The sequence below is a fragment of the Melospiza georgiana genome, chromosome 2 (genome assembly GCF_028018845.1).
Source record: "Melospiza georgiana isolate bMelGeo1 chromosome 2, bMelGeo1.pri, whole genome shotgun sequence".
In the NCBI taxonomy this organism is placed as follows: Eukaryota; Metazoa; Chordata; class Aves; order Passeriformes; family Passerellidae; genus Melospiza; species Melospiza georgiana.
In genome coordinates, this window is record NC_080431.1 from 50,908,921 (window position 1) to 50,981,009 (window position 72,089).

The 72,089-nt window shown below is 40.9% G+C and overlaps 1 protein-coding gene across 1 annotated transcript; it reads right to left on the reverse strand.

Annotated features, from left to right (window-relative positions):
• Positions 1–27,708: 27,708 nt before the first annotated feature.
• Positions 27,709–49,502, reverse strand: OLFM4 (olfactomedin 4). Its single transcript, XM_058018876.1, has 6 exons — positions 49,422–49,502; positions 47,125–47,202; positions 43,392–43,541; positions 37,163–37,375; positions 36,096–36,249; positions 27,709–28,502 (listed from the first exon to the last, which is right to left on the reverse strand). The coding sequence occupies exons 1-6, from the start codon at positions 49,500–49,502 to the stop codon at positions 27,709–27,711; spliced, it is 1,470 nt and encodes a 489-aa protein (XP_057874859.1).
• Positions 49,503–72,089: the final 22,587 nt, after the last annotated feature.

A 72,089-nucleotide genomic window follows, 5' to 3' on the forward strand; every position in this document is an offset into this window, starting at 1 on the left:
TCTGGCAAACTGAAGCATCTTGATCAAGCAAGCCCCACTTCAGATGAGAGCAAAATGCGAAAGTATGAGCTTTTAACAGCCAAGCAAGACAATCAGACAATGCCATCTGACAGAAGTGACCAAAACTAAAGCACACACCAACCCTGGAGGAATTTATTTCTGCACTGAATCATCTCACTTGCCTATGTCCAACAATGACATAAACCAGAGCCATGAAAACAAGCTTTCTTAGGCCTTCTGAAATGTTTGAAACTCAGGGTTTCGGCTCAGTCTGACCCTTGGTGAAATCTTGACATCTGCAAATACAGGCCTTTCACATGCAAATAGAGGAATGTAAATAGGGAGCACAAGCATTTTGGAAATGCTTTGACATCCTGGGCCCTTAGACCAACTTTTTCTGTGGTCACTTTTTTCTCAATAGTTAAGAAATGTTAAGACATATGCCATGCAACATTGTCAGGGATTCTTCCCCTCACTACCCATGTGCCTAATGATTTAGATGGAAACATAATCAAAAGGGTCATTCACCAAGCTCCCTGCAGGCTTAAATATTTTCAACTCAGTGTCAAAGGGTACTAGAATGGGAGTGATACTCTGTCCAGTCCTTTTCACAATACAAATCATCCAAGCCATACAAGCACAGAGTGTGTGAAAAAACAGGGACAAGCCTGATGTTATTGTAAGGTTTCAGTGTTAGCACCCTCGTGCTGGGAAAGGGCTCTGCTCAAGTTCTCCTGTGGTGATGAGAGTTGCCTCTGCATACAGTACATTTCCAGACCCTGTGCCCCTGTAAAGGCAAGTGCATGCCTCCAGCAGATAATTTGGATTTTCCCTGCACAGAATTCTCTGTGCAGCCCTCATACCCCACTCTTGTTCCAGGTTACAGTCTGAATGCTAAAATGACCCCCAGGTCTTTGTATGCTGGTTTTAGTTTTGCTCTTTTAGATCTGAAATTGCCAAAGAGCACTCTTAGAGACTTGCTGTAATCTCATAAGCAATTATGATTTGTCAAAATTACCTTGGTCCTCTCTTTGGGATACTGGCTTAGGTTACTTTCCATCTCACTCCAGCTGATTTCCTTGGTCAACACATGGATCTTATTACTCAATAACTCCTACTATCTCGTTAATTTAATATTATTGAAATGCTGGGATTAGCCCAGAAAACATGATATAGTCTTGACTTAGATTCCTATTTCCTCCTTCATGGAACTCACAGCACTTATAATTTCACCAGTTGAAGAGCAAGTCAGTTTATTTTTGTTCTTTTGATATCAGATTTATAGTCAGGTCACTAAGAGCTTTAATGACTACAAGGTCTTCTCCAGGGAAATTCTCTCAGTAAGAAAGATTTCTTGGAAGAGTTTTAACCTTTCTTAAACACAAAACCATTATAAAATTCCATTTTAAGGCAATATGTGACTGACAGTTTTTCCATTTTATTGCAATAATCTTGCAATCCTGCTTTACAATACATCTTAATCTTCCACTTTCTTCTGCACTATTGGATTGAGATCACCAACATCAATAAAGAAGCAGAAACAGCATCTACTTATATTTATCAGGAGGAAAGAATTTCTGTTGACAGTGATGAAGAAAGATTAAATTCTTGTTCACTTTCAGCCTATTCCTGGGGATTTTCTGATGTATTTTAATCTGATGGATTTTTGCAGGACATATAAACAAACCAAAATAAAAATCAAAACAAAAAAAAAACCCTACAAAGACCCTACTTAACAAAGTTTTTTCTTGAATTCACTATATAAATCTTTCTCATACACTTTTCCTTACTTTCTCATTTCCAGATTAGAAATCAGTGCCTTCATTCCAGATACAAATGTTTTTAAAAAGCACTGTAAAATACAGGGTAAAACTGTAAAATTGTCTTGTAAGTCAAGACACTTACTATATGTATGTAGTGACGAAGGAAGGAAGGAAGTGGCGGAAGGAAGTGGCGGAAGGAAGTGGCGGAAGGAAGTGGCGGAAGGAAGTGGCGGAAGGAAGGAAGGAAGGAAGGAAGGAAGGAAGGAAGGAAGGAAGGAAGGAAGGAATCTGAAAATATGACTGTATGTCCCCAAAGGGTTTAAATTTAGCTTATTATTCCCATGCAAATAGGTCAATACTTGGAAGAACTAGTTGTAAATGATAGACAGCATTAGTTTCAAGTCTCTATGAGCAAACTATTTATTGGATGCAGCAAGCATGAGTACATTTAGGGGATGCATACTCCAGTTTCAGCTTGGCATGCCCCGACCCTTTCTTCTTCCTCCTAGCTCTGCTGTGATCTTTTAGAGCTTGTCAAAACATACAAATTTTTATAGCACCCAAGTTCAAATAACAGGATGAAAATTTCTTTAAAGTATTTTGTTTGCTTGCTTTACTTTCCTTCTTTCCTTACCCACTTGACCACATTTTCCTTTTCTGTGGAAATCTTCTGTACAAGAAGAAAACCAACCCTGAAGAAAGTTGGTTTCCCTCTTGGTGGACTAAGATAATCAGGCCTCTTGTCAAAATCTGGATTTATTTCCAGGAAGACATAATTTCCCCTGCTGTGTGTGATCCTAGAAGGATGGACTGGCCTGATAATTTTATGTTCTTATTTTACAGAACACTTACCACTAAGGTAGAGGGGCAAAGTATAATTTTACTCTTTCAGTCTTGCAGAAGGAGAATTTAGGCCAATATTAAATATCATCTTAGAATATCATACTCAGTTGCAATAGCCTGAAGAAATGTGCAGTACTTGGCTTCACAGTCAAGCCTTAAGACAGCAATACTTCTGTTGGTTTCACTTGTGCAGCAAACAATAGATCCAGCTGAAATCAGGAGTTAAAGTCAGGGAAAACACAGCCTGGAGATTCAGTGGGGAAAAACAAGTGAGCCTGGGCTCACTGCAACTTGCTACCTTAGGTAATCATTGTCATTTCTACAAGACATTGTGTAAATAGGAATGTGGGACAATGGAGTGTCCTGACCAAGAAACATTTTGTACCCCCATTATGTAAACATCAGACAGAAGAAACTGTGGCTCCTGCATGGCCAAAGTTGGTGTTCAGGGCAGAGGATCTCTCCAAGGGCTTTAGCAAGCCTTTTGGACCACTAGAAGTGGTTCGACAGGCCTCAGGGGTTGGTGCAGAGGGGTTCTGGCATCCCAATAAGCATATTTCTCAGTATTTCACTTACAAAGAGTTCTAGTCTGGCTCTATGGACTAAGTGCCTGTCTACAGCTCGTGCATAATATGTGATCTCCTCAGTCATCACTTCCAATTCAGTTCCAAGCCAAAATAATCATGAATTATCATGAATGCTGAGATCACTTCACGATAGAAATCAAAGCACAGAACATGATGGAGAGTTTGCTTTTAAGATTATGGAGAACTCTTGGAGGTTCCTAAGCAGTAGAAACACGTTCAACTTACTAATTCCAATAATGCATTTACAGTAGGTAGTGCCTATCACACCAATGACTCCTTCAGTGGTATTAATTGCAATTTGTTATGCATGCATTCATTAGGCCCATTCCTCCAGATCTGGCTGTGCTCTGCTTGATTCGGCACCCGGGTGCAGCATAATTTTCCTTGCACTTTCCGGTGCCTGTACTCATCATTTCAGCCCCTGGCATAATTAGATTCCCTGATGGGAATTACTGATTCAGTCAGAGATTGCTCAAAGCAACAATGATCCACCAGTGCTCTATCCTTTAGGAAAATTTATCTCAGGGTAAGCTTGGTTCTGCACCAGCCAGGGATTACTCCCAGCTTGGGTAACCTCACAGCAGCTCGAGAAGGACAGGATCAGTTTGATTGCATATTTCCAGATTATCAAACCTAATATTTCACTTGCTGTTGTTCTGATTTGTTTATCGCCGTATATCAGCAGCAGATATTAGGCTTGTGTTCATCATTCCAGATTAAATCTAGCAACACACAAAGTTCTAGTTTTGACTTTTTTTCTTACATCTTGATAAATGTCACAACCCTGTGTGAAATTCTCCCCTTACTTCTTTTTTCTTTTTTGTAATTTTGTCTCCATTCTATGCATGGGATGATGGGATGATTTCTGTAAGAATGTAAAGATGCAGCTCTAACAGAAAAAAGTGCCTAGGAAGCTCAGAGTATTTGAAATCAGAAGATGAGAAAAGAAACCATTCTGCAGACTTAATTAAGGCTTTTGCTGGCAGCAAAAACTATAATGCAACATGACAGTTATTTGAATGATTTTTCTTAAGATGACTATTGCTTTTCATTATCTAATTTGACATTAAGGTTGGTGCTGTATGTCTTGCCTGCAAAACAAAAATAAAAGTTAATAAAACACATGCTAGAAATAGAAAACAAGTTCAGAGGGAATGCTCTGGGAGTTAGGCCTTTCTCGTGCTTTGGGGAGAAATATACTACCATACCCTTGTCCTAATTTTTTCAGTGTGGTTTAGAAAAGGCCTTATGGCTAATATGTCACATCTAATATAATTTGCTATTTCTGCCTTGCATATTATTGAACCTTACTTTTTCATATTATAACTGCTCTGCTAGAAGGGCTATAGATAAAGTTGTGTCAGCATTTCATTATTAACACTGGCTTTTCAGTGCTTTTCAAGTCAGACATTAACATAATTCTCATCCCTGGCTTTAGACTGGTAGATATTTCAAACTTAGGTGAGAATCATTTGGAATAATTTTTAAAGAAACATTCTGGCCTACTTTTTATCCAAAGATCCATTTTTTCTTCTCAACAGGGAAAAAAAAGCAGGAGTTCTGCAAAGTGCTGGAGCTTAAACCACAATGAAGGCAATTTCTCCTGGTGGTTTAACCTTCCAGGATCTCTTCTTCCCAGTTCTCCAAAGTATGCCAAAAGTCTTTTGAATAGCAAAGCCTGCCCTTTGCAGGTGCTGTGTGCACCTCACACAAAATGAGGATCTAGTGGATCACTGGGGCTCAAGAGTGTGCTTTCACAAAACAGAGAGCTGTGTCTGCAGAATCTGTAGATCCACACAATTGCCACACAGTTTAGTTTCAGGCTTGAAATCAAAGATTAAATGCAATGTTGTCTTAAGGATAACGTTTCTAAATAAAACTGCTCGTGAAGGTTTCACTGCATAGGAATAAATGACCAAATCTTCTGGGACTTTTACTTAAAAGACAGCAAGAAATAAATAAATAAACACAGTAATTCTCCCTTGAATTATTGAACAATTGAATTTAATACCATCAATGCCAGCTGCATGAAGAAAATAAATAAAGAAGTATTTTTAATGAAGAAAAAAGGCTCTTGTCTCAACTGTGTGCCCTTCTCTTGAGCAACGTAGATGCTGAACTGGAATACTGATTGATAGGTAATTAACAAAACAGATCTAATTTAGCTGATGATTAAAGATCTAAGTATCTCTTTCAAGTGGATTAAAAGAAATTCAAATATAAGTATTTCATTTGTGAAACTGTATTGCTTAAGTAATTCTGTATTAATTACTTGCAAATGAGGTATTTTTGTTTCATATGCTTTAAACCTCAACAAATACCCTTAATGAATTAACTGATAATAAGTGTCTTTTTAAAGCAGATCAGATACTAATTTGAAGTAGCTTAATAGGTTCTTACTGCTGATATTGTCATTACCTTTTGCAAACATCAGCAAAATATTTTTTTTTCCTTTTTTTTACTGTCGCCTTTTACTATTTTCCACTAATGCATTAACATTAACCCTACAGTAAAGAAGATTTCATAAGTTTATGTCTTTGGTATGATATTTTACAGGATAATAGCAGGAGGCCTTTGTGCACATAATGCCAATGAAAAGAACTTGTGCCCCTTATTGAAGGACAAATTAAAGAAAAAAATACCATGTTTCTATAAGTGAGTTGGGAAAAAACTCACTTATAGAAAAACTCATTATTTCTGTGAAATAATAGAGTGGTTGAAGTTGGAAGGCACCTCTGAAATAACCTCATGTGACACCCTGATGAAGCCAGGGTTGACCTAGCTCAGGGTTTGAGACTTCCTCAGGGCTTGAGATCTGAACACCTCTGAAAACAGAGAATCCTCAACTTCCCGTGGAGCATTGCAGGAATTTAATCTTCTCTGCCTTTCTCCATGTATTTTCTGTCTTACTTTGATGGCTTTCACTAGCCATCCTGCACCTTCTGAGGCAGACCCAGAGTATTCAGTGTCCAGACTCTTTAGATGTTCCATTCACCAATGTTCCATCTCATCTTTCTCTCATCACATCCCCCTCCAAATGTCACTGTTTATGTTTTGGTTTCTGTATCACTTATGAGTAGGTATTATTGCAATTTCCTTAACTGGAAGTAAGGGTTTTCTGACATCTTCCACACCCATTAGGTCAAGGTCAGGATACTTCCAATTCTGCATTCAAATTTTTCACTGGGGTCCTCTTCTAGTGTTAAAATACCACATATTCATGTCAGACTTTCTTATTATCAAAGTTACATTTGCAATTAGATGTTGACTTAAAATGCCTAAAATGTTATGAAAAAAGAGGAAAAAAATAAAACAAACACAAAACCCCCCAAACCTTCAGGCCAAAAAAACAAACTCTGAATACTGTTCATGAAAAATGTAATTATTTTGGTGAAACTGAGTGATGCTGGCACATGGAATTTAAAACCCCAGTGTCTCATGCTCCAGTTCATGGCCATACTCTACTTCCCATTACATAAACATCTACTTTGAGACAGCTATTTAGCCAACCTTGATAGTTAGGTTGGCTAAATAGAACATAAATATAGTTCTAACCTTGATAGTTAGGCTGGCTAAATAGAATAAATTATACCTTAGTAGAAAGCTATAATTGTTCCAGAGAGAGATCCAGCCATTTTACGATGCTTGTCCCAAGGTGCTATTACTGCATATGATTTTCTCTCCTTGTCTCCACCCATGAGCATCTCCGTCCTTTTTAAGATCCTTCTGTCTCTGTGCTTTAATAGTCATTGACTTCCAAAGATCTTGAGAGGATATTTCTAACAAGAAATATCTTGTACCATCAAGTCCCTTGGACCATGCTGTTGGCTATTGTTCCTAAACACAGCAAATGCAATCTGTGAAACTGGTTTGGCAGAGCAAATATTTGTGAAATGACAACTGAAAATTCATTCTGCTCAGTCAGTGAAACTTGGAGGAGACAGAATCAAGGCCAAGACAGAAAAGAAAAGAAAGGTGAAAATGCTGAAGGTGAAAAAAGAAGTATGGTTGATGCAGAGAAGCAGAATGGTCTGAGCAAAGAAAGACATGACAGCAAACAAGTCTGAAGTGCGCAGAACAGCTTTCGATAGAAAGAATAAAACAAAACTCATCCATCAACAGATGACATGACGACTACACATGGAGAGAAGGATGCGCAGCCAGAACAATGAAAAAATTAGGCTGAATATGTCTAGCAATTATTGCTAATTATCAGTATATCACTCCTAAGAGCACCACAGTGATTACACACAAAGATGTGATAAATTGTTTAGCACAAAAGGGAAAGAGATGAAGCAAAACTGTTCATTACTGATCCTATAAATATAAATTTTTCATATCTCAGTCTGTGTCCTCTGGCAGACTCAGCCAGAAGGTGCATTCAGAGCAGACAATCTCTGAGTGCCATCAGACGTGCAAGATACACTGTTTGGAGGTAAAATGGAAGCACTTTCCCTCTGTCTGGTACAATGTGCATCCACCCACCCTCCACAAGAAAGTGAATATAAATCTGCTGCCAATAGGCTGCCTCTCATCTTTCGTGTATTCCTTCACAGGCAGGATACGAACCTCTGGGATTCTGTGGCACAAAGATACTGATTAAACACCTTTGTTATGTAGCTCACAGGCACCCCTTGGAGAGCAGCACTTAATTGCACGGTGCAAGAGAAAGAGGACAGAACAGGCTACCAGATAATGTGGGAGAGTTTGTCTCTGCCCCCCATTCACTCCAGTGAGAGTGACAAAGGCACCTCCCCACTGCCATGGGGTTCCCACTCTGAGGGACAGGACTGTACACTGCACCCTTTATAAGGAAAGCTGGACAGCACTGAAAGAACACAGTAGGAGGGAAAGAGAGTATTCAGCTCTCCCCTCATTTAATACAGTTTATCACATGTGCTGTCTCTCTTGTTTACAACTTGTATCTTCTAGAGGAGAAGATTCATTTCCAGAAAACTACCTAGATAAAAATATGATACTTTTGAAGGGGAGATATTAAATGCACTTCTGATAAGAATATATATAAAAACCCCTTTTACACTGATCTTCCTATGATTTCATTGATGCCTTGAGTGTTTTATTTGAAATGTTAGACATTCCTTAGACAGAACTGTAAGGTTTGGCTTTTAGCAAGACAACCAAGGTTTTATTCTTTTAATCACTGTCTGTTGTTCAATAAATGTCAAATTGTTCCTAACGCTATATTCTAGAATATGGGTTTTTAATTTGATTTTGTGCTCTGTGTTCATTACTGGCAACTGAGAGCTTGCCATGTAAGATTTTCATTCCTTACACTGTCTTGATTCCTGTAGGAAATAAATATACACATGCATTTATACACAGACAGACAAGCATGCAAAAGATGGGCATGCTTTTCAAAGCAGAAAGCATACAAAATTTTTCTTGCAGTGGTCACCGTGACTGAGGACCTCACCAAGAATATAAAAAGAACAAGATAACAACAAATCCCTGCAACACTTTTGAGAAACAGAATTGTTGTTCTGCATGTTTCAATCAGAAAGATAAAAAGACATTTTAGATGAATATACTCTGTATGTTGCAGTGAGGTTCAGGGTGCAACCAGAGGACTGTGTCTGAGCCACTTAGAGAAAATAAATCAGACATTGACTCAGAAGGTGGTTTGGAAGTCACAGAGAAAAGTCAATACACCTTGAAACACTGTGTAAGTTCAGATTGGTTGGACTGTGATATTCAATATGAGAAGGTTTTCCTCTGATCACAGCAGAGAAAGCAGAAATGAAGTGCCTTTGATGAGCTTCTGCAAATGTCAACAGAGAAAGCAGAAATTCTATGCTGCTCCCTGATGTGGGACATCAGGTCATCTGACAGTGAGTGGTTAAATAATAGGAACACACTGTTTTCCTAAAGAGTTTTACAAATATTTCAGGACTCCCTTTCTGAAGAATTTTCTTTGCAGTCATCAAGGAGAGGTGAAATACCTTTCAACTGTCAGTGTGCTGTTAACAATTTGAGCTCTACATGACACATTTGATTGCTTGGGTCAATTCTGAAATACCCTAAAAAGCCTTGGGAAACTATATAAAGCCAGTTGGGACAGATTCAAGGTTAGAAATACAGAACACCATGATGGATCACTATAAAAAGCATCACAACTAGTCAGGCTGCTGCTGTTTAGATCCTCTATGAACTGATTAAAAAAGCAAACCAAGATGTCTTGTGAATGCATGTAAGAAAGTAAATGGCAATTATCAAAATTCAAGGATGAAGCTGGTGGGCAGTATTAAATCTAATACTGGAAATTGATGTAAGTCAGAAAAAGGAAAACCTTATTGCTGAGCTACCAGACAGGAAATGGATGCACAAACATGAGAACAGGACTTCTGGCATGACAAGAGACTGATCAGACTAGAACCATCAGCACACCACAAACAATCAGGTTTGTGTTGTTCTTCACAGATATTTGTGCAGCCTTAAAGATGCTTTTATCCTCATTCTCCTAGGTGTTTGGCTGACCTTCCAGTCAGAAAATCTTCCTAACTCCTGATCATACTGGTTGCTTGCTGTAACTGAAGGCTGTGACTCTGAGGTGCTGTCCTGCTGATGTGTAAAACAGCTCACTCCCTTCTCAGTTGGCACAGTCCTTTGCCTCCTCTCAGCGTCATCTACCACCAGAAAGAAAAGTACTGAGAGAATAGGATTCTTTTCACACATTTGCACAGCTAGATCATTATGAAGTTGTCCAGGTGGGCCACAATAAAGCAACACTTTTCCATGGTGACATGGAAAGAAGCACCAAACATAGAGCTAAGAAAACAATAGCAAAGCAGTTTCTCAAAGGTAGCCAAACACCCCAGCTATTTTTTTACTTGCCACACATACAATTGATCATCAGATAAAAAGGAAAGGGATTTGATATGCCACAAACCACAGCCAAGTGACAGTAGCCTTTGCACATGCCAATAGCAGCAATGAAGTGACAAGTGTATGGTACACACAATAAAAAGCACCATAGAAACAGATAGCACCCCCAGATAAGACTTCATACTTCATTCTTTTCCCTGCCTTTGCAGCTGAAGTGCAGCCACAAACTAGACCACAGACTCCTTTTGTACTGCTGCAGGAGCCTGCTCCAAGGCCCTGGCTGGTATATTCAGGATGTAGCAAAATCCATGTTGCCTTACCTCTCTGCAGCCAGAAACTGTTGGTAATTTCTGTTCAGGTCAGTTGGTGGGCAGAACTAGTCCTACAACATTCCAAAAATGCTTCTATTCAATGTACACAGCTGCTGACTGGAACCATGGCCAAGGTTTTGCTGAAAATATGAGCCAAAATTCCAATCCAGCGCATATTTTACATTATATTTTCAGAAATCTTCCTGAGGCATCTAAACACAATGATGGTTTCTGAAATGAGAGGTGGCATGGGTGGAAATAATTAAGGGCAAGGAGGAGGGGAAAGGACCACAATCATTTTACAGGAAGATTTTAACATGACCTGTATATTGGGATTTGGAGAAAGGATCCAGGTGAGATAAGTATGATGCCCAGTGGCAGATGAAATGAAGAGGGCTTTAGGGGTGGCACTAAAAGCTCCTTTTTGTCTGCATTAAGCTTACACTGATGGCTTCAAAAACGTAATTGCTTCTAAAATAGTCAAATTATGCATTATGAATACATTATCTCATAGATTTTGATTGCTTTTTCTGCCGACAAATAATTGGCAAAACAATCCAGATTTCTGCAAATGTACCCACTCAAAGCTTAGCAAGTGGTCTGAAAACAGATCTTTTCAGCACAGAGAGAAACCCCTCAGCCAGCTCAGCTACATTGGTAGGTCAGCTAGATAGATCTTCCACTAGACAGTCATTCTCTCTCACACACATACACAGGTCAGGACATACTATCCAGCTCCTATATTATGGCAGCCTCCTGAACGTTTCTCAGCTTACAAGAGCAATTGCCATGGAAATGTTGTGACAATCCCCTCAAGGCAAATGAGTGGTCTACACAACAGCATTTCTGCGCTCAAGAGGTCCCTTTTCAAGGCTATATTGAATTGAGTAAGTCACACCATTACTGAGGCAGTCTCAAGACTGGCAGTGCAAAACTATACAGTGATTTGCCAGCCTTAATCGCTTTTCAGCTCTATGCAGCAGCTCTCTGGAAGTCCTGAGACATGCTTTTCCAACACTTCCACACTATAACTGAAGCATCCATTGTTAAGGAGCTGTTTTCAATTTTTCTTAGCAGTCCCTTTTGTGGCAGGGTCAGCTTTTTAAGGACGGCTAACACTCCTTTAGTGTCAAAAGGATCCCAGTTTCCAAGAAAAAGATCCCACAAATTAAAAAGAATTAAAAAGATTATTTAAATAATGTAATACGGTATTATCACAGCTCAGATTATGTCTGTCTTCATTCCTCAGCAGGGCTAACCTCCTCTGCCATTTCATATAGCTTTCAGGTATGAGCCTTGTAGGGGTTTAGGATTCTCTTTATTCTTTCCATTCTTTACCTCTTCACATCTTTTCTTCACTCAAGGTTTCTCTCTCCTGTCATTTTTGTGATACATAAATGTTAAAAATTAGTGCTTATCGTGACCTGCTGTGCAACATCATCTTCCCTCTGCCCTAGAGCTGTTATAACCTACCACAGATTAGAATATTTTCTTATGTCTTGCATATAGGAGAGACTCCAATTTTCAGTCATTGCCTATAACCAATACTTCTTTGAGATCAAAGGTCAGGAGCACTTGAACTGAGGAAGGGAAGCTTGCCAGATATATAGCCCAACTGCAGGCTCTAAGATCGTGCTAGCTTACACTCCTCACTGGAAGTTCAGTGCCATCTCTCTCTGTAAGGGAGACATAACTGCTCTGTAACTGCTCAATAGAAGAGCAAGAATGACAGTCTGGGAATTTAGGAGACTTGCTCAGGGACAGAAATGATGTAGGATAAGTAAGAACGGGACAAGGACTTTAGTTCACGGTATGTGTCAATGCTGAGTTTGAGGAAACATACCCATAAAAGACATTCATTCTTCTCTGATGTGTTTGCTGATATGCCCAACAATGCAAAGCATTACAGTGACAATGCTGATGTGGGGATAACCTTTCTGTTAAGAGCCAGGCTGAAAAATAGTTCATTTCCCACTAGCTGCCAAATGGTCATTTCCACAGTCACAGCCCATGGTATGTAGATGGAGACTTTTGTGTTCAAATTGCACTTGCAGACACCCTGCTCAGCCCTGCTAGGATTACATACTCTCTTAAGGAGAGGAGCCATGATGATGACAAAAGATTTTAGTAACCTGCCCATAAGGAATTGGTTCTGCTAATTCACTCCCTGAAACTGCCTCCTGCATTGTCACCAGACCAGTCCCTCCTCATCAAATGGCAACCACTTCCAACATCAGGGCCCAAGCAGAAGCTGCTCCCTCTTCCCACTTAACAGTTACTCTCACCCCTCCAGTGCCTACAAAGCTTGTGTTTACCCACACCAAGGTGGGCAGATCTGAGATGGTCATGACAAGCTCCATGATGCATGTACCCTCTACCTGCACAAATAGAGACAGTCTCAGCTCACCAGGTCCACCACCATTCCCTATTTCTCCAAGCTGTCACATGCCTGGTCCCACTGTAGCCAGACTCATGAGGAAAGTGCAAGTCCATCTTAAAGTCAGGAGCCTGCCCAGCTGTCCCTTCCTAGAGAAATCTGTAGCTCTGGTTGCTAATTATTATCAACAAGCATGGAAAGGGAAGTGGAAACTTTTGTGACCAAGCTTGGACCAGTTTCAAATTTGCCTTGCCTGCCCAAATGCAATACTGTTTTTCTTGAAAGGCTCATTGCTAATATTATAGTCCACATTGGCAAGTAAATGTACACATCGCATTGATTACTAGAATGACTGAAATGAAATTACTTGCTCACATCTTTCTGTCTTTCTTATCTCTGCACATGTAATTTTCCACTCTATTGTACTTGTTCTGAACTCTGCTTTGAAGAGTTTTTCCATTTACTGAAATACTAACCAGTCACAACAATTTATTTGCACTTCTATTGTGCTTGCCTCCCCTCAGAGAATATCAACACAAATTACAAACATCAGTGATTTTAGCCTCCATTCACTCCAGCAACATAATCCCCAGCCTACAGATGAGGAAACTAAAGCGTGACTTGTCCAAAGTCATATAGGAAACTCACTCCAGAAATCCATGGTGTCTTAAGGATGCTGGAGGCCATGGCTACTGTGAGCATGTGCATCAGAAACACTCTCTGTACGTGCAGTGAGGCAAGCTCCCTGAGCAGGAGGTGTGGATTCACTCCAGCTGAGTCTCCAGTCTTGCCGTGCCACTGCCCAGAAAGTCTGACCTATTTGGCTGCCAGGCTGCTTTTGAAGGAGAGACACAAAACCTGAGCCTTATGGCATCATAACTAAAGAAATCACTGCCAAAAATAAGAACTTAATTCCTGCACAGGTCCCTGCCAGCTGAAGTTTTTGGCCACACTTAAGAAAGTCATGTGCACATCAGCAGAAACTTCATTTCATTTTCTTTCCCTCCTAGAGGTGTCTATAGTCCTTCTATCCCTAACCTCACCAGTGGTCTGGAAACAATGTCATTAAACAATTAAAACAGAATCCACTCAATCATCTTGGCTCATATGTTGAACTTTGAGTGCTAGGGTTATGATGAGGCAAATCTCCTAAATTGTGTTTCAGTCCCTAAATATCAAATATGGTATAGTGAAGACTTCAATAGAGAAGTTATGTACCCAAATCAAGTGACCAAATATAGATGGACTACATAACTTTTATAGACTTTTTTCAAAAACATTTATCATTCCCAAATATTTACATAGAAGTCAGCCTTATAAATACTTAGATAATTACTATGGAAGGATCAATTTAAATGGCAGCTTAAAATATAAGCTAAAGTTAAATACAGAAAGTAGGAGAACTAGACCTTTTCTTCATCTTGTATGCCAGGTTCAGCTTGTTTTGGTTTTCCATTCAAACAAAAACACTGTCAAAATTATTTCCTTAGAAATCAAAATTATTTTCTGCTCATAATCTATGCAGTAAAAATCATCATACAGCCAACCTTTTTAACACAAATACCGTGGGAGCTGAATTTTCAGTCGTTCTTTTACAATGTGAAGTCACAGGGAATGAGTTGTCATCTTCCTCTTACAACTGAATTCACACTGTGCTAGTTTTATAAGTTGCCTGCTCACACATGGATCTATCCTGAAAATATAGGTGAATAATAGATTTGATAAAATATGTTGTTTTCACATGATAGAAACTGTGTAAATTTGATTTGCATTTATTTGACATTTCATTTGAAAAAAACAGGAGTGAAACTTTCAAAATGGCACATTTCATTTCAACACTTTCAAAAGGAATCTTTTGCATTTTTTATTTCAAAATGGCTTTTTCATATCAAAATTGACCTCATTTAAAAATAAGACTATAACTATATAGGGAATGGGTGGTTTTAGTTAGCTACACATTTTAGTCATGTCACTATGAAGCAAGACATATTGTTTTGGGGTCCTGCCTCTCCCCCCAAAAAAGGAGACATGCTCCAGTTTGATGTGAGTTGAGCTACCTTTTTTTTTTTTCTCTCACAGTTTTTTGTCTCAGCCTTGGGTAACATTAATCTCATTCAACTTAATTCCCCCCAAATGCAACAGTGGAATTCAGATATCTATGTGCAGGTGTCCAGGGTGCTGGGTCTGCATCTGAGATGCGTTTCATCCAAGAGCAAAAGAGAATAGAATCAACAGAAACTACAAAGGTAGTAGGCACAACCTAGAATAAACACGTACACCTGATTACTAAGGAAATCTCCAATTTCAGTGACCATGACAACTGAGGGACCTTTGTTTAGGTATTCAGTTGCCACACACTGTAAGCATCTACAGAATGTAAGCATCTGAAGTGCCCTAGGGTACATTGCCTTGCCTCTGTCTGGTCTAGGCAGATGCATTTCCCATGGTCCCTGTCACAAGCACCTCTTCTAGAGCACCTCAAACAGCCCTAAAATATCAGTGTGGGAGACAGAAGTAAACCCTACCTGTTTAATCTAATCCACCTAACATGCAAAAACACTCCAGAGTGTTATCTGGCCTACCTACTTTAACTATTTCATGTTTTCCTTAAGGAGAAGGTGAATCAGCTGGGCAGTGTCTAACTCTTTCTATGGATTGTGTGTATTCAACTACCTTAGAACAATATGTGTTTTAGACTGAAAAGGTACATAAAATTAATTTAATTCCATTTGATTCATGTGGCTTTGCAGTACAATAACAAGGGTGAACTTTGAATATTCACAGCAAACTCATCACACTGAGAGGACCATGAATGTTACACAACCAGTCGCAACAAGCACTTCATGAGCTATTCATTAATATTTTGCAAAGAGGAAATGTGGGTTCAGTTTTATAATTAAAGCATCCATGCCAAATCATTTGCTGTGTTATAAGAAAACTACTCATTACAGAGTCATAACAGCACTTAGTTTCACTTGTGGAAGCCCAGGCACTGTTGTAAATGGCACTTGGGGGATTCATGTTGCCAGCTTCAGGCATCCCAGCGAAGTGCCTAAATTAGGAGCCCAGTTTCCCTGAGCTCCTTGCATAATCCACAGGGAGAAAATAAGTGGAAAAAATCTCCCTGTAGAACACTTCAGTCTCAAACACCAATCCATTCTGCAGGCTTTAGAGCCCTTCTAGCCTTATAGATGATTAAAATCATTAATAAATTAGTTTGTGGTTGCTCTCACATGGGTATTTAGGACCTTGCAACACACCCTGGGGTATCATGGCTATCAGATAGGAAGCACAGACCCCTCTGGAATTGCTGTTGGGGACCAGGCACAGCACCTCTGACAGCTCTAGACCTAAACTACATTAAAGTCTAAGTGACTTCCCACTTCACCTCAAAGTTCGCAGAAGTTTGTCCTTAATTACCCATGCACACTAAAAGGGAACTCTGTTTTGAGGCTAAGTATTTATTGACTGCCTAAAGCTCTATTGCAGTCCAGGATTAGGCAGACAGGTGACATTCAGGAGACTAAGTCTCTTGGAAAAGCTCAGTGTGTGCTGGTCTGGCAGAAATTCCATGGGAAGACAAACGTCCCTCTTGCTGAAAAGGCTCTGTGGTAGCAGACGAGAAAGGTAATGTAACGATTTAACGGTAATATTTGAAATTCACTTCACTGTGTTTAGACTTGTTCCCTCCACAGTTGCCTCCCCCTTGTCTGGACTGAACAATCCCCATGATGTAACTATGGAGGTCCTTGAGATGTGTACCATATTTGGGACAAAACAATGCTATTATCATACAAATGATGCTGAAGAGCCTGCCTCTTGTGCAGGCTACACTAAAAAAAAAATGAATGAAGAAAAGATTAGATTCTGTGAGATCCTTCCTCGCAGGAACAATGTATTGTAAAGCAGATTTGCTTCATTTCCTTCAAAATCCCTCAGATAATGCAGGACAACGCTTTTCAATGGTTCCCACTATAAGCGCTGCGTGTCTGAGTAAATGGGAACATGGTACACTTCAGAAATCATTGTAAAGAATTACTGTTTATCTGGATAAGGAAGGGTAGTCTTAAGACCTGATTATGCCTACTGATCCAAATGCATTGAAAACTCTGTTCTCATTTTCACATTCCTCAAGTAGCAAAACTTGACATCTGTGCAAAAACTGTTCCACCGAACAAAAAATATGGCTGCTAGTGCCACTAAAAGGGCTAGAGTTTGTTGCTAATGAAACTTTCACCACATTTTTATCTGTCTTTCAGAGGAGTTTGTGGTTATTGTTTTTTTAAAGTTCCCACAGGAAATCTCTGCGGTTTTATCTGCACTTGGAGGGTCATGTAAAAGGCTGGGACATGTTTGAATGCTGAAGAAATTATTCAGAATGCAGATTTGTAAACTAGGGCTGTTATTTACTCAGAACAATTGAGCCTGGGCATAAAAGCCAGGAAACACATATACAGTGAGAGGGCTAGACGCCAGCTCTACGTGCTCGCTGCCTATCTGTGGTTCTGAGCAGCACTGAGCATCTCTCAGTCAGTGACACTAATGAGGGATGAGGATTTTCAGCATCTCACAAGCTCTGAGTGCTGCAAGGCTGTTTGGATGGACCATTCCAGAGTGTGCATGCCTGCTATAGTTCATGGAAATATGGCAGTGGGGATATATCAGCTTGCACCTGGACTTCTGCTCTAGCTTTAAACACATGGCACTGGTTCTGACTGCTGTTATTTGTTCATCTCGTTAACACTAGAATTGCCACAGTCACAGTTATCCTCTGTAATTTGATAGTATCCTGGCAACTATTTTAATTAAAGGACGACATCACCAAATATTCCTAAACAGTCTTTCCATGCTGTAAAACACAGCTGATGCATCCCTGAAAGGTTTGTAGCTGTTTCATGGAGAGAAATGCTGAAGTCAATCATTTGGTCATTTGCGTAGTGAAATCAGTTGTCAACTGTAGTAGGGAGCAGGCTGCAAATGGTGCTGATTTCATTATGCACAAAGAGCAGGTATTGAAATGATTCAGCATTCAGGCTCTGCCTCCTAAAGATTGCCCACCTCACAAAGCAGAGTAATATAGTTAAGAACGGAGGGGTACATTTTCAGAGTGCTTTGCTCAGCAGTTTATTCTCCTGACTCTGATTAAAATTAATGGGAGTCATGCAGCTGAAACCCCATGGATTGCTCATGGTTTGATGACACAATGCAGCTGCAAACGAAGGCAGGATTGTGAAGAGTCAGGTACAAAATGGCAATTTTTGCTCCATTTAACCATAATCTCTTTTCCAGCTCTCAGCACATTAACCACTTTTCTGCTGATCATGTCTGAAATGTCTAAAACTAAGCGGTGCTCTTTAGAGTGCCCTATTTCAGCAGTAAAACTGAGACCTTGTCAATATAGCCACTAGTACCTATGGTAACACCTATACTGTAACTCGTTCCCCAAAGTAGAAGGAATTTTACAATGCGGACTGATGCAGGATGCTTTTCATCCTTTTGCAGGCTGTTAATAATTCCTTACTAAGATATGTGAAGGATTAACTCCTGGGAATGCTCCACAGGTGGTACTGCTAAATCCTGTTTAGTGCATTGCTCAATTAACAAACAGTATTTTTCACTGTATGAAATAAACTTGTGTGATTTATGGATACAAAATAATTCTTGGCCAAACGTACACCATGAATGTTGTGAACAAGCTATAAACACACACTATTTAAAGGTAAAATTTGTAAAAGCTTACTTAATAAAGTACTTAACTTCCAAGAAATTTTGGTTAAGCCTTATTTCTCTTGAAAACTGAAAGACCAGAAACCTTGTGGTCTGTCCTTGTTATGTGTTCACCCCCAAAAGCTTCTCAAAGCCAAATAATTCAAACTCTTCCTTCCCATTTTATAATAGACCAGTGTCTGCCACTTTCACTTTTATCCTGTAAATATCACCTTTAGTCTACCTTGAACACAGCACTTAGGACACTCAGCCCAAAACCCACCTTAGGCTGGCAGTGGAAAAACTTCTTGCACATGTTTTACAGACACATTTCATATGGAACTCTGTTTCCCAAGATGGAAAACAAAACAAAACAAAACAAAATAGTATATCCATATGATATTCTTTGAGGCATAGAAATCCCCATGCTGGAAGCTGAAGCTATGTGCTAACAGAAGATCTCTACTCGTAAATAACCAGGGATGAGGAACCATGCTGCACTGCTGATCAACCACACAGTGTTCCTTCACTCACTGTCTCTGCTCTCCAAGCAGATTTCTTTAAGAATCAATTATGAAAGAGCTGAGGATCTCTCACCAGTGTGTCAGTCTGTGTCATTTCAACTCAGCCCCATTCTTCTTGCAGTATACATAGTGCCAGTTTTTTTCCTAAGGGTTGCAGCAATGGATTTCTGTGATCTGCTTATGAATCCACCTCCATTCCCAGGAGGAACAAGTGCACTTACAAAGCCATTTATTTATGAATCTAACTACATTCAAATGCTTTTAGGAAGGTTGCTTTGCAACAGAAAGACATTCCTTGCTCATACTTCTCCATATAGAAACATGAAGAATTAACTGGATAAAAAAAATCAACAGACAATTTTTTTTTGTCTTAAGGTTCTTATGCCATGACTATCACCCCAGATTCCAGACATCACTCCAGGGATCAGAATAAGAAAAATAATTGCCAACCTCCTTGAGCCTTTTTCTGTGCTACAGATGCACATCTGAATCTCTCTGGGCCACTTCACTTACAGCTGATACAAAGAGAAAAGCAGGAATTATTCTGAGCTACGGAAAAGAGAAAATACTTCCCATCTCCAGCAGAGAACAGATACGCAGTTAAAGCCCCCAGGCCCTCAATAAGAAGACATCAAAGAATCACTTCCAAAACATAATCCGGTTGCCAAAGATTTGCACTAAGAAATCCCAGGAGCTGGTGATGCCAGGAACAGTGCCATTCCCCATCCTGGATCCTGTCCTTCATGGCAAGGCATGGTGTGAAGCTGCACAGACTGCACCCACAAGTTTTTAAGGGAGTCCTATCGCTCAAAAGGGAAAAAAGTCTCAGACAAAAGCCCCGGTACACACACTTCTTTTGTCCTACAGAAACCTGACTGTCCCCCATTCTGGAAAGCTGCAGATTCTTCAAAGGAAGAGAAGCTATAAAAGGAATGTTTTGCAGATAAAGAGATCTTTCCCAACTTCTAGCTGACTTTTCCTCCTTCCCCATTTTTAAAGGCATAGAATTTTGAATGAATATGAGGATTATTATTATATCTTCCATTCCTCACATCGAGGTTTCCAAGTTAAATTACCGCCAGTGAAAGACTGGGTGGCCCACAGAGGAAAACCACTTTGTAAAGAGCTAACCATTATTATTATTCCTATTTTAAAAGCCAAACTAATCTTTTCCTTTTTTCTAATCTTTAAAATATACCAAAATGGAGATGCAGAAAATCCTAAATCAAGCTGCATTTTATCACTCCAAACTTTTCTGAGTTCCAAAGACTTGGCATTTTTAATGTCACTGTTACTTGGGGGTATTTTTCATCACAATAAAACAATTCAGCAGAGAATGTTTCCATCCAAAATATTTCAAATTGCATTCCTGTCAAATGTATAAAATGTCCTGCATTATGCATAAGAAGGATTTGTACCTCAGCTTTGCTAACATAAAACAGTATTTCCAGCATAGGCAACTAATAGAACAGGTTAATGCTGAGATCTGTTCATAATACAGATGATAATGATTTGAGCAGCCTGTGTGTGTGCTTCCCACATAAACATCAAGAACTTGAGCTCTTTTCATCAATCTTTCCAACAATGATCTTATATCACACGGACAATGGCAGCAATCTTCCATTACCTCGGTCTTTCCAGAGTATTCTTTGGCCCTCCCTGATTACAGGTCAGCAGCTAATTAATTGAGTCACACAGATGCATGTAAAATGAGCCAACAACCCAGTAGGTTAGCCAAACTGCAGCTCACTAGGAAAAGGCACAAAATTTATTCCCACCCCCAGCTGCAGAGTGTCCAGCACTGAGGAAGTCACCTGTCAATGCACCCACACCACACCGCACTGAAGGGGGGCTCATCAGTAATTTCTAAACAAGCTGGGTCATTCCTGTGGCAGAGTGCTTGCACTCTGGAAGCCAGTTAGCCACATTAGCATAGCCTGCTAGCCAAGTGCTCATGTTAGCATCTGCTAGAACAGCTATCCTGTTCTTCAGCTTCAAGAATCTGCCTATTCTGCCAAATGAAAGACAGCAAAGAGGATTCTGTCCTTGGTCCAAAAGGCACTGGCAACTTTGCATCATCACAGCTGAGTGACTCAAGTGTCACTGTAAGGATTTGCACTGCAGGGCATAGACATGTCTGCAGCTCCCCACGTAAAGCTGTGAGAGACCTGAGCTTCTCACAGGAGGATGCAGAACAACCAACAAACACACTGAGCCAGCCAGAAGAAAATGCCAAAGAATGAAATCTCCCAGCAAGCTGGCACTGCAACACTAGGAGTCAGAGCCAAGCCCCATACAAATCCACATATCCTTCAACTCTCATTACAGCAAAGAAGGGAATAATACAGGTGCTGGGGTTTGGGTGAAAATTCTCCATTTCCCCTCTGAAAACTGTATTACTGTGCAAGCAGGAATGCAATATCCCTGGGCCCTAAGGCATAATGACTGCCCAATTCTTATGCACTTCTCTGAGGAAGAAGTGCTAGGCTGGGTCCTCTGCAGGGCAGCTTCTGTGTATCTCATGCACACCATCCATGAACATCCAGTGCAGGAGGCAGGCCATGGGACTCTCCATGTTCAGGATATTGCTGGGGCTAGGGTATTAGCCCTATCTTCTTGGTTTTTTTTCTCTTTAGAGCTCCTTAATACTTTCCTTTCAAATCAGATTGGGCCAAAACTCATCAGTAATAGAAAAGATGGTGCCAGTTCAAAGTGCTGTAAACTATGAGATTACAGGTCCATTCTCCTAAAAGATGATTAAAGGAGTTGTAGGTCAACTGAAATGAGAATCAACACACATTTTATAAGGTTTAGAAAACTTGACCAAGGTGGAAGAGGCAGGAAACAGGACTTTCTTTATCTACAAAGGATAGGATATTGTAGCTTTATGAAAAGCATTATCCACTACAAAAATGGTTCTTACACAGAAGAGAATTAAGAGGGTTGTGCTTTAAACATCTTCCAGACAGACCGACAAAACATTCCCAAACTTCAGGCTACAGAAGTCAGTGGCAGGATTATCACTGCATCCTTGTCCTGTTGCTGTACACTTCTGTGAGGCCTCTGTTACTGTGTAGAGATGCTAGGGCAGCTGAGCCTTTGGTCTCAGCAACATAGTCATGCTTATCTCCTTAAATCCACTTAATTTTCAGCAGAGAAGGTTTATGAAAAATTTCCTACTTGTGAGGGTAGTTAAGTGCCAAAAGAGGCCACTAGGGAGACTGTGAAATCTCCATCATTAGAGATTTTAAAGAACAGATTACACAAACAGCTGTCAAAGGCAGCTCAGACATAACATGCTCCTACTTTCGAGCAGAGGGGTACACAAGGAGATCTCCTGGGACCTGGGTCTGGGATTCTGCCCTTTTGCACAGCTCTAGCCAAAAGCAGTACACTCAAATGTCTTCTTCCAGGGACACTTCCTGCCATCAGCAGATCCACTAGCAGTACAGCACTGTTGTCCAACACCTCTCTCCAGCATAACACATGGACCCAAGGCAGAGAGATGTACGTGGGATATGGCTGCGTCCAGTTACTCTATAGGAATCACACTTAGCAGGCAGAAGTTAAGGAAGTTTAGGTGCTGCTGAGCTGGGGACTGGGCCACCAATTTCCAACCTCATTGCTGAGGAAGAGCAATGGTTTAAAGCCAGATTTGTCTTCACATGTGTTCCAAGGACAAGTACAGCCAACCTGGCTGAACATACCGGAGAATGTAGGCCAGTGGCAGGAGCCATTCCCTGAAGGCCTGAAAGAAAGGTTGTCCATGCATCCTCCCTCCCTCCATTTGCTTCCCTGTACGTGGCTGACAGCTTGCAAACTGGCAGCAACCCAGAAAGCAGAGGGGAAGACACACACATTCACCCTCACACGTGCTCACTCTTACAAACCGTCGTGTTGTAAGTCCTTAATTCTCATCTCTCCAAACCCAGCTCACCAACAAAGCAAGCATTTTGTCCTATTAGGAGTACTCCTAGTCCTGCAAAACGACAGGTTGTTTGGCAGTATGAAACAGGTTGTGGCTGCAGACTCTGCACATGGCTTGCATTTGTGCCATTGCTTTGTGGCTTTCAGGGAGCAACTGTTGTGCAGTGACAAAAAAGCAAAGAAAGAAGGGAAAGAAACCAAATATTTACAGGAGAAAAAGTGATTCTACCCCACATGGTACAAATTTAGGGATGCATTGTAGCTACAGCGTGTGCTATAGCTACTGAAACAGTTTCCAACAGAATGTTTACACTGTTGTCTGGAAGCATATTGTTTGTCTACTTTTCAAAGCCAATTTATATGCAGCACACATCGCAGCAGGCACGAAAATTCAGACAAAAACACAGATGCATGCAACAATCCCTGGCCAGCTCTTGTTGTTCCTCATTGTTTGTTTCTCAGAAGCACCCAGGAAAGAGGAGGAAGGTAGTAGCCCATTATGCTGGGTGCTGTACTGCCCCAAACTCAAAGACAGGTATTTCACTTGAGCAACATGCAGTCTCTGTTTAAGACAAGATATAACAAGTAAATGTAACACAGAGTGAGGGAGTGACATACGGGAATGAATAATAAGAGAGTTTCTGTGCGCCAGCTTTATGCGCTCATGTGCCAGCTAATTGGATACACGATGCATATAAATACCAGTCTATTGAAGGCAACAAGTTAACTGTAGCCAGTTAGCAATTTATCAGGAGCTTCAAAGAGAAATTAATGAGGAATTTGAAGAAGTCCAGGCAAGGGCATCCCAGAGAAAAGTGTCAGGTGGGATAAACAGAAGGGTATGTAACAAGGGAGCAGGAGGATGAAGGAGGTGGGCATTGTTGCATTGTTTAGACAGCAAAGCAAGGAGGCTCGGGTAATTTGGTTGCTGAGAGGAAAGGATGTGGAAGTCTTGGATCGAAGAATAGAGAGTTTATATCTAACCCATAAAAGGAATAGTGGGACCAAGGAGGACCACAAAAGGCAAAAAAAGGATGTCATTGCACTTTGACTAGACCAGGCAGAACAAGGTCAGTGAGGGCAGGAAGGTCTGAGTGAAAAGGGTCAGACTCCAACTCCTGTCATTGCAGGCAAAAGCCTCCTCAAGAAACAGTGTAGAGCCACCAAACCAGTAAGAGTCCATGCTGGGAAGTATGGGGCAGGGTCTTCTCCACATCCAAGGAAAAAGGAAAGGAGGGAGCACTTCCTAAGCAAAGCAGAGCTAGCACCAGCAACTGGAGAGGGGGCAACAGGGCCAGCGAGTGAGGCCAGCCCAAGGCTGTGTGCCATGCCCGGCTCAAGAACACACCTTAATTTTAACAGCCAGCTCTACTGAACCACCTTCAGCCAAGACCTGAAAGGACAAGTCTAAGAGAAGAAGTGAAAAGATGTATTACTCCCACTTCTTGAAGTGCTCCTTTGCAGAAGATCCCCTCTCCCCACATGCCATCAATGCATGGAGCAGAGCCAAGTCTCCCACCTTAGGTGTCTTGAGATAGGTGGTGTGAAAACCACTCATCAGCGAAATTACCTCTAGGTCCCTGTACTGCAGTTCCTGTGTCACCACACAGACAGATGTCCTCTCCACCTGCCTCTGCGGCAGGAACTATTTATGTTCAATATTGTTTATAGACCCCAAAACCTCCATGGGGAAATGCCAAGTCAATAGGCTAAGAGCTGAAATAAAGTCATTTTGTGCTTTTATTTTTTCTGCTTTTAAAAGGACAGTGACCTTTTTGCAACTCTGCAAAGCCTCTTATTAACAGAAGTGCTGCCAGTGCCCCAGGGGCACTTATGTACCTCACTTCCCACCATGCCCACTCACTGTGGGTCCCCCTACCCTGACCTGGACCCCATGTCAGCACCCAGGGCCATCAGCCCCCAGCCAGTGATGCCACATCCAGCTCCCCACAACGCTGTCCTGCCCAGCCTTGGACTGTCCCCAGAGGAGTGCCCAGTGCCTGGGGCTGCCCTGAGCCTGGAAGGGGCAGTGGGATGGTCCCTGGCTGCCTGGCCTGCCCTGACAGACCCATGGGGAGTCCCCACTGCACCCTGGCACCTGCCACTGAGAAGTGTTAGCGCAGGACAAAAATCTAAGGACAAGCTGAGCCTTACCAGCACCAAAACATCCCAACCCAGCCCCTCTACACAAGTTATTTTGAAGTTTTGAAAGTGCAGGGATGTTTCTGCTTTCTTTCTGGTACTGAACTACCAAGGGCCAACCCGGCTGTGCTTTATCTACTCTGCAGTGACATTGAGAGGCATCCTGAAGAGATGGCTGCTGTCACAATCTTCCCCTCTCAGTGGTCACAGTTGGAGCCTGGTGCCAAGCCACACAGGTCAGGGCCACACTACAACTGAACACAGTGGGCAGCCAGAGCATCCCCACCTCCAGATCACCATGGAAGCCTCCAGTCCAGGCCAAATGTGGTTTCCAAAGGGGAGAAAGCTGTCCCCAGGAATCATAGAATGATAGAATCATAAAATAGTTTGGGTTGGAAGAGACCTTAAAGATCTTCTAGTTCCAACCCCTCTGCCACAGGCAAGGACACCTTCCACTTGACCACAGCCTGGTTTTGAACACTTCCAGAGATGGGGCATCCACAGCCTCTGTGGGCAACCTGTTCCAGCACCTCACCTCACTCTCACATAAAGAATTTCTTCCTAATACCCAAAGCTGAAAGCCATTGAAACAATAAAGACCTTGAAGGAAGGACTTGAGAACCACAACCAATTCATGGGAATCTATTACTTGCATTTTAATATCAACTCCCTCCCTAAAAGATGGTGAGCTGAGGAGCCTCAAGGCCCATGCTGATGACATTTCTTGATAATAAGTGAAGAGTTAGTCACATTCCGTGACACACACACAGATGAAGAGTGGATATTTATTTTTTTTTCAGTATTTTCTTCTTTCTTTCTCAGCTAAACCCTTATTTGGTCTGTTGCAGATTATTCACACAGCAGCCCTGCCTGTACTTCCTGATCTGATTACTGCACCAACGCCTCCATGGCTTTCAAATTCATTTCACAGGTTTCCAAGAAACAGATGCTGATACCTGATAAGTGGCAGCACCTGGATTCAAAACATGTTATCAGTTCATCTGCCTCCAATATCTTGAGTAACATCTCAGCTTGGTGAAGAAGTGTTGCCCTAACCAGCTAACATATTTCCATGCAGGGAAATAAAGCTCCTCTTCCATACTTGTTGACATACAGATTCACACCTTTCATTGCTCCTACTTAAGCACACAGAGCCCAAGTGAGTGCAGTGATCCTGTTTCAAATATTTGGTGCCCAGGTTTCCTGTTTCATCACAGAAATTACCTATTTGTCACACATAACTTTAAATGGCTCTATAGAACAACTGAGATTCTTTGAAACAGTTTTTTATTAAAACAACAACAATCATTTGCATACATGTTGATTTTGATTATCAGAGGACACAGACACAGTTGCATATGTAACAGAAGAAAATTAATCACATGAACTGCTTTCTTTGTCATTTCTAAGCTCTGAATTTCAGTGTTTTAGCTTGCTTTCTGATGTGATGAAAATAAGACATTGTTACAGTGCACATATTCAGAAACTATCACACAATACCCATTTAAGAAAATGAAAACTCTATCATATATTCAACTAGTTTGAAAAGACTTATGTTTTCCACAAGACCTCTTACCTTGCTGTGAGACAGAATTACCCAGGGAACAAATAGGAGCCTAGATTAATGAGGCTCTCAGGAATCTAATTACAGAATGGCAAAAATGTTGAAAAGAGGCACATCAAATAACGTGTCTGTTATTCTATGGCAGTGCGTTATACACACCAAGCGCCACTCGTGGCCAATAAAGTCAATGGGAGGATTTGCATAAACTTAGAAGAACATAAAGAAAAGGAAAACAGCATTCTTTGCACTGCACTGGCTGGAAAATGGAGTATATGGCTAGATTATAGTAAGACCATTTGTAGGGCCAGGTTTAGACACACAAAATTAATAAGGGAAGCAGAATGAGACAGAAGGAACATTGATGAAAACCATACTGCCAGTTTTGCCTCCACAAGCACTCCAATAAGGCAGCCTGGTAGTGTGGCAGCTTGGGAGTGTGAACTGCTTGAAGGCAGCCAGAGTTGGGGGCCAGGGGCCAGTGTCCCACTGCATCAGGGCTATCGAGGGCAGGGAGCCCTGTCCCTTCCACAATGCCTTCCCTTCCTGCGGTAGCCCCTACACAGCAAAGGGCATTTTTACCCTCCCTCCTAAAGCCTTGAGCCAGATACCACTGCTTCCAACTAACAAATGGATTGCTGTCTTCCAACCAAGTCTACTTCCTAATCTATTTTAATCCTTGAATTAATTTCTCTGAGGCCTCATTTAACTCTGATGAAGATCAGTGGAAATTCATTCTGTTTCTGAGTGCCTTGCTTGTGTTACTCTGACAAATGCAAATCAGTGGGTAATTAGCTACTCGGTCACCAGATAGTCTGCACCCAGCTATTTCTGCAAACAAAAAGCACTGAATCTAACCCCCAGAAAATGGACAATTGAAAAGCACTGAGCACCAATAAACACCAAGAAAAACCTAAGAAACTCCATAATGCCAACTGCTGGCAGCAATATTAGTGGTCATAGTGGGCAATTCCTTTAAAGAGTATAAGTACCTGTAAGACACCCCCACATAAAGATCACCAGGCTAGATGAACTCTGAACTGACAGTAGCATTGTCTAAAGGTCCATTAGATCTCTCACACTGGCTGCTGCCAGTTTTGTCATATGTGAATGTCCCTGAGGTACTAAGGCTGAAAAGTCACATCGTATCTTACAAGGTAACTATCACTGTAAACATACAGTTTCTGATCTATGGGGCTGTAATCAATACTCTGGATTGTATCTAACTTTTTATCCATGATGATACTCAATCTGTTTTCTCGGCCAGTACTTGTGTCATACATGTAGAAGATCTCCTCTTTCTTAGTGTTCAACGGCCTTGTGGCGTAAAGAACACCACATACTATGAAAGCATTGGAAACAGATGGCTTGTACTGTCTCGTCTGCCAAGTATTTAGCACATCAAGTGTGGTCTCATTGAGCTTGCTAATCACAATGTTGCCCACATTATTTTCAGTTGAATATATTACCCATAACCCACTTTCATCCACAGCAAAATCTATGTCCTGCCATGCTACGCCTGCATAAGAGAAACGGTTACCAATAACAGCATTTGGAAGCTCCTTCCTCAAAACCTCAGTGTTTGTGTTTATATTGTGCTTCACCATATATCTGGAACCATAATAATGATAGTACAAATAATTTTTATAAAGGGCAGCACCACTTCCTTCCCCATACGTTACTCTCCTTTCATACGTGTATTTAAACAGCAGCAAATCATCAAAAGAATTATAAATTCTAAAGTATTCTAAGTATCTACCATCGGTGTTCAATGGTGCAACCCAATAGACGTCATTCTCTGGGTTAGAGGGATCATAATCTCTACCCCAGGAACCATATTTGTAGGAAAATCCTCTCCAGTTCAGCTTGGCAACATAAGGCTGGCTAACATTCATCGGTCCACGGTGAACACAGGTACCTGTAAGTAAAGAGAAAAAAAACAAAAACAAACAGGTTTTCCAAATGTCGTTACTTGGGAAGAGGTTTTGCAGACCGTAGCCTCTAGACTGTGCTTAAAAGGGAATAGCTTTGTGACCAAGCACACCCCTAAATGCACAGCTTTGCGTGTAAAAGGCTCCTTTTGGGCTAAGGTCAGCAACAGGATGGCACCCAGTGTTCCAAGTTGACTCAAAAACTCAGAAAAAAAAATTCAGTCCATATTATGACACTTATTTTAAAGGGGAGGTGGGGAATTAATTCACAGAAAGTAGGTGCTCACTGTGCTGTTCCATAAAAGGGACAGACTTCTGTTTCTACCCATTTGAGGCAGGCCAACCTGATGCATTAGGAAATCCCCTGGAAAATACAATTTCAGAAGCATTTTAGGTTATTTTCTACCTCAGTGGAACTGAAAGCATGGGAGTTGGGGGGAAAAAAAGAATGAGGAGCATCTGATTTCTGTGTATTTCACTGTGAAGGGGAAGCAAGGAGCAGAAGCAGCAGTAATTCCAGAGTCACATTTCAGATTAGCATTCTGCTGTCAGAATCACAGCTTTACAACTGTGTGTCACAGCCACATGGTGCCTTCCACCTCAGGCCCTCAAAGAAATCTGCAGACATTAACAACTACAGCCCAGGAAATGCACACTGATATTACTCTGACTTTTCATGTGGGGCAACTCTAAAGAAAATATGACTTCAAGCTGAACCAGACACATATCAACTGCAAAACCATTTTCAGCATCACGGAAAAAATAATTTAAATACAAAAAAAAAAAAAAACCAGTTTCCTTTTACTCATGCTGAATTAGTGACATTCCTGTTTCCTGATAAATTCTCAATATTGTAAGTCCCTTGTAGGGAAAAAACTCCACTCAGAAATGTCCCTGGGCTTCTGATGAGTGTGAAGCTGCCGCTGGCAAAAACCAGCATGCACTTTTCCAAGTGTTAGCATTAGCTTTTTGTATTACTACCACAAGTGTCCCAGATTTTTCTCTGTAAGGTTATCTTCACCTGAGGTACTGGAGACAGAGATATCAAGTGGCTGGCACCAGCTCACTCCAATATGACCCAGTTCAAGAGGATGTTCAAGCCACTAGACAGCCTTCCTTATTAAAGATGGAGTACTATATGAATAGACCCAAGTCTCACACGTAAGTTAGTGAATAAATTAATGGCCAGAAATTTTGGTGTTAATAATACCTCCCTCAAAACAGGAACTCTGTGCTCTGACAGCTATGGTGGTGATGAAAGTTAAGACTGACTTTTGAGGTTTTAATACTTGGAGTGGGAACTACATCATGATTTCTTGCAGCTTCTATGACAAGAATAGGTCATAAACTCAGTCATATGAAGGGATGTCTGGCATACAAATAACCTCTGTCTTAGCACAAAGAATAAAGAGTAATAACAGAGAAAGATTTTTTCCTTTTGCCCTCAAAGCTGACCATCCCTAAGCATGGCCAGACAATACTTATGGAGATGAATTGGAAATTCCTGAAACCACTGACAGGAAAAGTCTAGGAAACATTTTGTTCTCAAAGGCTTTGCAGTCTACCTCACAGAAAGAAAGAAAATTAGAGGCAGACCAATCTGAAGTATTCTACTTGGAATAAGACTGGGAAACAAGATAATTAGTGAAAGAAATGCACAGTTGCAAAAGCAGAGAAATTTTTTCTAATCCGCTTTGCCTAGGAGAAAGGTGCTCTGCCTGTGGGACTAGAAAACCTGTGTCCCAAATGTTAGTAGTGTCCAAGCACTGACATTTGTGCCAATGTGTAAAGGCGGTTTGGGCAGTGAAGCTCTGCGTGTCTCCCCCTTGCTCAAAATGTACTATTTCTCTGCTTCTGCTTCATACCACCTTCACTCCTCACAGTTTTGCACTGTCTTATGCTAGTGACTGTGACCTGAGGGACATGTGATTCACCTGCAGCCTTCTCAACATATGTGAGGAAGGCGGGGAGCAGTTTTATATTAAATATAAATCACTGTAATGAGATAAGACCCTACGTCCCCAGGCCATGTTGGCAACTTCCTTGGGGGCAGTACTGCCCATGGGAGTAGCTCCTCATCACTGAGTCTCCATCTCATCTCTGATGGCAGAGAAGGTGGCACAAATTGTAAACACTCCCATCTCCTCCCCCAAGATACTTGTGTCCTGGGTTTCTTGCAGCTGAAACATGGCATGACCCTGGTTGAATGCTGCTTTCCTTCGTGCCACCAAGAATCCATTCGAATCAGCATTCCTGGCTTGGAGCAGATGAGCATTTAAGCATGCACTTAAGTGCTTTACAAAGGACGAGGCCCTGGAGCAGAAACCTCATTTCCAAATATAGCACACAAGGCAGGCACTGCTGGATGGCTGGCCAGGCTGGATCTCTGGAAATGGCACGTAGCACGTCTAGTAACATGGCCTCAGCACTTGGCACAGCTACCAGCATTTGGAGGTGCTTGCACCTCAGCTCATGCAAGGGAAGAAAGCTAAGGCAGCCAGTGCAAAATGGCTTGCAGCCTGCCAACTTCATAAATCAATCTGAACTGTTTTTTTCTCATATCTCTAATATGTATTGTTACCTCTGGCATGAGGACTTCTTTAAAGCTGGCAACATATTGAATATATTACTGTGCTTAAATCACAATAAACTTATCTCAGAATTAAATGGTTATTAAATGTTCTAAAACTCTTCATTTGTTTAAAAAAATGTAGCACCAAAGCTTGCAGGTAGTGAAGCACTGCTAAGCTCATCTATATGCGACCTCGAATAATTTTTCATGTCATTAAGCAGAACACAATTCCAGATTTATTTCAATAATTTATACATTGTTTCATAAATAAAAAACAAACGTGTGTTCAGCAGAGAGACCTTTTTTTACAAAAGAAATAATAAATTATTATTTCTTCTTCTTAAAGAGATCTCTCTGCTGAACACTTGTTTGGTTTTTATTTATGAAACAATGAATTATTAAAATAAAGTTAGAAGTGTGTTCCGTTTTAATGACATCAAAAATTGTCTGAGGTTTCTATAGAGTGTGTGCTTGATTTTTATTTCCTTGAAAATTCTCCCATAATTATTATTTTTTTTAACAAAAGTCCTCTGTGGTAGTTGGGGGTGATCTGTCTTTCACACAGGTTCAGAAGAATTCATTGTTGTTTATTTAATCTAAACTTGCCTCCCTGTCTAGTTCTTGTGGGAAAAAATGCACAAAGGAAACAGTGTCATGTAATTTTGTAAATATTAGAAGGTACTTGAAATAAATCCATATGCATTATTCAAACTTCCAAGTTTTTAACTCCTTTCTCCATTGTTTTGGGCCACAGATAAATGACGTCCTGGTATTTCTGCCTTCCTTTGTCTCGTGCTTATGTAGCAAACAGAGAAGAGAAGGACTAGCACAGGTACATACACACATGCTTGTCCCCACAAAAAGAACCAGTATCTCAGCTCAATTATATACCAATCCTTCTGATTCATCAGAAAAGAGCTGACACAGAGCTGTCAGGACTGCAGGGAGCCTGACTTGCTTGGCCAACAGGCTGCAGACTGAGCATGAGGCGCACGCTGCTGGGTCTCGCTTTGCCCACTTCACTGGGAAGCACTGGCAGAGCACATCAGCTTCTTACTCCAACAATGCAAGAAAACACTCCAGCAGCCTCCTCCCACCAGGCAGCTGTGTCTGATTGCAGAAGAGAAGGGACCGCCCTTGGCCTATGCAGACAAAGGTCACAGGACAAGGTGGGACCCACAATTGGAAGGAACTCCCACGAGGGGCACAGAAACCAGAAGCAGGCTGGTGCTACATTCTCACACAGGCTCCCAAGCACCAGATGTGCACCCTCCCCCCATCAGATCAACCACTGCATCCAGATGTGGGAGCTGTTTCCTAGCTTTACTGGGGCTTGAGATACCAAAGACTGAGCTCTAAAGGAAAGGCTCATCCTGGCTCCTTCTGTCTCACTGACACAGAAAGACACACAAAGACGCTCCAGTCTTCCTCCAGTGTCATGGGGGACAGAGGCAGGCTTGCAGCTGCACAAAAGACCTGTGTGGGCAACATCTAATAGGGGATGGGGTTGAGGGAGGGCATCAGCTCCCTCCAATGCCAATGGATAAATGCATGTGTCTCCAGGGGTAGTTCAGGGAGTTCTGGGGAGGACAACCGGACAGCTCTTTTCAGGTGCCCCTAGGCATATCTCTCTCTTTGTGTATGGATGCATTCACTTCAAAACACAACCCAAATATTCAAAAAAACACAGACAGCTTAGGTCCATAAGAGGTAAAGCATAAGCTAAGAGTGAAACCACTGTAAGACTCCAATAAGATTGCCTAAGTTTCAGCATTAGGCTACTCCAGGTACTCCTCTTGCTGAGACCTACTCACCAGTAGCTTGAAACCCTAATTTCTGAGTGTATAAAATACAGGAATAAAAAAAACAATTATTTTCCTTTCTTTCCATTTTGCCTTTGAATTTCACCTGACTCACTTCTCCCTGCTTCCTCTCTCAGATCATTTCAGCAAGGTGCAACACAGCATCTGCTGAAGAGTCCTCAAAAGACTATCCTGGGGTTTTTTCTGCCTGTACCTACCCAATGCTGCCACATGAGATCAGCCCAAAGGGAAACTAATGGATAAATATTTCTTCCCACTGGAGTGGTGAGGAGAGAGATGCCATGAACCACTGCAGACAGAAAAGCCAGTGACAGTTATGGGGATGACTACCTAGATATCAGACACTCAGACACACACCTCTTCAGTCAGGGTAAGGCAAATGGAAACCAGTGATTTCTTTCTGCTATGTTATTTGAGAACAGGCCTGCTCACTTGAAGAAATACAGCAGCAAAAGCCTTGGGGTACAGAGTCAGAGGGGCTGCATACTACAGCAGTGTGAAGCAAGAAGCTTTAATTAAACTTGCATTTAGACTCATGATCTTAGACAGCTTAGGGATTAGCCAAGCTCTCTCTAGTTCATGCTGCCTACCCAAAATATGCAGGAGAGAGGATGAAGGGGGGAAGAAAAAGCAATCTGAAAACAGGACAAAGAGTGAGTTTAATACAAACATAATAAATATAATATGAACTAAAATCAGGGCAAGGCCAAGAGGTTTGGCAGGAATTCAAGACATTCAAGCTTGCAGAGAAAACATACTGAAATTGTATTCAAACACACAAATGGGTGCTAGAAAGCTCCAGAGGCTTAGCTGTGAGAGTCTATGCAGCACCTCCAAAATGACCAGGAGATGCAGCTTTCTCACATACTTACTCCATCTTCCCAAGAAAAAATATCTTACTGCTTTTAAGCGCTTTCAGGTACAGTCTGCAGGACATGTAGTTGCTCTACAAAGTCCTCTGCACAGATGATAACTGCATCCCATGAATCACACAAAGTCACAATATGCTAAGTCTTCTGTGAATTAGCAGGGATCTGAGCACAACACCTAGGTTCATCTCCCAGCATGAAGAAAACTTGCCAGCATACAACAGTTTCTCTGCCAGTTCTTTCTGCCATCCTCAGAGACCATACTCACCCTAAAGGAGGCCATGTGCTAACACACCCACACACATCCTCCAACCCCTCCCAGGTTCCTACCTCTGGACAGAAAAACTCTCAGATGACACCAAAAGTTGTCCTCAGCTGATGTCAGTGCTGGTAACTCTCTGGAAGTTGTTACACCAAGTGGGTTTTTACCTCCTTCATTGTTTTCTGCTACAGGGCAGTGTTGCCTTATGCAAAGGTGCCTGAGCTGTCTGACCAGTCCAGAATGAGGCAATGCTGAAGCAATACCATTTTGGGACCAGATAAAGTCTACCCATCTCCCTGCTGTGCCCTGAGAAATAATGCTGAATAAGTCTATTTCAGTCACAATTCCATGCAGTTCCATTTACGCACCCCAGAGTTACCATCCTGCTCTAGACCATGACTTGCCTTTCCCTGCATGGAGCTGCTCTCCAAGCGGTTTCCCCTTTCGTACACAGTGAAAGCTGCTATGCCCCACAGACACAACAACCACCCAGGTGATAAAAGCAGCCCTCTCCTCCATCACTCATGGAAGGAAAAAGTATTCTTGTTGTGGAGCTCAGGACTTTCTCACCAAAACAAAAGCGTGCTGTAGGCTTGAAGAGAAAGAGATTGTTTCTTTCCACACACCATCACCCTCAATAAATCAGTGAGATGCCCTTCAAGTACTTCTAAAAGATTGTGCAGTTTTTTCATTGAAATATTTCAAGCCCTTCCTTAAGGAGCAGAGAAAGGCCTTGAGTTGTTTTTTTTTACTGCAGGTTTTTGTTATGGATTCCTCTCCTGTCTGATTCCCAGACAAGGTGTTACTCATGCATTCTGTCAGAGAAACAGAGCAACTGCTTGCATTGCCATGAAGCCCTAAGGAGGGACTGCTCACCCCAAGGGAAGCTTGTATTTCTGCCTCTCACCTTTCAAATGAGATGTTTGAATTAGCTGACCTCAAGGTGATGAGAGCTAAATGCTGGTAGGGCAAATCTGTGCTCCTTGAAAGCAGGACACAGCTCCTCCTTTGCTACAGGCTCCTCTAGCTGATTGTTAACCAGCTTATGGGGAAGAGCAATAATCTTCCCCTGGGTATTGTACACAACACAGCACTTTTGCTCTTACAATACTCTGGCTAAAGGATGCTCCTGCGTATAAAACACTCAAGGGACCAACCCGGTTTTACAAATCCTCCTGTCTGTTAGCAACTGGGATTCTTGACCTGGCGTATCCAATCTAGTGCTCCCTAAATGTTTTGCTCCAGTGTGTCATATCTGACTCTCAAAATCTCTCAGACTATGATTCACTCACAATGTGATTTTTCAAACTGAACACAATGCCCAGACAAAAGTTCTTTCAGTTATAAACTAATTACCACACACCCTGTAACTCAACACCATTATATGAACACTGCTCTCTGAAAGCCATTGATCCAGGCCCCAGAATAAAACCTTTCCTAGTTAAGAAAACTGTAAATTCTTAGTTCCATTGAACTCAGTAATACAGCTCCTCCTTATCTTCCTGAGATCAGAATTTTCCCCCAGGTCCCTTGACCACCTGTTTTAGAAAGATCTTTTGATTGTCAAGCAAAAGTAATCTTCATGCAAAGCTCTCCTCTGGAGCTTACACATCTACAGCTTTAATACATCAACAGTTGCTCATACATTTTCCAAGCAGCATTAGAGCAATATTGCCATGAACACAGGTCACTTTCATAGGAACTACTGAAATCAAAGCTAATTAGTAAAAAGATGACATTTGCCACAGGTAATTGTTCTGAACAAAAAAAAAAAAAGGCAAGAGGGATAGAATAGAGATTCACTTTTCAAACTATAGGTAAGAAGAAGACTTCTTCTAGCTGTAAACAGCTACTGTGTTTGTAAGAATGAGAGTCCTGCCTTCATTTTCCTTTTGTACCATTCATGAAACATTAGGAGCTGTCAGCTCAATTTTTCAAGAGCTAAGGAGTATCCTTACAATTATATTTAATATTAACAAAGGGAAGTCTCTGCATTTACAGTTCTAACCATGTATTATATTACCTCTTATGTGTTCCCCAACAGAAACGCTTACCTGGTGGGAAATAAGGAGGTGGTGTAGTTCTGGTTGCGTTCTCTTCACACTCTTTCAACCGATTCTGCAGGGACACAATTTGTCGACGAATTGCAAGGACATTGTTTTTGTCCAGTGACTCTAGTTCATTTACCAGTATAGTCAGATTGGTGATCTAGAGGGGGGAAAAAAGACAGCAAGTTTAATGCCAGTGTTATTTTACAGATATTTGCAGGCAGGGCTGACCACAGAAGACGCTACAGAAAATGGTTCTAAGAAATAGGCCTCATGCTCGTAGCCTCAGCTTGACATTTCCAGCAGAGCACATAGCCACAAGGATAAGCTTTAAGACTAAGTTGTGTAACAGTGTGCAAAAAGAGTGTTATTTTAGTCATAGTGTAAAACTACGCAGTGAGTCTTGGACGTGTAGCTGTTAAACAAAAAAAGTACTTATTCCAGCCTTACAAAGGTATCTGCAAATTTTATTTGCAAGGATAAATAGTTTTCTTAATCACCTGCTTGATGATATAGAGGACATTGGAGCAAATGAGATTTCACTTTCCATCTTAAGTAATCATTCTCTCTAGGTGAGTGATTAACTACAGTTTTGAAAATGTGATTTATAGTCTGCTAGGAAGGTGATAGTCTTTCCCACTTCTTGATTTCTTATTGATTGAGCCACTGCCTTAGCAACCAGAAGCTAATTTTTTAATTATCCAAATTAAAGTGCAGAGGGTTTCAAGCATGGGGGTCTGAAAATTAATATTTATTATAATAATTTAATCAGCTTGTGCATTTAACACTATGCAAAACTTTTAATTTTCAGGCAGATATTTGGCAAAACCAGAATGGAATCCATTTGCTTTGGGATTGCTTTACTTTTCTGTGCTCTATACCAAGGAATAAGATGTTAATACATTTAAGGTCAAGTTTTCTTTTAATTTATGCTGATGAAATGCTAAAATAATTCCACTAGCTGCAGTAGAGACAGACTGCATTTCTGAGTAGAGACTCAACTAAACACTAAAGAGAGAATGGACTATCTGTGTACTTCAACCCTCTGTGGCTAATCAAAACCTTGGCAATACCTCCAAATATATTTGCTCAACGATGGCATTGCTTCCAACAAGGCTGGGTTTCAGCTGAGTGACCAGCTTCTCCAGGTCACTGATTTCCACTTTCAGTAACTGGAAGTCCAGCTCTGTGTAAGATACACTGCCCATCTCCACTTGCTGCACTCTGATGGTTAAATTGAGGATTTGCTGCTGATACAGTTCAATTCTTTTTGAGTACTCCCTAACCTGAAAGAAAGAAAAAAAAGAGATACATATTCATGTTAGCAAACAAGACAAGGCTGGCTGACACCCTTATTGTATTTCTGAGAAATAGATATATAAAATAGATATATTTCTGAGTACCCTATGCATATCTTTCACATACTTGTCATATATATTATTCACATAAACTGCATAAATGTAATTCTCATCACATCCATTAAAAAATATAAAATTTAACCCACATTTATTGTCAGCAGACTCAAAAAATCCCCTCAGAAATGCCTGGGGATAACTGAAGGCAAAATTTTACTCACAGTCTTCCATTTTTTTAATTCATTGCCAATATTGTCTCTGTGAGCTAATTTTATCCTCAGTATGCCAAGAACTTACATTGGTGAAAATTTTATTAGGAAATCCACAGTGTATTATCTCTCAAAAGCAACCAGAGAAGGCTGCAAAAGGCAATAAAGGATCCCCAAGTTTTTCAACTTCATTTCCTATTAATTCTGAATCCAAATAGGACTTTACCCTGTGTACATTTGAATTGTGTCAAACATTGGCAGAACTGATTTGATGCTTTTCTTTGGGCAGGGAGGAAACATTTAAACACAGTGTTAAAAATCAAATCTGGTTTAAATGAAAGTGTTAAATTTATGGCAGGCGTTAGCTGGAGTAATTTATATAGCAGCCTTTTCAGTCTTTGAAGCATTAAATAGTTGTCCAGATAAATATATTTTCACACATATATCTGCTGAGATAAAGGTCACAGCACAAGTATTGTGAAGCAGAATGTTAAGAATATTATATGGATTTGGGACTTCCCTTAGAAATGTTAGTTCCTTGAAATTTAACGCTTTGGTAAAGGCACATAATTTCTCTCCCATATGCTTCATATATCATTATATCACAAAGATAAGTAGGAATAAATGTAAATAGCTTGTTGCACTAGTAACTTCATATTTATACCCTCAGATGGTATTTGTGCCTCTATCTACAGCACTGTAATTTCCATTACTATTATTTCTTCAGCTGAAAGACTTACCCTACATCTTCACATGCATTCTTGCATTATCTTAACATTAAAATAAAGTCAACACTCCTTTCCCATTGTCTGAAATCCTGCCATGGTGTGAAGACAACACACTCCCTGTTTTTCTGCTCTGGCAGTAGCCCTTGAGACATGGACCCAGAAAAAAAAAAAAAACACATTTCTCAAATAATTCCTTTCAATCCTGCTTGAATCCCTTGGGTACCAAAGAGGAGGTATGGGAGCTCATGGCTTGGAAATGTATAAGTTTTATAGTGATGTGGATTAAGGAGGAGAAGCATAAGAGTAAATCCTCTGTTCAGAAGTATAATTATCAATAATGGCACAACTACACCATAAATCTTAAGCCACTACAAAAACCCTGCATGGACATACATAGTATACACCAAAACCAGCATGCTCAGTTCCATGTATTTAAATCTGAGTTTGAAACAGATCTTCTGTTCTAAATGCATGCAGCCAGGCTTCAAGCTGCTCAAAACTGTCGAGTTTCCACAAGCTGTAGCAGAAGCACCCTGGCTCACAGCACTGGATGCTCTACATCTCCCAGATCAAGCCAGGATAACTTCAAGTCATTGATTTAGGAATCAAAAGTTATATAATTCAAGTTACACAATTAAGAATCAAAAAATAACAGCCTGAAAGAGCTAGACCTAGTTCCTTGTTACTGGCTAGCAACAGTGATAGCTGGGATCCCTTGCCATAGCTGCCACCATCATCTGGTAGGGAATAGCAAGAAGAACCAATCCTTTTGGAAAAGTCAGCAGTTCTTGGACCTCACACTTTCAATGATCACAAAAATGAATTTGGTGTTGAAATGATCACAAAAATGAGTTTGGTGTTGAAAGACAACCTGTAAAAAATCATTTGAAAAAATTATTCAAAGGTGAATGTTTAAACTGTGGGTCTAGGGTTTGCTCAACAACAAAAACAACAACAACAAATGTTAGGATATTATTCCAGCCTGAGAAGTATGAAGCAAATCCATTTTTGAGCAAAATTGCACTGCTGTGTGAAGCCATGTCTATCACAGAGGTATCTGGAAATCTGTCCAGGTATCAATAACCTTTCTCACAGTAATACTGGAAATAATTAATGAACTTTCTCACAGTAATACTGGTAATAATAATGCAATACAGACCAAATCTACAAACCACTGAAACAGGCTGCCGGAATTAATGATGGCTACTCATTAGTGAGCAACCTGTGAATTTGAAATTTTCTCCAGGGTTTTCAGAGCCTGGACAAAATGCTGAGGGCTGGAACAAGGCATACATAGTTATTTCAGCCCTGACTGCAGAATGCAGACCTCAAGTTCTCCTCCCATATTAGAGGATTTTCACTCAGTCAACCATCTAGGTCATTTAAGGACACGTCAACAGCATCCAGCAGAGTATAGCTGAGCCTGAACCAGCACCATCGCTCTGCAGTGCTCTGCACAGCCACACCAGCATCACAGAGAGCTTAAGCTAATAGCTCCCCTGGCGAATTATAGGACAAATAAAATTTTCTCAGCAGTGCTGCACTAACAGGTCTACACTGCTTTTGCAGATAAATCCAGCACATATGTTAAACACTGCAATGCTCTGTGTGGAGATTCCTGCCTGCTCAGATCTGGTTTAGGAGTTTCTGTGGGTTAGAAATATCAGTTGAAAAAAGAACACAATATTGCTCTGTTGATTGGCAGATAGATTTAAGCAGCTTGTAATCCCTGCTCTTCTACTGCACCTACCTGCTAGAGACTGCCTGTAGTCTCTTGACAGGCTGGCACAGAATTTCTGTGCATATCCTATTTTTAGGGATACAGATCAATAACTAGTAGTGATTGCTGCTGCATTTGTCATAAAAGCCTCAAGTAGGGTACGATGAGTGCATAGGGCCTGGATTAGCCCCTTATGGGAAGAAAATTGAACCATGTGAGGAACATGTAAGGGGGAAAATCCTCAGTTTCAGTTTTTCCTCATTCCAAGCATTGTCACCTTCGTTTAATGAAAAGGGCAGGAAAAATCTGCAATGCTCATTTAGTGTGTCATTTACCTGCAACTGGTATTTATCAAAACAGGTTTTGCAGCATGCAAGCAGACACTTCTCCAGCACACATTTGGAGAGTACAGAAGGGGGAACAAAGGTGCAAGATGAAGATGTAAAAGAAAAAATGTGAGAGGAATGAGGGAAAATAAGAAAGAAATTACAAACCCAGCAACTTTCTAAAATCATTCAGCCCAGGACACTGGCTTAGAGCAGGTTTGACCTCTACAGATCCATAAGGAGCAAGGCTGGCAGTCTGCCTTCTGAGATGGAGAAGAATTCCATTGCAGGTCCTGTTTTGAAAAGCAGGGGGTTTTGCCCCTGTTTCTGTTAAGTCAGAATGTTGTGGCCATTGTGAACCATGTTCTGAGGCACATTCTCTCCTTGTGATCGTGTACTGACCCACCCCTGTTACAGAATTGTCCTCTCCCCCTTCCTATTGAGAGGAACAGCCAATTCCCACTTTGCTTTAAAAGGTTAATTTTCTTCTGTAATCATAATTATGCTGGCAAAGGTTGATGTGACAGAGGAAAAATTAGTCTGGTATTTTCAGCCTACAGTTTGTACTCACTTGGCACATGAGAGCATCTCTTTATCTGCAAGCTTCCTTGCCTGCTGATTCTATAAAAGGACCCCCTTGCTTTTTGAATTAGCCAACAATCAGGCAAAAGGTTAATGATTCAATCAGGTTGTTTATCTGGGACTTTTAGCACATGGAAAGCATCCTTAAAAGGGTCCAATCCTGCAGCTCCAATCCAGGAAAAGTTCCCATGAGTTTCAGAGGGCATTTTAGCAGAGCAACAAAAGCATGGATTCTCAGAGCCAAAAAAGGAAGAATTTGGTAGAAACTCCCACTTCTGTGGTGAGCTGGGCTATGTCTGAATGCAATTCCTTAGGAATTTGCTCAGGATCATTTCTAATAACGATCAATATTGAAAGTTTGGGTTTCCTCCATTTCATTATTTCCTGGTCTCTATGAGTATAATCATGACTGAATTAAGATACAGGATTGCATAAGAATTATTTTTATACAATTTGAAAGGTAAAGAATTTTTGAGCATGGAGATTTATGCATGACGGGATCTCAGAATACTTAAGTTCAGATATCAATAAGGCAATGCTGAAAAACTCTCTTCTTTCTATAAAAGAATAGAACATTATAACTGAGAAATCTTACACACATCAATTTACACCAAAATTCAGTTTCTGACCTAAAGTGTCTCTGTGCCCATATTACACCAAAGTATATGTCACACTTCAACTAGATGCATTGTAACACTGCTTGGCTGATTGGTCTCGACAGGATGAAATTCAGTGAAGCCTGAGTTAGGTCAGGAATTTTCACTGTCTGCAGCAAGAATTGCAAGTCAAGGTCAGTGTCTACACTGTGGTACACTGCTGGGCATGGGGGGGTGACAACAGCCACAGCAGCTGACACCAGCTGGCAACCTAGACATTAAAGTCTGGGGCTGAGTGCTTGCCCTGAATTTAGAGATGAGTTCCAGGTACAAATCTGGACACCTTATTTTAGGTATCTATAGCAGTAACTTGTGTTTTTATATGAGCAAGATGTCTGAATTCATTGGAGAGCTGAGGTTGTTCACACAGAGAGGTCAAGCAGCACTTGAGGTGCTCTCATATCTGCCTGGCACTAGCCTAAAGGGAACATGCACCATTCTGAGTAAAATACCAGTAAGAGATAGGTTACAACAGCACAAGAGACTGGGAAAGGTGGTACACAACCACCTCAAAGAATCATGCCAATGATTCTTTAGCTAGGAATCATGTCCCTCATTCTATTCCCCAGCACAATTACTTTCAAATGCTTGCACTGACCACAGTGGGAACAGTATGGGGGCCTGAAATCTCAGGGGTTTTCATGGCTCATTAACCCTGAGCTGCACTTCCATGCTTCAAGGGATCAGGTAACTCCTGCGCTTGGAGGCAGCAGGACTTATGTCAATTTGTCCTTCATATGCCTGCTGACAGCTGAATGTGTTTCACTGTTAGCTCCAGCTCTTTCAAAACAAACTATTTGAACTGAAAGATCTTACCACAGAATCCTACGCCTGTTGTTGTGGGTTTTATGCACAACTTCTTATCTGTTCTTGATTATGCCAGAGAAGGGTTATGAATATTTATGATTAGAATTTATAATTTAATGCTTTGCCTTTTCTGCTGATTAATTCAAGGACACTTCGTTTCTTAAGATGCTTGGTTTCCAAAGAAAACACTTTCTGCTGGACACCCAATCTGAATCCTGAATATTCATCTACCATAAAAAGTCAAAAGCAGACTCCTGTCTTCACAGGCAGCTTCACCCAGTGCACTTCAGCATGTGTAGGTTTGCCCGAGTTCCTCAAAAAATGGATCTCAATTCATGCAGCAAGCAACCAAACAGTGTTTGTCTTCAACAGAAATGCATAATTCAGCAGTCTCACTGCCACAGCATCAGATGTTGAAAAGAATGATTTTTTAAAATTTTTTTATTTTTCCCTGTGAGAGAAGAAGCAGTGAAGGGGCAATTATTCACCTACTTCTTCACTCTGGACTGTGATGACCTTTCTCCTCTTTCCCTTCACTGCCTTCTCACAATCTGGCTGGCTTGATACAAATAATAACACATGAAAGAGCAGGAGGCTTGGCTTCCTATAGCATCGTGTAGCAATCACAAACTAATAGAACTGAGCCAAAAGAGGAAAACATAACCATTCTTCCAAAACATACCATATGCCTCTAGCTGAAAAGGCCTAGAAAAGAGACCTGAGAATATTCAAATGTATGACATGTTACAATGTCAAAGATTAGAGATTTAGTCACCTTTCTCCTTGTTCTTACGGAGCTCTCTTTTCCACTCTTTTAAAGACACACCACAGAAAAATGCTCACTGCTGTACTTTTTGTGTAGGCAGCCATTCTTAAGAAAAGATGCAAATGTTATTTTTAAGACAAAAGAACACCTTACTTTAGAAAGCTCTGCCTCAAACTTCTCCGAGAGCGTTGTGGCTATAATTTCCAGTTGCTCAGCCTTCTGCACTGGAAAGGTGGTATCTGGCAAGTACACAGAGCACTGACAAGTTCCCTCATTCACAGAGCCGGACACGTTGGCAAAGAGCTGCAAAAACAAAAACAAATCGGTAAGAAAAAATGTGTTAATATTCTTCTCTAGAATCAGTACATATTAATGTCTAGCAATAATATGAGTTGTGTCAATCATGAGATCAACAATTTCTTTATTAGTCATCTTTCACCTTTTTCTTCCAAGGAATTCAAAATATCCAGCAATTTTTATTACTCATCCTTACAAATCTCTCTAAAAATAGTTAAATATTGCTTTAAAGATTTTACCATTGGAAAAATGGAGACATATAATAGTCCTTACTTTCCCAATCTTACGAACAATGTTCCTAAGATAATGAAATAACTTTTCCAGCATATAGAAAAGCAGGCAACAGGAGGAAAATAATAATGTAGTAAGTTAGGTCATACAGCTACTATTCTGTTCATATAAATTGGACAAATCATTTAGTCATTTACATCCATAGAGAAGAAAGCACTGAAATAGAACTAGTAACCGGGAATGTTAAAAAAAAAAAAGTCATTCATTTGAAGATTTGCAGCCAGTCACAGCAAACAGACACATGCATTTAATTATACACCACTGAAAGGTGATGAATTAAATATGCAGGTTTGGCCTAGGGTAGAGATTTTTATTTTTCTACAAAATATTGCTCATAACACCCACACATCACAGCTCGCCCATCCATCCTCGTGGATAGTTGGCAAAGCTCCTGCCCATGAATTGCCTTGTCCCAGTTGTCTGCATGCTCACAGCATCATCACCAAGCAATGTGCATGAGGGACAGAAAGGTCAGGGCTGGCACCTCCTGATCTTGCCATAATTTACAGCCAAGACACACTGTAGTCTATAAACACCAGGCTGAATACTGAGTGTGCTCAGAACAGTTCTTTTTGTTTGTACACAAAATGTTTCCAATTCATAAACCTATCACGAATTTATTAATAAAGATATTTGATGTTACTTTAAAATATTCTGGCACACACTTCAATGCAGCTGCATATTTTAAAGCTACAGACTTGCTCTTTAAAAACACTTCTTTCTATAATCTCTTCTGCCTTGCAGAAATCCCAGTGTTATTCATGTGTCTTCTCTTTTTCTTTCCCTCTTAAAAATAAAAAAGCAAACAACAAAACGATGTCCTGAGAGCTGACATTTCAACGCTTCTTCCCTTGCTTTTTCACAGTTGCTTTCAACTAATGCTTTCACTGAAAAACCAGCCCAGAACACACACTGATGACCAGCACCAAAGTTGTCTTGATCTGCGAGCCCAAAAAGAGACGAGCAGCAAGCAGGAATGCTCCCAGTTCACACTTCTGGCAACCTCTTTGCTGCAGCTACACAGCATGCATCTCATTTTGAAAGAAAGCATAGAAAGACATTTTATCTGTGTTATTCAAGCACCATGGGTCTTAAAACTTCACTCCGACTGCTGAAGACATTTAACATGAAAGGAGGCAGAGAAGTATCTCATGGCATTCCAGAATGTCCCAGCACATAACTTGCATTGATTTCTCTGCCGGCAGGTTAACAAAGCACTTCTGAAAATCCCACTGAGAACACATTATGTCTAAGTTTCCACATATTTTTGAAGATATGGCTACCAGTATGTAAATTACTATGAAAAATTAGTTCCTATGTCACTTAGTCCTCAGTGATTCCTCAGTGCCTTGGCATGGTTGGGATGGCAGGCAGGTTGCTCAGCAATAAAAAAGGAACAGATAGGAAAGACCAAAAGAAGAAATAAATGTGGCTTAGTGACTATATGGGAGCTTCTTCAAGACTGTTGCATACTAGCATGCTAATTTTTGTGTGGAAGGTATTGTGTAACACAAATATGAGTACATGTCTACAAGAGAGAGTATGCTATACATTATGTAGCAATAGTGTGTGGTGTACCTTTGTATGCATTATACATCCTGCTGTAAACTACAGTCTCAACTGTATTATACCAATCAGTTTTCTAGACTTAGCCTGCCTATTTCATGATCTAAAAAAATCGTTCATAAATGTATTCAGAGATATCCAAAAAAACCCCTTGAACTCGTGCTTTTAACCTCCCTGTGAAAAACAATCATTATATTTTAACATTTGAGTTAGGAGGGAGCTTTGAGTTGAAGGCAGAGCTTCACTGCAGTAAGTGCCACTTATATTGAAGCCAACAGTTTCCCCAAAAGAGTGGAAACAGCCTGGGCAGACAGAACTGCTTCCCTTCTTCCACTGACATTGCAAACATTAGGATCATGATGTTGACATGACCAAGAAGCATTGTTTAGTTAAAAGCCCCTTGGGTCAATAAGTGCTTCAATCAAAATATAATACCAGCCAAATGACAAGCATGTAACAAAAATTTCTTTCGTCATCCTGTAGAAAAATACATGAGATAGACTGCTACTTTTGATGGAGTTGTACGGTTTTTAAAGTTTAATAATTTATACAGAACGCTCAAAAGAGAGCAAACTGTCCTAGCCTACAGCAAGGACTTGACAGCAACATTTCACTCTGCAAAATTGTTACATATACGCATTTGAAGCAATGAGAAATGCTCCTTCTCCACATCCCTTCAAATTAAGAAAGGGAGTAGGAGCGAGCAGTTACTCAGTTTTCTGAAAATCAGGAAATCTGTAACTGTAGCCTAGTGATATGCGCAGCTCTAAATCAGCTATTTGCTCATCCCAAGACAAAGAGCGGGATCCACAGAAAGAACGTAGCAGGGCCACAGCAGGGACAGAAGCCACTTCAGCTGGGCAAGGAAATGGATAAAGTTTGGCTCCTGCTAACCAGACTCGGAAAGAGAGCCCTGACTCCATTTAACTTTTTAAGTGCTCTACTGGAGCCAGAGACTCAACTCTGTCTCAAAAGAGGTCCCTCCACACACCCCAAATGCCACACTGGGCTTGCCTGGACATAAAAAGATCTGCTGTGAAGCTGAATGTGTGCTTTAGACAAGCTCTCCTTTTGACAACAATCTGCAGGACCATAGAGAGCAATTGTGACCCACTGAATCTGCTCCACAGTGAACATGTTATTGAACAGTCACTGATAGAATGAGAGAAAGAAACTGAATTCTGAAATCTGCAGACCATGAACTTAAGCACTGTACCAGAAGGCACAGAAATAAGATTCAGGTCCCTCTATCATCAAATAGCTAATAATATTTTAACTAGGTAAAACAGGGAGAATCAAGATTTTCTCACTCCCAGCAACCACAAGTGGGCACCCCTCAGAAGATACTTTCAAGGTTCTGTTCTGGTTTATGAGAGAAGACTTCCTTTGGGAGACTGTAATCACCAAACTGTTTGCCACATTGGCATTAAATCCCCAGGGCCCCATCTGTTTCAGGTCTGTGGTTCAGTTCAGTAGTTACAAGGTTAATGCCAAAGTTTTGGATCTGACTTAAGGCATTGAATGACATGGTAACAGCAGTGATAATTTTGGAGATTCACTACTTCCTTAAGTACTGGATACACAACACAAAAATGCTTCTTCCAGGCAGCACAACTGGTTTGCCTGTGTCAGAGTTAAATCACTTAGCAACTGTGTAGCAATAAAAAAAAAGTACATAAGTTCCTAAATTTTGTCTTTTCTGGGCTATATTGAAGAATAGTAATGGTTATACCTTTGGGGAAGGGAGCAATTTGCCATTCGTATTCCCAGGCTGAGTCAGATATGGAAGCATCGTACTGAGATGACCAGTCTGAAAAGCAAAGGAAAGGTTGTTTTAGTGTGATTTTCTGCATATGGCACCATCCCTTCCCCACCAGATAGCCCCCATCCTGCAGCTCCAAAGCACTTTGGTTTTATTATGGGAGCTATCCTGAGCAACTGTAACATTTCTGATCTGCTGCTGAGGCGACAGTTTCCCTGGGCACAGTGTCACTTCACAGACACCTCTTCCCGAGGAAAGGCTCTGTGTGACCAGAGCAAGGCAGGGGACACTCAGCCTGTCCAGGAGGTGTGAGCTGAGGATGTGAAGGGCAGCTGTGGCAGATTGCATGGCAGTCTAAAAGGACAGTGCCGTGCCCCTCTGCCCTAAATCCAGAGAATGCTGTCCTCCCAGCAGGAATGTCCCCTCCTCACCACCCAGCTCATGCCCCAGCCTCTAAGCAGAGGACTCACTGCCCCTTTCACACCAAGCTGTCAGGCTGTGAGCTGTGATGGCTGAGAAGCATGTTCCACTCTGCTACTAGCACCATGGAGGTGACAGCATCCCACTGTGGAGAGAAAGCACCGGGAGAAGACACCACACTCCGAAGGATACAGCCAGATCCACCCTGGGAACTTTATAAGCAATAAGAATATACACATTTCCTTTAACTTCCATCTGTGGCTAATGCCTGCCTTCCTGCCACAGCAAGGACAGCAGCTGTCACCCTGGCACCATACTGGGCGTTACCACGGCCCCACACAGTGCGAGGAGCACGGTGCATTGCTGTGATGCAGCACACTGTCACCCGTAATGGGATCTCACCAAAACCTGTGCCAAAATGGGAACTGGAGCAAGACACCCTCAATGTCAAATGGTGTAATAGAAGGAGCATCAAATGGGCTTCCCCTGCAACAGGACACTCACTGCTGGATGTTTTTGCATTTCCCAAATCCCAGCTGGAACCCTGCTCTTGAGCCAGGGGATGGCGGGATATCCAAATGGCTGGCAAAGGGCAGCTCTATTAAGCAGTGTAAACAAGCTTTGTGGGACAATTTGTCAAATAAACCCTCTTGAACAGGTACTTATGTGCTCATACAATTACACTGAGCATGATGGGCAGCTGGTAGCAATTAACAGTGTTAGGGCAGAGAGCATCCCAAATTGTGCAAATTACACAAACTCAGGACTACCTTAAAGCTAAGCAGACTAAGGAGGACTTTTTCCCTTTCTCCCCTATTAACTTTCTATCTTCAGCTTATCAACATATATTTGCACCTCCATCTTGAATTTTGCAGCTTTTCATTCCTTAAGCAGATAAAAGCACCTTCCCAGGAGGTGCTAACTTCACTGCCTGCATCCACAACACTCCCAAACTTTAAAAAAAATGTAACTAGGGGCACACAGGAATTTTCTGGTTGGTAAATAAACCAGATAAATTAGAAAGAATTATCAGGAGCCAAAATGGGTTTTTTTCCCAAATTCTAAATAATAAATATCAAAAAGGCAGTCATTTTTGATCAAACAAAACCAAAATGCTTTGCTTCATTTGAAAAATTTCTTAAGATATTCACAAACTCTTTTCTTGAAAAACTGAAGCCCCATTTTGAATTTGAAAAAAAAAAGAACAGTACAAAATCAAAACTATCTTTCATAAATATAATTTTTTACTTTTAAAAAACCATTTTTCAAAGTTTTCTCCTTCCCCCCTGAATTTGATGCAGCTTTTGGTTGGAGATTATTGTGGGTTTTTTTTCTGATTGATTTGGTCTCCTTTGAATTTCTCTCTTGCCCATCCAGATACAGTTTTTTAGGGAAGAGGGAGAGCATCCAACAATAACCAAATAATATGGCTTTCATGTGCCTGGTCACAGAGTATGACAGCAATCATGCAACCGGGAAAGCTCCCACCTCCCAGTTCCTTCCACATCAAAGATGAGGATCTGTTCCTGCTATAACCCCTTGCTAATTAATTAGAAGCTACATAGAGCATTTAATATCCACTCAGATCCTCACTGGGAGTTGCACTCATCTAACCAAAGGCAGAATTTGACTCTGACTTTAAACCTGTGCCTCACTTTTACATTTATTACCCAGTCCCTATACATTAGCTGGGGGGAGGATAGAGGAATACTTTAAACTTTCTCTATTCAGAGACCTCAACATTTGTAAAATAATTTTCCAGAAGCCTTAAAATAATTTTCATCAATCTAAACTAGGTGAGAAGACAAGAAGGCACCATAGTTCAGGTTATGAGACCCCTGTCTTACCACTCCTGTTGCTGCTGTCGTCTCAGCCAGAGCACTCGTGCCCTGCATGAGGAAAAGCACAGCCACCAGTGTGTGCTTCATCTTCCCAGCCTGCAGATATGACAGCAAAGGGAGAAAGGGTGCCTTTTATAGTACAATCTGGGGATTTCCCCAACCAAACCTTAAGGAACTCGTACAATATTTTTACAGGTTTTGGATAAATGATGTCATAAACTCATATAATAACCAAATTACTAACGTACAAAGAACATCAGTTACCATCATAAATTAACTCTATCCAATTTTCTAACAGGAAATCTTTTCCATGGGGTACAGTATCTGATCTTAATCTTGATTCTATAGAACATCAGGTGCTTATTTGCTATGAGAGGTAAACAGACATTCCCCTTACAGTGACTCAGTCATAAAAATCCTTGTAGATTATTTGAAGATTCCTTCAAAGTTGTGCAGACAATACACATCATTGTGGTATTACTTCTTACGTGTACAGAAAAGAGCAGGTCAGGCTAGACTGCTCACACACCAGAATCATGTTTCTCTTGCTCCATAGGGCAACAGACCTTTGCCAATAAGTAAAATACACTGAGGTCTCTACAGCTTTTCAGTTCCCTTAATTCTCACATAGCACAGGTGGGACACAGACTACCTCCCATTTCATTCCCAGCAAGTTTGTGAGTCATATATTAACACTATGTGCCCATTAATGCTTACTAGTGCATTAACACTGTGTACCCATCTATGCTTACTCCCCTGCTCTCTTTTCACCTGACCACAATGATTCACTGTCCTGTCTCCAGAGCACTGATCCAGAGAGATGAAAAAAGGTCACACGCAATTAGCATGGCCCCCACACTCCCCAGCTGTGACACACCACCCTATGAGAGCCAGCAAGCTGCCTGCAGTTCCCACAGCACCCAAACCACTGTGGGAATTCTCCACTTCCAACAAGCTACTGCCTTGACAGAGTCAGCTGCAAACCTCCGGTGCAGAAGAAACTAAAATTCCTCTGCTGGGTTCTTTGGATCACTGGGAAAATGAGTTTGGTGTTTGGAAGAAAGGTTCTAGTTGGGACTAAGGGAATGGCCACATCTATGCACTTATAAAAGTCAAGAAGTCTCTAGACCAAAACATGACCATGACAAAACATCATTTTCCTTTTCCTTCTTCATTCTGTCAGGCTTAGTTTTTCTACTGAGCCAGCAACAAAAGGCTGCAGCTGTGCCAAAGTGAAGAAAGGGGTTAGGAGACTCTTACTCCTTTCCAAAGTTGGTGGGCAGAGGTCAGGGCAGGAGCAGCAGTACTTCTGTGCTGCCTCATATGAAACTCACATTCCTGGTGAGGAGCTCTTAGGGCTTCCTTGAACTACCATAGCATTATCATCTCCAGGTGGCAATGGGAAAGCTGAGGCTTAGGGCAAATCCATACTAGAAAATTCTTGAGAGAAGCCATGTCCATTGGAGTAAGTAACATGTTTTTTAACCACAGCTTTGCATAAGCATAAGCTTCCTGACATATTCACAAGGCTGGCAGCAGCATCTTGCAGGGTAAGGATATAATAACTTCTTGCAAAGACATTTTTTCACAGCAGAAGCTGCATCTCTACTGGTGAATTTCATGGCTAATAATTCAATATAAGATAGACAAGACCTGGAAGGCATGCGATAATGTGTAAGCAAAAAGAACCAGAGCCATGCTGGTAGAGCAAGAAAATGAACCCAGGCTTCTTCCTCTCAGGTTACAGCAGTGTGCTTTCCTGTGTAAATCACAGTGCTGTCAAGGGAAGGGAGAGACTGATGCTCTAAGTACAGTCAGGAATAAAGCCCTCAGCTCCAAGAGAAGCAGATTGGCCTGTCAGAGCAGCTGAAGGCTGTGAAATATCCTTTACAATATTAAAAAAACTCTTTGGCCACACCAGAGCAGAGTTCAGGTGCAAACCAGCGCATACACGTTGCAGACAACTGGTAAGCCTACACTGCCCACCAGAGTAGCTCCTCTCCCAGGGTGTGATAGCCTGATATTGCAGAATTGCCACTTCCTTCCCAGAGTTTGGGGGGCTTTTTTGAGTGCTCCAACTGATCTCCATACAAAACCAAAGGAAACTCTGGAAACAGATCACTCCCAAAAGGTGTCACGGATGAGGGTTTGTTCCTTATCAGCCCCCATCAACTCTCCAACTCCTAACATCAGCCCTTCTATCACATTCACTTGTTATGAAAATGCCACCCTGATAGTTTTCAATCCATCCCTCAGGTTCTTTCTGATGCTCCAAACAAAAAGAAAGACCCACACAAACCCACACAGAAAAGTAGAGATCACATCTTAGCACCAGAGGAGCTCTAAGAGGACAAGTGTTTCACCATGTGGATACAAGGGAAACCACTGGGCTGTTGCAAGGGAGCAAGCTATGAGCAGCATACCAACAGGCCACTTTTCCTGAGGCCCAGGCATTATTCCAAGGGGTGAATGCATTTAGCATGATAGATGAAGCAGCAAGGGAAAGCACAAAACAGAGACACAGGTAAATCAAGCTGACAGTGCAGATACATCTGTGTACACAAAGACTCCAGGTTAGTAGCAGGCTCCATTCTCCTTGTCAGCTTGCAAACTGCCTGAAGGCAGCTGCCCATGGCACCTACAACCCCACTGGCCTTGCTAAGGCACCACAAGTCCCGCTGGCTACAGAGAGGGCAACTTGGCAGCACACACGGCCACACTCACAGGCTCCACTGCGTAGCAAGCAAGTGGAATTTTCTAGGCAGCTTTGTGCTGTCAGCATAGACAGAGCGCAGAGTTCAGAGCCTGATATCTAATCAGGATAAAAACCTGTTTTCTGAGCAGAACAGTGAGTCTCTGTTCTTTCCAGAGGCTGGGACTGCAAATCACCTACAAAACATGAAAGTTTCTCAATAGCTTTATGTTTAAAAGGCAATTCCAAGACAGGAAGCAAATATTGGCTAAGTAATGACAGTTAATCTGCTGCTTTGGCATTTTCCGCAATATTTGTGTTTGCACATGACCTTGCAGAGACAATGGGGACCTACATTTTTATTCCTAATTGAAGAGTAATTAATACTAAATAAAAGTACTTTCTCTGGATCTGTGTAGAACTCCTAATCTGAAAAAATAACTTAGATTCATTTTCTACATTTTAGAGGCGAGAAACTTTATTTATATGTCATATAGGAAAGTTGCACTTAGGAATTTCCACTTGGGAAAACAGGGAAATAAAAGGAGTTTCTCTTGGTAGAGCTGCACCCTCACCAGTACTTCCTTGTTTGCAGCTGTCCTAGTGGGCAATTCAGGACAAAGTCCCTTCTTTTAGAACAGACCTTGTCTTTGATTTCAGTGGGAGGTACACAAAAAATGCCTTCTCAAAAAGCACACTTATGCCTCCCAGACACCTGTTCAGCAGAGCCTTTCACAGGGCTAACTTATCACTACTTTTATTACAGCACAGATTATCATTATTATTAATTAACAGAGAGATAGGTGATTTATATCATTTGCTCTCTAAAGCTCAACCCAAAGTCAGGGAGTCAAGTATTACTTGATCATGCTTGGTGGTATGAACACGACCTTTTACATCTCAGTTTCCCATCAACATTTAGAAAAGATAGTATTTCCCTGCCTTAGAGCCATGTTTTGCAATCATACACATTAATAAGACTGAGAGGCATTCAACTATTAGAGAACAGGGACCACATTAAACATGCAAAAATGCTGGCCAAGAAAAAGATACTTGTCCCAGTTTATTAGGCCAAAAGCAGGATGAATTGAATGTAGGTTATGTATCTTGGTGGTTCTATCTATCAAGTCAGCATCCACATATATGTTTATCCTAGCTGATGTCACAACATCAGATTCTTTCTGAATTGTTTACTACATTCCCAGGACGGGTGTATGGCCTGCACTTTCTTAAAACAAGAAAATAAAAACCAGTGGCTCCGAAGTGGAATATAACACCTCACTGTGTTAACTTGCCAGAATGGTTCAGACAGCAAGTACTGCACTGCACATTACATTTTGCAAGTCTAATGTAAAAGAATTTCTCCTGTTTGCCTGCAGACGCGATAAGACTCCGAGCCTCGTGGAATCAGCATTTCAGTGCATGTCGTCCAGTACCCTCTATACTGTGGATTTAGCAAAGCTTGCCTAAAGCTTGTTAAATCCCTCCTCCCACCAAACCACGTATTCCTGAAGTTAAGCCAAAAATATGGAGAAAATGTTAATTCAAATTCATCCTATGACACAAGAACATAGCAGCTAATATTCTTTTTATTTTCTGAAGGTGTTTCTTTCTGGAAATAATGAGTCTGGCCTTCTTTCACTATAGGATCATCCTGTAGTGAAATAAGGAGGTTAGGGGGGTCAGCTTTCTTCACTAAGGTGTTGAGGAAAAATTGTCATCATGAAATCCATTTATTTCATGATACCAATGTTCAACATAGACCTGTTTTACTCTGCTAATCCCTTTACAAATTGCTTGCACTTTTTCCCTCTCCAAGTGATTCACATTTTTATGCAATATATTTTGGTGTCATCTATCATAAAGCTCATCTATTTGGAAGACATTATGCAAATACTTTCATTTAATCCCTTTATCAGTAGAATGTCAGGTTAGTGTTTTAAAAAACATCCCTCTGGGCCATGTTCAAAATAAGAAAGTGTATGGGAAAATATTAACACCTAGTTTAAAAAATATGTTGGTAAGGGTGAACCTCCATTTTCTGACACTGTAGGAAAGGGGCATCTTCCTGGAGCAGAATGAGAAACAGAATAGAATTTGCAGAAAGGGTAGATTGATTTGACACAAATCAAATTTCTAAAAAGGCCACAGACACCAACTGGGCTGATTCATCCACCAAAAAAGAAAGAAAAAATTAACCAAAATGTCAAAAAAGAAAGACCATCACTAAGAAAGATATAAGACCACGATAACAGCAGCTGAGATGCCACCAGCCAGAACAACGACAGATTATTAACCACAGATTCTGTGGCTTGGCAGAAGAGTTTTTGTCTCTGAAACAAAGCAATCCAGAGAATCTGGATAATCTGCCTGAGTTCAAAGCCAAAATGCACCAAGAAAGTATAGTCCTGGTCTGGAAGAACAGGAAGACAACAGGCAGAATGGAGAGTGGATGCAAAATGGTAAGAGCATACATGAAAACTGGCATATTTTGTTAGAGAACATCAAAATGCATGAAAAGCAAAATCTAGAAGAGTAGTATAAGGGTGTATATATGAAACACTGACAGCAGTATGAAAATATGCTGGGGTGGTGAGTGAGAATCAATTCCCATTCAAGGATGCTTAAGAAGAAATAATTAATTCTTCAAAAGAAATGAGAGCAAACCCAGAGAATAGTGTATATTCATACAGGATGGCAAAGGAAGGCAGAAGAAAACATCCAGGAGAAGGAGTGTTAGAGGACATTTGCGTAACAAAAGAAGCATACGGCTACCTTGGGATTATGACAGATTTTCATGGACAGCTAGCCACATGTATAAAGGCAGGAGAAACCTGCATGCAAATTTTTTTTAAAGAAGAAGGAATAATTGCTTAACAACAACCTGGGGCAATGACAAGGCAGGGGACATGTTACTGCTGACAACAGAAAACTGCTCCTTCAAAAGGCATCTTAGAAACAGACCTAGCATGACATTGAAAGAAATTATTTACTTTGCTATTATGCTGGGGATAAATAATTTTCAAAAATAAAAGTTGACACACAATTAGAAAAGACCTCAAACTAATAATGGTTTTCTTCTCATCTGAGCAGCTATTTGTTCAGCACTTCAGTACACTGCAGTTCAAACTCCCAGAGTCTTACACTCATTTCTGTCCCTTCCCCTGAAAATGTATCCAGTGAAGAGAATTTTTACTCTCTCAAAAATATTTGTTCTTCATACATATATCCCTGTCCCAAGGAACACAGGAACATGGCCTGAATGTAATCTGAGTCACTAATATGAACCCAAACACTTACTAGCATCTATGTAATAAAGACTTAATACAGAAAGCTCCTTGAAACATCTGTTCCACCACCATATCACAAGTCCCAACAAAAATAAGATCTTTATTCAAAAAAGAAAAAGCCATTCCTCTAATGCCTGCACATGCCTGTGGCTGGTGAATATAAATGCAGCCACTTGGCCAGAGGGAAAAGGTTCCCAGATGCTTTTCACAGCTTTGCACATGGCAGGCAAACTACTGCCTCTGTCAAGTTGCAGAGCAGCACCAGCAGTGCTGGCTGTTTTGTGACCAAGAAATGCGGCTCCAGCCCAGCCTGGAGGTAGCAAGTGTTAGCAACCCCTCTGCACCTCAATATGCAGAGCTAAGGGACAAGAAATAAAGAGAATCTTCTCCCTCACAACAACCCCATGTCTGAAAGCTGTGGCACTCTCCTTTTTACTCCTCCTACTCATCTGGAATCTCAGATCAGGGTTGTCTTGACCAGTCTAAGGAGGTAATGAGAGAAATGTGTTTTCACAATAGTTCTATGAATAGTTGCCTTCCAACAGATACAAAGAGACTCTCTTCCCTCTCTATAGGCCAAACAATGTAAAGTATTCAGTCACACAAAAACATTAATGAACACTTTCTCTTCAATTGACAAAACCTTCTGGGCTTGGCATGGTTGCAAAAAAAGTCCTCCTTCAGGTTTTCATCTTCAGCCAGATATCACAACGAGGACAACATGGAAAATATCTGAGATGAAATAAGAGATGAGGAAACCTATAGACCATCAGCTGGATACAGCTGCAGCCTTGTTTAGCCTTTAGCATAGTGAATATTTTCACATTAATATTAGATATCCCTAAAGAGGCCTGTAGCATGCATTTCAAAGGCCTCTGATCCCAGGCAAGGAGAATATTCTCATCTCTTTCCTGTGGCATGCACACCAAAGTTAAACCAATCCAACACCTACTCACTCACCCTCCTTGGAGCACTGCATCATCATGGCATTATTACAACCAGGATCAAGGTGTGACCATTTTTTCTTCAAACTGCCCAACACTGTGGCACAGACCTGATCTATTCATGTCAGATTGGCTTGGTTATACAAATAGACCAGACCAGCAGCTATTCTCTTGACTAGTCCCTTCATTTCAGCCACATTCATCATTCAGGGAAAAGAAAGCTAACACCCTAATAACACTTGACGCTGGAAAAGCAAGTCATCATTTGGTTTTATAAGCTATTCAAATGTTCTGTTTTGCAGTACCTGTAGACATGGACGTGTGCTCTGGGCTTTGCAATGGACACAATGATACATTCTGACTAGATACATAATTTACATAATGCTAACTGTAAGCAATGCCAAAACAGCCCTGGTTTCCCAGAAATAAATAGATGGACCACACAAGAATGTGCTTCTTGGGCAGCACAAAGGGGAGTCATGCTCAGAGATATTCTCTGCAGCTGATTGACCGAACTGTAAATATAGTGGCATGCTAGATTTCTGCAAACCTCAGGATGGCATAGGCACTGTGTCACCTGCAGCTGCTTTTATGCAACTCAGACTACTTCTCAGAACAAATTAACATACCAGCTCTCAACTTTTCAGACAACTGAAGGAAACAGAGTCACCCAAACAGCCCTGGGAACCCTGGAGCAAGGCAAGCTTTCCTCCAGTAACGCTCACACTAAAACACACACCCTGATTGCTTTCTCCACTGTTGACTACCGCAGACTTTCTGTGGGCTCCAGAGTTTATTAGTCCAATCCATCCTCAGCTGCAGTGGGTTTAAACCAGTCACAGAGAGAGCACAGGTAATGACCCCTCTATTAAGACATTTACTAGGGCAAATGTCTCATTTTCAGTCCTTTGTAATACAGCCAAATTTCAAGTGTCTGAGCTCAGTGCCTGCCTTAATGATTTTTTAAGACTCCAGGGGACCAGAACAATTTTTTGTTGCTGTTGCTTTGAGAACAAGGTTAAAGGAGAACAGGCAGTTCTTCTGAATGCTATTTTTTAGCAGAATTCTGAACAGCCTCGCTGGCATCCAGAGGAATCTGATATTCAAATGAACCTAGAGCAGGGGCTGAAAAACCCTGCCTGTTGACCCCAAGAAAAACCTGATTCCTCTATAGTAAAATATCAAAGACACCATGAAAGATCACCTCTACAAGGAAGAGGAAAGAATATGAGTCTATAGTGCTCAGATCCCAGGTGAGGCACTGAGCCACACCATCTCTCAGGCACCTTGACAAAGTGCTGCACCTCGTTAATGTCACTCCAGCAGTGCCCTATGTTGCATCCATCTTCTGCCCTGCAACAGCTCAGCAACCCCAAAATGAGAGTCAAAAACCCAGAACTGCATCCTCAAGCACATTTCACTTCATAGTCCAGTGTAACTCATGAGTGAATCCAGGTTTGTGCTGAGAGAGTACACTTCTCACTGGAACTTGAATGAGCTGGTGCTTGACATCTGCCACCCTGGCAGGAACTTCTGATGGACCAACTGTGATAGACAGCAGAGAAGCTGGGAAGTGATAACATCTTGAATTGCTATAGGTTGAATTGCACGTGAATGTGAGTTGGAGTGCTCACAAGAGCTTGCAAATGTAATTCAAAACATATGGTATGCTCTCCTGGGCTTGTTTACACCACAAAGCGTGTTTAAACTGAGATAGTGTCAGCTTTGAAGAAAACTAAGTTTTGCCTCCAAATTTGAATAGGCTCTCTTATTTCAAAATAGGTTTAGTCTGAAATAGTTTAAATCCATACCTACTGGAGTTAAGCTAACTTAAAAACAAGACAGTCAGTGGAAGTAGTGCATCTGCCAAGAGAATGCATTGCTGTTAACAGATATAGACAAGCCTAAAGAAATTTCTAAAAACACATATCAAAAACAGGTAAGACTAGAGCATCAGATGAAATTATGGCCAAAAGAAAAGAAGTAGGGAAAAATCAAAGTTGATTTTAAAAAAGGAATTCTAATGATGTTCAGTTATTTAAGCATTAATTTCTAGAACCACACTTCGTGTACCATTCTGAATAGTCAAAACAAATCTGAAAAAAATTAATTTTTTTCCCCACAGATCCAACCTCTGGAATCTGTTTTTTCTTTACAGTCTGGATTTCAGCTTCTCTCTGAAGGTAAATGAGTGTCACACCATAAACTTGACAAGGACCCATCTGCATGTCTATGTATTAAAAACTCAGTCCTCTTCCCATTAGACTCACAACGGCTGTTTTAGCAGTACAGCAGCTAATTTCCCATAGCCTGTGGAAGTTTGCCATTGGGTTTGAAATTTCCTGCCAGTTTGTGACAGTATTTATGCAGCTCTATCATTATGATATCACCAGGAGTCTGAAACAATAGTAAAATGTATTTACACAGAAACACACTTTACCTTGTTTCCTCAAAAATACACATTATATCAAAATAGTTCAATTAGTCCACAAGAAAATGATTTTATCTTCCATCATGAATGATTCTGTGCATTCCTTTATAATAATCATAAATTAATCCTCTATATTTTTCATCAGCAGTTTTTAAAGAACAGCATTAGCATCCTAGTCAACTAGGATCTCAGTTCTGATCTCTTCAGTTGTTTAATTAAAAAGATCTTCATCCTTCTTATATATTAAGTTATAGACTCAAAATGAAAGTAGAAAGTCTGCCCCTCCTTTAAAATGCAATTAAAGTTTCTCAACTCATTAGTTTTCATTTTAATTGAAGTAACATTGCTCCCTGGGTTGTTTAAAAACAGGAATGAAACATCCATCCATCTTCTTACACCACTTGTTCAGTTTCTGCCCATCTGGACTCTGTTCTCATTATCAGAGGCATGTCAACAGAGCTTGCTCAGTGCAAGTCTGGGGAGAAAGGAGAAAAACTCTACCATTTTTATACACCAAGACAAGCTGAAATCTGAGAGGCAAGTCATGGCCATTCTTGGCATGACATTTACACAGGTTCTGCCTCCAACTGTCCCCTGCACCACTCTGCTGGCAGTACCAACATGGCAACACAGCAGAAAATGTGACCCTCTCCAAGTCTTCTGTGCTCATATCTCAGCATCTCAGCTTAAATGGCTGGAGGAGGCAGAGTCTGCATGCAGGATGGGTTACCCTTTTCTTGCTGCCTCTTTGGTTTGGAGGGGGGAAGGAGAGCCTCAGGCAGGATCAGGAGTGAAGAACTGACAAGGACTGCAACGCCTCCCGCGTGGCTGAAAGCAGCAGCCCCAAGCTTTTAAGAAACAGGGTGTGCAGGGTGGAATGGGAGAACCTGAGGCAACACAGCTCTGAGGAACAAAGCATAGTGTGAAATGAGTCTCAGAAGGGGACTCGCTTCCCCAGTTGGTTCAGCCACCCAGCCTGAGGGTGAGGTCATCTCTGCAAGCCCAGTAACGGGGCTGTCTGATGGCAGAGTGTGTGACAGGTCTCAGACCGTACCATGGGAATACCATGGCTGAGAGATGCTTCCTGTTTCCCTGCTACACTCACTCCAAATGTGCTATAGATATTATACAAGCAGCTCCCTTCCGTTGGATTTGCTTGCACCTGTTATAATCTAATTAGGAGGAAATTGGACTTCCTTTGCTAGCATCATAAAAAGAGGCAACATAAACATATAAATCTTTCTCTCAAATTCCTTTTTCTTCTTTTTGAAATGCCAGAAAACTGCCCTGTGAACCCAATGTGCAATTCTATTTTGCATAACACGTTGAATAATAGATCAAGTTTATGTCTACCACAGATGAAAATCATGCTTTTTCTGAAGTCCATTCACTGCTTCATGAACCCCAAATCCTCTAGGTGCTATACATTTCGACTGTCATAAATCCATGCAATGCTCCTGTGCGTGGCACTATTCATTTAGACCACCAATTTAGTTAAATTGACAGATGTGAAAAAAACACATGTAACCAAACAGCTCCCCAGTGATCACACAGCTGCTGATACTGAAGGGACTGCATGCCTAATTCAGTGACAGGCACTTCCACCCACATTTGCCACCTGCTCTCAATACAATGTCAGGTGGAGCTGTGTCACTCTCACTAAGCTTACTTCTATTCAACATTCCCAAAAGCTTTCACAAGCAAATTAAGTGCAGTAGGTGGGATCCTGCACCCAGTTTCCCTGTGGCTCATAAGAATCTCCCCACTGGTTTGATCAGGGCCCAAAGACCAGCTCTTAAAGACGAGGAAAACAAGCATTTGGTCCACTTTCACTTTCTTTGCAAAACACCCTTGCGTGCATCAAAAATAACTCAATGAGAAAACAGAAAACATGCTGAGCAAAGGGAATTTATTGCCCTTATCTTTGAAATCTAGATCCTGCCACTCACACTACACTTCAACAGTGCAGTAGACTCTGCTTGGAGCTCTGGGCACTCTTAAAGTAGTTTAGGGACCTTCTCAAACTAAGCCAGACAAGGTATATCAAAGCAGATTATGAGGCCCCAATTCAGCAATGTCTTTAAGCAAATCCTTATGGGCCCTTAACATAAGTAGTCAAGAGCTTTGACAGCTCAGGTCTTCAAACAGCAAGGAAGCCACATTTTAAAGCAGCACCACATATCTCTAAAATGACCATATGGCTCTTAATGTTTTCTGAAAGGCCTTTGTTTCACAATATGCATCAATTTATTGTGCAGCATCCAGTTTTCCACAATTTTTAGCACAATGAAAGTCATCAGGAAAAACTAAAGTTTGCTTTTCAATAGAATGAACAAAATGTGTTCAGATTAGATTTCATTTTGGCATACAACAAAGAACAAATGGAGGATGCGCTTTCTTCACACAGAATTCACCATTGTCTCTCTCCAAGTGGGAGAAATGCCTGCTTTTATGTTCAAATCACTATAAATCAGCTTTCATCATGAACTTTCTGCATAATGTTAGCCTGCCCAACCACGTAAATAAATAAATGAATCAATGTAACATTGTTTTTATATGGCATATTGTCATCGTTCATTAGTAATTTAATTCTGCATGTGTTCTGCAGTTTGATAGACAAGTTGTGCATGGGAAAAAAACCAACATTCTTAAGACTTTGGCACCTACAGCAAAGCTATTAAATTCATATTAATGCATCAAAATAAGTAATCAGCAACTCTGAAATCAGGTCATTCATTTTGGTGCCTAAATTTAGATCTAGATGATTAACTTTAGGCATTCACAGTTGAAAAATGTTCATCCAAATGTGTCATCAGGGAGGGTTGAATAGATTTCTAGAAGAAACACTTGAGAGAAAAATTCTAAACGATAACAATTTAGATGATAAACAGTATTATAATTTATTATTCATATAGTTCTATTGGTGTGCCTGGCATTCTAAAGGCAAGAGAAGAAATACAGCTAAATATGTTATTCTAAATATACTTTAAAGGCTAGAACTAAGGCTATAAAGATTTAGAACACAATTACTGGTGTTTAGCTGATTGTAGTATTTTTCAAAGGAAAGGATTTAAATAAGAGATTTTTCTCCTCTGCCCTTTGAAAAGGTAAAATAATACTTGTGAACCTAAACATCATAAAACAAAGTTTTCCAGCTTTGACCTATATCCATAAAGATATTTAGATGCTCAATTTCTATGTCAACATCCAGCTTCACCTTGGTATCAAGGGATAAACAACCGGAAACAGGGATGGGATTCATCTCTAAAATAAGTAAACAGCAAAGTAATTCCAAGGAATTACATACATTAGTGTTCTAAGGCAAGGGCCTTGGAAAGATTTATGATATGACTCTGTTAATCAGAGAGGAAGACAGATAGCTAGTTTCAACTGGACTTCTGACTTTCAGAGGTGAAATAAATCCTTTTATTGGTGCCTACACCAAAGCTGGTATTCTTTCACAAAGATTTATTGATTTTGGATTGAAGCACACAAAAACTCCATCATTTCTAGATGCTGAAATTTAGGAATATTCAGTATCCAAAATACCATGGTTTTGCATAAAAATTCATGATGTCTCAAGGCCAAGAATAAAGTATTTTAGTAGAGACTTTATAAGTGTCAACAAACTTTTTCAATGGGAGCAGTCACACTCTTGACAAAGCAAAAAGCGAGTGTTCACTTGAACAGAGGGGAGAAGACATGAGCACCAAGAAAAGATGTGCTTCTTTTTAAAGATGTGTTAAACAACTCACATTCCTGGTGAATCCCACTCCTAGCAGGCAGGCAGTGACCAAATGAGTTTCACTCTGTGACAGCTTCTGTGTCTGGCATCCCAGCCAGTTAGTACAATGGATCCTCTTCCTAAGGATCTAACAGCACTAATGAAGAGGTACTGAACAAGTCTAAATGCAAAAGAAAATGCATTATAGCAGGGGCATTCACAGAAATAACTTAATAAAAACTGCCCATTTTGCAAAGAGGAAGATAGATGTTGTTTAACGGGGTCTTTTTGTCCATAAAACATTCACTTCTATCCCTCTAGCAAAATGTGTCACTGTATGTTACAGAGAACTCTTTCCTTTTGTGTCTAGGGACAAAACAGTTGCAGTGTAAAATTTCCCCATGAAGACAGTAATGAGCCCAGAACCTGGAAAGCACTTTAAATGTGCACACCTGGATTACAGACAAGAAGAAATGCTTACAGATTCAAATCCCTCCTTGCTACCCCTCCCTGAGATGACACAGGCAGCAAATGACCTCTTAAGTCTACCTTTAGCAGGGACACTTGATTTCTTGTGGAGTGTTGCAGTGTTAGACAGAAGACATTTTCAGTCAGTACACACGGCAAAGGTGTGGCAGGGTGAGGCTCAGGAATCTGTTAACTATCAATGATGAGGCCACCAAATCCTTTCATAAATGGGGGAAGCATGAGCTGGTTCAGAGAGGATCACGTCTGTATAAAACAGGCTAGCTGGATTAACTCTCTCTCTCCCCCCACTGGCAGTGGAGTCTAGAGGCAAGCTATCTACTTACAGGCTAGACACCTAACTTTTAGACAGTAATATTTAGGTAAGACCAATGCAGTAAATAGCCTGTAGCAACTTTAAATTAGGGTAGATTAAGGGTATGTTTTGCTGAAACAAAAGTAATTCTCATAATCTGCTTTCTGAAACAAGGAAAGTAATAAAAACCACAAGCAAACCTCAAGCAGTAGCAGAGCAAACCTACCTATGACAAGCACACACTTCTCACATCACCACAAAACAGCATGTAAAGGCCTGCTACCCTCACAGCACAGCTAAACAAGCCAGGGATCAGCTGGCTGCCAAATCAGAAAAGCACAAGCTGTCAGAACTTTCCTGACAGCTCCCAACTCCTGCAGGACTCCTCCCATGCCAGCAGAGCATGTCTTTGCACAGTGCATTTCCCACCAGCAGGTCATACAGCAGTACAGTGGGGAGGGTGCCATGGATACAATGCCAGCTCCTGATCACCCCATCAGAACAAAACTGACTACTCTTCCAGTGCTCCCAAGCAGCCTCTGATGAGGAACGCCTACTGGGAGTTGTCATTTTGATAGAAGGCATCAATGACCCACCTCCTCTGACTGACACCTCTGGCAGAGGTCCCACTCTTCCCTCCATGGTCTTGCACATCTTTGATGAGAATTATTGAACTCTCACATCCTCAGAGTCCTTCCCACTCAGGCCCTCCTTGCAGCAGAGGGAAACAGCCATAGTGAGACTGAATAAATCTGACGCAGTGAATATCACTTTTCTTAGGACTGGTCTAGAGAAAACACAAAAAATAGCTTTTCATTAGTAGTCTCCATAAATATTTTTTGGGTCCAGCTAATCTAGGCCCAGGACAAGTATTTTGTGTCTAACTAGGCAAACCATGCTCTAAAATCAATATAATAAAAATTCATCTTAGAAACAGATAGCATTGCTTGAAAATTGTAGTGATATTTTACAGTAACTCTATTACAAAGAGCATAGAGAAGTAAAGTTTAATTATTCCATGTTTTAAACAATTTTTTACTAACTTTTGTAATTTTATGTAAATTTTTGACCACTTACAAAGGTAAATATTCTTCTTTAACCTACTCAGTGTTGATGGGAAAAGACAATAAAGAGGATGTTTGCAGTTTATGGCTACATCTGGTAATGCTGCAGCTCATGAGCCAAATTGATATTATTTAATTGAGTGTCATCTACCACCAGTTAAACACAATCCTCACAGTTCCCATGCTAAAGAGCTTCAAACTGGGCATATTTGAATCAGGGTTTTAAGTTTTGTCCTTCTTGTCTTTCCAGACATTTAAAAAGGAAATGGCAATTTCTAACCATAATGAGTAATTCTGCTGCCAAGCCCCTAGGATGGAAAGGAAGCAGTCTTCATACTTACAAGGCCTTCAGATAGTTAAGAGCATGTAACCCCAGTGACCTGCAACATTAAATGAGAAAACACAAGCTCAGTCTTTCAGCTTTTATTTTTATGCACTCTGAATCTACAATTAGCTCAATTCCAAGCATCTGGTCTTTTTAACCCCATACATTCAAAGGTCATTTGATCTTTTACCAGTCAAGGTTTGCTGATACGACAAACATTTCAAGTTTATTAAAAATGGAGACAAGTTAGTGACATGTAAAACTGACTGTCACAGGGTTATATGTTTTTCTGATTCTTCCTGTTATTTGCAATTACACTGAAATGCTAAAAATAAAATTAAAAGTTCTGTCCATTTGCATGACACCTCTTCTAGCAAACATGCAATGGTGCATGAGAGTTTACACACTGATCAGAGTTAGCAATTTAGAAGTAGCTCCAGTGTCTTTTGTCTTTCTTTCAAGCATCTATCATAGAGGTTAGCATGGAGTGGTTGGTTTGGTTTGAGCCACTGCAGCTTTTCTAACTCCATTAGGTGCTGGCACAGATGAAAGTAGGTCTCTGCTGCCACTGAAGGCAATAGCAGAGTTCTGTACTACAAATAATTGGCGGAGAGACAGTCATGATTCTATATTTTCATCCTAATATCCACCAATATCAAGTATAGTGCAACCACTTGGATCTCTGCTCAATATGAGTGAAAAAAAAAAACAGGTTTCAGTCAGAGATTTTTTGAATACAAAGCTTTTAAAACAAAGTCTGAGAATCTTAGTGTTTGAGATTCATTTGAGACATATCCTTAAATCTCCAATAGTATGAAAATATTTTTCTGACTGTTTCTAACACTAAATGAGCCAATCTGAACATTCATTCATCTTATCCAGAAACAAACTCTTTATTTTATACTACATAGCTGGTAACTATACAAGATCCATCTCCTTTAAGTACTTGGGTTTCATTATCTACCTCACGGAAGTCAAAGGGGCTGTTAGGTGCACACCTCAAAGCACTTGGGTTCAGCACCTTATTTAGAAGGCTGTGAAAGAGATGAGGAAAAGAAATAATCAATTTCACTTAATTTGAGACAATTCACTCATGTAATAAGGTAATAAATAGGGAATTCAATAATCTTTAGTGATTTTATGCAATGGATAAAGCAAAGACAGTATCTCCAGAGAAGAATTCTTGTTAAATCACTCCTAACTAGCATTGTCACACTCCCAGCCAAATACTTCAGTGCAGGATTCATAAATAATACCAGAATCAAGCCATCTTTTTCAGCTGCTTCTAGATTACCATTCATACCAGAATTAGCATATCAAGGTAGGAAGAAATGCATGAATATTTATTATCTCCATTTCTACATGGAAGATTAAATGAAGAATTTGCAAGAATATGAGGGGCAGACCTACAAATATTATTTCTATGTTGAAGCAAAACCTTTGAGCTAAAATTCTGATGGTACAGTAATGACTTTGAAGGAGTGAAAAAGCTGTGTCTGTGAGCATGTTATTTCTGTGAGATATCACTGAAATAATGGCAACAATTACTCTAATTGGCTGTACTGACAATGAGTAGAATTCATGGAGCCCTTGAAAATAGGCAGCTAGAAACCAGAGGAAGAGCACAGCTGAAGGCAGCTGAGCTATGGCAGTGCACCTAAGCCAGGCAATATTTTGGCACAGTGAGGGCACATGAACTCCCAGTCCTTTCTCCTTTTCATCCTTCAAATTTTCAGTGGCAAAACCTCCAACCACTGCCCAGCAGTTCCTCCTCATTGCCAAGCCCTCCTTTCCCCTGGCCAGTCACTGCCCTGAGGACCACAGGGAAAGCTCTACCACTGTCCATCCTGCTGTCAACAACCATCAGACTTTCCATGGAAAGGTTCAGGGTGGAACCTCCTGTCTCCATTATCTCCCTCCAAGATGTCAGATAGCCATGGATAACTCTTTACACTGTCTCAATATCATGTGGCCCTTCCCAGCCATTCCTGTATCTTAGAAAAGACTGGGAGATCTGGTGTACCACCATGAGACTCCATTTTCTTGAACAAAGAGAAAGATCTATAATCCAGGGGATTTGCAGATGTGCCCACTTTTCTCCACTGATTAAAGAGAAGGTGTCCCCTGCAGGGGGACAAGATTATCCCTTCCTCCCAGGTACAGGTAGCAAAAACATAGGCACATTTGTACTTAGGTTAGGTAAATACCATTGTAATAGCAAATCCCACCTCTAAATACTACAGAGGGATGCAATAATGTTTTATTACATCATTTATGATTGTCACATCACAGAAAATCCCTAGCTTATTCCTGCATTTTGCCTAGTAACCTGCCAATGGACTAAAAATAATGCTATGTATTCATCACATCAGAGCAGCTGGTCCACCTCAGACCAAGCAACATCTGTTTTGGTTTCAATAGTGGAGAGAGCATGAGAAAAGGGAGCTTTGCAGGAAGGAGCAAGAAGGGAAAGACAGGGAACAGAGACAGCAAAAACAGAACAAGGAGGGGGAAATGAGAAAGAGCATCACTGAAAGCAACTTTTACTGCAGTTTAAGATTAATGACTGCTCATCCACAGGCACTCTACAGTCTGAAGTAAGTGGAAGAAACTGGAGCTGCTACTCAATAGCTAGTGTAGCCCTTCGCAGACATAAAAAGCAGTACACTGATGTTCCCACTCAGACATATAAAACCAATGTGATGTATGTAGCTTTTAAGTGTTGGTGCAGCATAAAAGTTTTATTGCTGCTTTGGATTGAAGAAAGCTTCAAACCTCAGTTTAGAAATTGCAAGCCCCTGTAAAAATGGTTATGAAAGGCATTTTTCCTAATCACGTTAGCAAACCCTTCTCTCCATTTTCCCTCTCATTAAAAAGCTTAAATATTTTACAGCTATAGTGTGCAGGCTTATGTCCAGATTACCCTTCATTAAATGACTTTTACAGTGACTGGATACAAGCCTTTTCTATTATTACACAGCAGCTAATTATGTCTCCTTTGTTTTCATTTCATCGTTTTAAACAAAGCTTTTAGGGACCCAGCTACTCTGTGAGAGGTGTTGCCAAGCTGAACACATTTCCAGCAAATCCCAGCTGGGCTGCATTCATTTCATCTGATGATCTTTGCAACATGAAGTAGCTTTTTGGAAAAGAGAAAAAAGGGGAAAAAAAAAAAAAAAAGAAGAGGTAGACAGGAAGGAAGGAGAAGAAAAATAACATCCAACCTATAGTGCTCTTATACTGCTTTAGTGCAAAGACAACTCACTGGGGAAAAATCCATCAGGATGTTAGCGAAGAATGAAATATGATGTACAGCAATTCTAAACATCATAGCTAAGCTATGTGAATGATCAGTTCTATCAGGCATTTTCTGAATTCTGACAGCATTGCTGTTTTCAGATTACCACAGTAATGTTTCCAAAGTGTATTATTACATTCACTGCAAGAAAAGAAGGGGAGGAGGCCTGAAAATTACTTCCCTTCTGGCAATGAATTGTCATTCATGTCCCACATTGAGCCAGCTCCTCACATTGCCTGGGAAGCCAAGGGAACCAACAAAAAGATATGATTTCCCCAGAGATAGGGAGCCAAGGGAAATGATCAGGCATCTGAAGACTCCCTAGGGTGCAAAGAGCAATAGCAAAAGGCTTTGCTAAAGAGATAGTTTTCAGTATCTGTGCAAATAAAATCTACATTTAGATTTTATTTTAATTGCTCCTTCTCATCCATGATACACTGAGTAATCAAAGTAATTATATCAGAAATTTTAAGATTTGTTATGTGTATTTCCATGTACAAGGCTGTATATTGTGCCTCCTGAACAGTGTGCAAGATGACTGGCCCTTGCTCCACAGAGCCTTAAGGACCCATAAGTGTACAGTTCTTCTTTTCTCCTCCTCTTCTCATGGGCATTTCATAACACTCCTTTAACTTCTTTTCAATTGTTCTTTCATCCTTTTAAGCCTTCCTTGACCAGTGAGCTTTCTAGCCCTTCTTGAGCAGATGGTATTCAACTAGCCCTCGAGGGGAAGCCTTGCATCTTCCTGCTACCAACACTCTTTGGGCCTGTGCATCCCACACTTCACTTGCTATATATTTGCAGTTTAGGTCACATGTAAATCTTTCTAGGATTTAGGGGGTATAAAATCCCAAAAGACATTAAACTTGAAGATCTTCTATTGCTATGAGTCTAGAAGTTGATAGGATTCTTGAAGAAAAGTTAACCTTTCTAAAAGGTTCCCAAAAGATGTCACTGTAAGGAACTCAGTAGGAAACTGAAAAGACTGAACACTTGACCTTACCTCTACAGAACAGAGTAGATGGTTCACAAAATATGTGATGCTTTTCAGTGACTTACAGTGCCACCACATATTTTCACTCCCAATACCAATGGGGAACCAATCCTTCTTTGCCCCCGGAGCACTCTCTCATGTAGACAGAGGAAGAAATGAGCAGCCAAAAGCAGTATATATAACAGCCCTTCTTCAGCCTTCACATCTTGTAAAGAGGGTATGCATGGATGGTTTTGCTCATGCCGTCCCATCTCAAGTCTTTCTTCAGCTAAATAGGAGCCAGGCTGGCTAACCCCTCTTCCCAAAAATCACCTCTAGCTACCTAAATAGTCCACTATAGCCCTTCATCCCAAATATTGCCAAAGCAATATGACCAGCTCAAGAGATCATTGGTCAGTGTAAAGGATGCACTCTACACCAGGAAAGCCCCTCTCTCCACCCACTCTTACTAACACCAAACTTCATGGATTCTTTCAGAAAGACCCATGAAGTGAGAAGGCACCTTTATCTTCCACTGACAGAAGGCAGGAAGCTGCCTCCTGCTCTATTAATCCACAGACCTCCAACCCCATTTGTTTTATACAACAGCTAAGAGGCACAATTCCCTCCCCTTGTTTCAGATGCAGGAAATTAAATAGGAAAATGAAAAATGGTTTAGCAAAAATGTAGCTCTGCAAGATCCTTAGCGAGGTTACCTTTCCAAATCATGTTTGTTTTCCAGAGATATTTGTTCATGCAATGGAAAAAATACGGAAAACACCCCATCTGCCCACATGGGTGTGGCCTTCATTTTCCTCTTAAAAAACCCTGACGTTTTTCTCCCTTTTCAGACCAAAAGGAGAGGGCTAATCACATAAGGAGAGCCCCAAAGCCTGTCTCCTCGTTGCTGTTCCACTGCACGGGCTTTGGCAGAGACACAGCAGGGGTCCGATGCAGCTGTTGGAGAGCCGGCCCCGCTCTGCCTCTGCTCCTGCTATTCTGCTACTATATAAGCTGTATAAATACAAAAAAGAAAAGCCTGTCAGGCAAACCATTTCCCATTATTTGGAAATTAGCAAGCTTTATACTGTTTCTAAAACTAATTGTTTCCATTATCAAAACACTGCAATGCCGTATGCATCCATAAGAAATCATCACACAAATGTATTTCTTTCTTCAATATACTGGGTTTGTTTTCTTCCTGTGAACAGTTTTCCTCCCTTTTTTCTGAGATTTCATTCAAGAGAAATATAATAAAAAATCAAGTACAAACAGACTGTTGGAAACTATTTGCTTGTGCCTTTCAGTACAAGAAAATTTGTTCTCCCTAATTTCAAAAGAGAGCAACAATTAATTTAGCTAATGAGAATTACAGAGGAAAAAAAAAAAAACAAACACGTACTTCAAACGATTTCTAACCTATAAAAAAAAATCTTATTTTGGTCCTGATGCTAAAAAAAAAGTTTTTGCATAAATACTCTTACTGAAGCATAATCTTTGAAAACTTATTCCCAGGATGTGCATTTGGCAAATTCAGGCTTCAAATTGCTGTTGTATTGATGAACTGATTTGCTTGCAAAGTCCTTTTTCAAGGGAGGTATTGTTACCAAGCTAAATGCTAAGACACAAGCCCATGACGCTACCCAGGAGCAAATGGGGCAAATGTTTGTACTTTCTGACAACAGCACACAGACTTAGACTTTTTGACTGTCACTTTACTAAGGAGAAGAAGAAAAAAGAAGTGCATTTGCTGGTTCAAACATCCCCCTTAGCAGAAAAAGGCCTGCAGGGAAAAGAAAACATATAAAAATGCATTGAAGCAAAGTAATGCTCCTTGAAGCTGGCTGTGCCCCTAAACTATGCTCCTGAGATTATATCCCGAGGCAGCAGGGGGCATGGTTAAGAGCAATTCTCCCCGGCTCTGAAAGAATGAAAGCAAGTGTCAGCACTGCCATAAAATCAATGCACGGATGATTGCTCCCAGGATGACTCGAAGCAGGAGTGACATGAGTCTGGACATGGTGCTGGTGAGGAATCAGCCCTAATGGCTTCCCATCTGATCCCTGGCTGCAGGGGTCAGCTCAGCTGCACGGGGCTGAAAAGAGAGGGCACAGATCCGATGAGTCCGCGCGCAGCCAGCTCGTGACACTTGTTGAGCTGTAAAGACAAGATTGCCAAACAGGATGGTGGAGCTTAGGATACAACACAAATCTGGCAGGCTTCCTTGTACCCTGGTAATCCACTGTTCTTATACCTTACAGAGCCCTATTTAGTGAGTTTTTCCTGGTTTTGAATTACATTATTTCCTGGTTCCTGAATTACAGCTTTTTCAATAGTTAGATGCTGTTAAGAAGGGACAGATTAACATGTACCATTATAATACAGGGGAACTTTTAACCTTTATAATATGGTGATTACCTTGGGCCTGATATTCTTTCCAAGATGTGCTAGCATGGTCTAGACAGCACAGACCAGAGTTACACACCACTAACAACATCTCTCTGCTTACTGCCAAGGTGACTGTGTTCTTGCTCACAAGATTTGCACTGGTGCAATTAAAACTGGTTTTCAGATTGACTCAGCCTTGAGCCAGCACAGCTTCTTAGCACAGGGGCACTTTCATCAGTTTACCATCATGTTAGAGTAGCTAGCCCAGGCATCAGTCCCGTGAAGCATTCAAGACTGCCCCGCTCACCAGCTACCATCTGTCAGCTGAACCATGAAAACACATTATAAACCCATTCCTGGCCTGCCCCTAGTGTCTAATAAAATGCTGTTAAAAGCCCCACTCTCATTCCTCTGACTGGCTTTTCCAGACCACACAGCACCCTGGGGTATGTCAAGCATAGCTGGGTCCTCTCAACCCTGCTCTCATAACCAACAGAGCAGCTCCCCTCATTCTGACAACAAGCTTAGTACCTTCAGCTCTTTTCCTCTTCACTGCACTATGCAACAGACCTGGAAATCAAGCCTTTGATGGATATCAGTGACTATTAAGAGTGAATGAGAATTCTAATTACAAGCACTCATATCATGAATGGGGTTAATTTCCCTACACTCCCTGAAGGACATCAGGAGGTGAAATGTAGGGAGACATATGCCCTGAAATCCCAAAATGGCAAAACAATTCCCTATCTTAATTGTATTCTGCC

Coding starts and splice junctions, on each gene's coding strand:
- OLFM4 (XM_058018876.1), bottom strand. CDS start 49,502: ATGAAGCACACACTGGTGGCTGTGCTTTTCCTCATGCAGGGCACGAGT. Junction 36,250..37,162: donor TTGAGCAAATATATTTGGAG/GTATTGCCAAGG, acceptor TCCCCCCTCTAG/ATCACCAATCTGACTATACT. Junction 28,503..36,095: donor ACCTCCTTATTTCCCACCAG/GTAAGCGTTTCT, acceptor CTTTACTTACAG/GTACCTGTGTTCACCGTGGA.